This window comes from Molothrus ater, chromosome 2 (assembly GCF_012460135.2).
Source record: "Molothrus ater isolate BHLD 08-10-18 breed brown headed cowbird chromosome 2, BPBGC_Mater_1.1, whole genome shotgun sequence".
Taxonomy (NCBI): Eukaryota; Metazoa; Chordata; class Aves; order Passeriformes; family Icteridae; genus Molothrus; species Molothrus ater.
Genome location: NC_050479.2, coordinates 62,514,621 through 62,586,090, shown reverse-complemented (window position 1 = coordinate 62,586,090; position 71,470 = coordinate 62,514,621). Strand labels below are relative to the sequence as shown.

General features: G+C 40.3%; 3 protein-coding genes across 3 annotated transcripts; 2 read left to right on the top strand and 1 right to left on the bottom strand.

Annotated features, from left to right (window-relative positions):
* The first annotated feature begins 29,416 nt into the window (after positions 1–29,416).
* MED4 (mediator complex subunit 4) lies at positions 29,417–36,754 on the top strand. The gene is given in 8 exon segments (XM_036381830.2): positions 29,417–29,469; positions 29,471–29,548; positions 31,710–31,776; positions 32,127–32,297; positions 32,663–32,720; positions 33,812–33,898; positions 34,714–34,845; positions 35,984–36,754. Coding segments are annotated over 8 exon segments (819 nt in total). The 3' UTR covers positions 36,157–36,754.
* Positions 36,755–38,736: 1,982 nt separating this feature from the next.
* On the bottom strand, positions 38,737–41,714 carry NUDT15 (nudix hydrolase 15). Its single transcript, XM_036380579.2, has 3 exons — positions 41,451–41,714; positions 41,152–41,342; positions 38,737–40,621 (listed from the first exon to the last, which is right to left on the bottom strand). Exons 1-3 carry the CDS (start codon positions 41,603–41,605, stop codon positions 40,476–40,478), a joined length of 492 nt encoding a protein of 163 aa, XP_036236472.2. The 5' UTR covers positions 41,606–41,714; the 3' UTR covers positions 38,737–40,475.
* Positions 41,715–49,032: 7,318 nt separating this feature from the next.
* Positions 49,033–67,916, top strand: SUCLA2 (succinate-CoA ligase ADP-forming subunit beta). The gene is made up of 11 exons (XM_036381988.1): positions 49,033–49,159; positions 50,490–50,673; positions 57,700–57,799; positions 57,996–58,158; positions 60,810–60,938; positions 61,358–61,496; positions 62,843–63,004; positions 63,086–63,228; positions 65,552–65,672; positions 65,968–66,056; positions 67,103–67,916. Exons 1-11 carry the CDS (start codon positions 49,073–49,075, stop codon positions 67,175–67,177), a joined length of 1,392 nt encoding a protein of 463 aa, XP_036237881.1. The 5' UTR covers positions 49,033–49,072; the 3' UTR covers positions 67,178–67,916.
* Positions 67,917–71,470: the final 3,554 nt, after the last annotated feature.

Sequence of the window (71,470 nt, the reverse complement as noted above, 5' to 3'; positions counted from 1 at the left end):
CTTTTGTCCTTCATCATCTACCTCATGTACTCTTCATACATCCCTCCTTTCACCAGCAGTTCTTCCCAGTGCCTGTGCTAGATATATGACCCATCCATACCTACGTTTTTCTGCATTAGTTTTCTGCTGAGTTGGTGAATTACATCACTTCAGAGAGATACCAGGACCAGCACCAGCATGAACAGTGAACCTGTGAGACTAAGAATGAGGAAGAAAGGGCAATAGATCCAAGTAGTAAATCAGCCCATCACATCTCTCAAAACTACAATGTTGTTTTTTCTCAGACAAGTAGGTTTATATCCAGATGACTGTCTCATTCTCTCTCATGTTTCTGCCCCTTTCCTTTCACATACAAGTCTTTATTTCCTTCCCCTACCTCATTCATGTATCAGATATCAAGACCCCTCCCAGGAACAGATGACACTGTTTAGATCTGGCTGTGTCCTTGGGCACATGCTTTCCATTGTTTCAGCTGACACTAAAAGGGGGGGAACTCATTGATTTCTTGTTTACCCTGAATGGAAAATGGCTGTTACATCTATCAGGACTGGAAGCTGCTTTCTCTTTCTGATGTCCCTCGTAAAATGTCACAATGCTGCAAGCAGTACCTCTGCTTACCCATCTACAATTCAAAATCAGCCTACTTGCTATCTCTTACGCCAGGGTTATTAATTCCTAATGCCTGTATTAGACATCTGTAGATTCAAGCATGTAAAACTGGGAGGGTAGGGGCAGTGGTGTTAAATATTGATATTGTCTGCCAACAAAGAACACTGTGGTGAAGAGAATGTAGTTGTTTAATTTAAAATTTCTTTTATAAAGCTTTTAAATGCAACAGAAAATTGAAAGTTCCATATCATGTCATTGTATTTGTAATTGTTTCTGCTACTCCTTGTTTCTTGTTAACTGCATAACATTGTGATATGGTGTGTCTTACTTTTCCCTCAACCACTCTTCCCAATTTTATGTCTCTCTCTCTATATATCCATTTATCTATCTCTGTCTAAATATGCATATCATTCTCATTTCTTGGGGGAGGGACAAGACAAGCAGAAGTTGGTCCTGTGACAGACATTTATTCAGATTTCTTTCTTAGCCAGAAGTTCAAATCCATTTGCACTGTTTCAAGGCTTTTCACACCGTGGCTGGCTCTTCCTGTCTGCCTTATTCTCCCTTCCACCTCCCCATCTTCTCTGCACAGCCCCCTCAGCTTCATCTGAGAGAAGTCTCATCTACCAGATACTTACCCAAATGGCCCACAACAATCCTGCTGTCACAGTGTTCCTTTTGTGCAATCCCTGAATTAATTCACAAGAACTTGTACTTAATCCTAGATACGTTAGAACATAGGTAAGACTACTGGTTTTATTTGTATAATTCCAATTACAAAATAGGAATGCCATTTTTATCAGCAAAATTAGGGTTGGTTTTTTGTTTTTTTTTTTTTTTTTCATTTCTTAATGTATTGGTATGGGAATTCTTTTCCAGATTGTTTGTTTTTGTTAGATGGGAGTATGGCAGCATTTTTTTAGCTTTGTCACAAGGTAAATCTGCTACCACCCACAAGTCTACCTTTTCTTTAACAACTCAAAACAAAAAGAACAATCTAAATTCCTGAAGGCTAAAGCAGAAAGGAAAAGATGGCACTTACTATTTTAAACAGAATAGGATAAGAAAGAGAACATACCAAAAGCCACATGAGCAAGTCTGTTACTCAGCCTCTATATTCTTCTAAATATGCCAGAGCCTGCTGAAGTTGGCAAACCAAATGCTGCACAAATCTTTGCCATCCCAAATCTTTGCAGATGATTGGGATTGCAGACTGTTGGTGTTTTCACAGAATTTTGGACCCAACATTTACAACCAAATCTCCAATTTTTATTAATCTCTAGGCAAGACTCTAATCTGAACCTTAGAAATAACATAATTTTCACAATCTATCTAAAATGCAGCCTCCACAACAAAGCATGAAATAAGCCTGACAAATCTATTTCAACTTGGCTTGTGCCTCCCGGCACCTCAATCATCCCTGCTGTGAATAAAGCCCTTTAGAGTGAGTAAGCTGTACCACAGCAATGAATTATGCCTTAATCCAGCAAGCTGCTTTGCATGGCCAGCTTCTGCACCCACGTGGAGCCCTGGGGTCCACCAAGATGCAGCAGCTTGCCTGACTGTGTCTGCAGTTTGTCTGGTGTGAAATTGCCATATGCAATATGCAGAAATGTCCCTGTGTGTACCGTACCCAATTGCATGCTCTTAATTTCAAAGAATTGTTTGCAACATGAACCAGAACCTCCCTTGTTTGAAGGCAGTGGAAGGGCTCTCATGCTCTTCCCTTGAAGCTGATCCTGTCAGTCTTAACTGGTGTCATCTATTAAATGCCAGACTGCTGACAAGAAACCTTTATATTAATTTATCAACACTTTATTTGCTCATTAAGCATCATGATTTGGCCAGTACTGAAGAAGACTCAAATTAAAGACCACTGCTGCCCTAGGGACTTTATAATCTAAATCGGATACAGAAAGAAAACATTCTCAGGGAAGCTAAGGTCATGAAATAACTTTGAAGGCTTCGCTCTCTCTTCCCTTAAGCTCTTCTCCTTCTCTCATTTCTGTTCACAGAAATTAAAACTGTGTGCAAGCCCTTGTCCTCTAGCATTCTAGCAGTTGCTTCCTTCTCCTTACCAGCCTAGCAATGCTATTTCCCCCTTTTTAATACATTAAATGTATGCTGCAAATATCTTTTGTCTTTTAAGCTTTATTGAGCTGATCCTATTGCTCCTTTTTGCTTTGTCCATTAGCACCCAAGACTTCCAGAACTGTTGGGTGCACATCACTAATTTACCCTAGGACAGCATCTTTAGGAAATGAAAGACAAATCCAGCTTGGTCCATTACAGTATATCCTAGAAGACAATGTCGTAGTCTCAAATTTCTATTTAAGCCTCGGGGATTTTTTTGTACCTGTCTTTTTGTCTCCTTTTCTGCTGCATCAAATGCAAACTTCCTCACTTGGCTTCCAGGCTTTCCCTGGCTGGCACGTGGCCCTGTCCATATTGGCTGTTAGTTCTTGTGGCAGGTCCTACACTGCACTACTGGTGCAAACCTTTCTTTTCTTTGACCTTGGCTCACCCATACAAGGAAGAAGCTGTCCTGTCCATCAAAGCCCACAGCACTGCTAAAACTATGTATTCACAGCCCAACAGAAGAGCCACTTCTGTGGCAGCTGGGTCACCACAGATTTGTAAAGTTGCCCATGTCTCATACTTCCCAACCAGATCACCAGGATCTCACAGGCTTGCATTTAATGCAATGTAGCATTGCTCTCCCTTGGGCAAACAGTGGCTTTACAGGGGAGAACATGAAGCTACACCTGAAGCCCCAAGTCTGCTGGATGGACTCACACACTGTGAGACCCTGCTGCTACTGTTCCTCTGCAGTCCCAGGGGTGAGGATACAGCCTCCTGTGCATGCATGTGCAGGTGAAATGACAGCCCTGCTGAGGTGAAGTGATAAGCTGCTCACCTGACGAGTCATTGACCTGACCTGATCCTATGATTGCTCTGCACTCTTGCTTTCATCCCTTTCTCCACTTTTGCTGTGTATCACTACATTCCCTGGCTTTTCTGGACCTGTGGTTGTCTTTTCATAGACCCTGTGGAAGTGTGAGCATGCACACAGTGCTTTTTGACACTAGCTAACTCGCCCTGGGCACTCCTGTAGTACAAACCATTCTGATAGCATCCTTGCTATTCATTTGAAGTAAGCAGGGGGGTGGAATGTCAGTGGTGTGGGGTTGGAAAAAAATTCTCATTGACCAATTTTGTCAAAAATTTCTATTAGCCAAGGTCTTTTTAAAATTGATTTTGGGGTTTTGTTGTTCTTTTTTGGTTTGGGTGGGGGTTTTTTGTTCCCTCCAGCTTTTGTTTGCCTTGATGATTTTCAAATCTCTTCTGTGTTTGCCAGCATTCTGCAAAGAAGGGAAGAACTGACTTTTCCAGCCTGATGATGTAAGACTAATTCTACCTTGCAACTGGTGGTTTTTAGGATAAACTTCTGCAAAGCTGCATAAATTGCACACTGCAAAGCATGAACAACTCTGTCCTGTTTAAACAGGTTTCAATGTGGTTGGCTCTGGGTGCTACTCAGAGAACAGTAAACCATGACTTGTGTCAGAGGGTTAATTTCTCTGCTGGCTGCTCTGCCACATCTCAGACAAACCTTCTCAAATAGCAGGAGTCATAGGCTGCACCCAGATCTGCCTGCTTAAAACATCACCTGGTATCCTCAGGAGGAATTTCATGTTATGCCAAATTTTGGACAACTGCATCTATCTACTACAGTGACAGCCCCATTGCTTCCTATGTTAGGCCCTGGTGTGATCAGAGATAAACTGGATCCAAGAGCAAGATGCTGCTTTTTTATTACTATTTTTTATTACTAATTTATTACTATTATTGGTGGATGAGCTCTCACTGAATCAGCTCTGAGGCTCTCACTGCTCAGCTGCACTGTCCCTGGAGTTGCCTCCAGGGAAGCAGCCAGAGGTGGCTGGTGGGGGTGGAAGGGCTCCTGGCAGGCAACAGTCCCTTCACTTTGGATGTAATACAAAACCTCATTCTTATTGCAACTGACATCCTCAGTCTGGCAATGAAGCTGCTGGGGGCACATGTGTGTGTGTGTGTGTGTCTGCGTGCAAAAATGGCCCTGATGCTGGGGTCTCTGTGTACAGCAGTTTGGGGGTTTTGTTTTTGTTTCTTCTGGCAAGACAGAAGGAACAGGAACATGAATTATGAGAAGATGCAAGAGAATACTGTTAACAGAGGATGGGATCCATCACTTGTCCCATGACAATAATCAGAGGTGTCTTTACTTCTGCAGTTGAGATACGTTTTAAAGATGTTTTAAGACTTTTTAGTGCAAGACGTTTTAAGTTTTAAGACTTTCTATCAAGTTTCCAAACTTGTAAAATACCCCACCCCATTTTATATATTTTTTTAAAGCAACTGTTAGTTCAATAAGGTCACTTAGCTTAATATGACCATGGAAAGATTTCCTCAGGAATGCTCAGCATGAGGGAGGTTTCCTTTATGATACTTTAATTCTAGTAAAGCAGAGCCGTAAGCGTACATCCCCAGACTACGACTCATTCACATCATGCAGCCCAGACTTTTCAGTACTGCTCACAATTTCAAGAAGCGAAAAAAAAGAAAGAGAAGAGAAGAGAAGAGAAGAGAAGAGAAGAGAAGAGAAGAGAAGAGAAGAGAAGAGAAGAGAAGAGAAGAGAAGAGAAGAGAAGAGAAATTTAAAACCATGGGTTATAATGACAGCAGGATTTGGAGTAGGCTGCAGCATACTGTTTGTTAAGTGTTGTCCTTGGGCCAAAGAGAGATATCTGTCAATAATTTAAACCTGTTTTAAAATTTCCTTCAGGAAAATTTTATAAGGGACCACCTTCTCAAATCCTGAATGGATTTGAGAAAATATGTTTACTCCCCAGAAAGCCTCAATGTTTGCCTTATTATAGAGACAAAAAATTAAATAACATGCAATCTCTGTCCAACACTTTTCAGGATTATTTAAAACTATAGAGCTAACAAATCAAGTTTCCTTTATATTTTGGAGATAGATTAATGGGGTAATGATATGATTACAAGGATGAGAACTGAAAGAAATGAAAGACATATTTCTTAGTTTCTCAGGAAAATCTCCTCTATCTGCCATAACACAGCACTGATGGCACCAGCACAGGGTAGAACAAGCTGTGGTGAGGTGACTACGGACCTGTGCAGGGTGATTCAGACTCTGCCCTGGGGAGATAAATTGTGCAGGAAAGATAAAGGTAATAGTAATTTGTGAGGAAAAATCAAGATTCAAAGAGAAAACTGTAGTCTCAATCTAAGAATTCTCAACTATGTCCTCTGGGGAGGCTTAGACACCTGAAAAGAAATCTGTGTTCCTGCCTGTGACTTTGTTCTGTAGTTACTGAAGTCAAGAGCAATATTCCCATTAAGTGAAGATGTGTAATTATGAGTCTTGACTGCCTTAGAGGTAAATAATACATCTTCACTCTGCTAAAAAAGGAGTTTACAATCCCCTTTCAGGATTAATAAAATGTATATACCAAGAAACATCTGGCCATTTCTGGAAGCAACAAGGAAGAATACGGTTTTTTGCAGAAATTGCATCACTCAAATGATCGACAAGAAGACATCATCAGTCAAAGTTTTTACACAAAAATATGTAAAATCTGTAAAAACATATGTACCTTCTCAGCAAATCAGTTTGTTTTCCTTCAGTCTTCAATTATACATAGCACAAGAATCATATTCCTAAATGATACTGCCCCTTCTGAATAGAAAGCATTTTAAAATAGGTTAAAAGTAGTATATTTTATGAACAATAGATTCTTTAAATAGATTTTTAATGGAAACATAATATTTAAGCAGTCATTTATGGTGGAATCTGAGACTACTTGTATTGGTGAATATTCCTACCATCATGCAGCTTGTCAGAGAAGCCACAACAATCCTAATATGAAAACCATGGGTCATTTCCATTGCCTTTTCCCCAGTAAGATTACCATTTGTTTTCAGTAAATAACTGCCTGAGTAAGGACAATAGAAGCAGATCTCATGTTTGAAAAATAAGAACAAATACAACTAAATATGAACCAGGAATGACAGAAGAGCCAAAAATAAATATTCAGAGAAAAAAGAGCAAGAGGAATAGACAGTTTAATGAGACTGGGAGTGTGGAGATTAAGACAATTTTCATGCTAGTTTTAAACCCAAATTAAGAAGGTGATAAGTATTTTATTAAAAAATGGTGTAGTCATGTTTTGGTATATCATTCTTTTCTCAGTATGTACGGGGGCTATCAGCTTATTTTAGTTTAGGAGACCTAAAGAGATGTCTTTCAGTGTGAAAACATCTTTGAATAACTCACATTATCATATTTGCTAGACTGTGTTTTCTCCTCTGCTTTGTACAAGTCACAGGCTGAGTTGAGAGCACTACACTCAATTCAGTGAGATACGTGTGTCTTATCTAAAGCAACAACTTCTGAACACAGTTTCTACTTATTTCTCAAGTTTCAAGGTGTGTCCCTGGCACAAGTGGGCAGAACTCTCTTGCCTTTAGTAAATATTTAATAATGAAGGAGGAACAAAAAATTAAGAGGATAGAAGACCTTTTCCTTATGTTTATCACAACTACAGTCCCAGGCATTTTTCTAAATGTATAGTGAACCAAAAATCCATTAATACCTTCTGGGATAACAGTGCCCATCCATCCCCTTTGTTTGTTCTGTCCACGCAGCTGGGACACATCCACACTTTGAATAATTTCTCTCTCAGAAATAAAATCTCATAACAGTAGTGGGGGAATGAATGTGAACCCAGCCATGGAACTAGGGAGGGAAGGGAGTGGGGGGAGCCTGAATTGTAAAGCAAAAAACAGCATCAAGACCATTGTACAGATAGAAAGGGCATAAAGTCCTTAGCATAAGGAAATTGGGGCCAACTAACCTAAGAGTGGGACAAATGAGAGGAAGACAAAATCCTTGCACTGGGTAGGAAGGTTGGTCGCCAGGAAAAATTATATGGGCAGAGAGCATTTGGCATGTGAAAAGAATTGAGATCCTGGCAGAAAATTTGGGGTACATTGGTATGCATGTCTCAAGGTGGGAGTGTTTACAGTATCTTTTCAGTGGGGAGCAGGTGAAGAGGGACACTGAGCCACTGAGAAGTAAAATATTGACCACATGGTGCCTTTGGTATGAAACAGAGGCTTGAGGGAGCCCTGAAACAGGAGGTGTCATGCAGGGGAGTGTTTTGTATACAGTAAGAAAGGTGACTTTAAAAGGGAAAAAGATTCACAGAGTGAGGCAAGACAAATGAGGATTCAAGTTAAGCTGGGTGTTCAGGAATCGGTTCCTCTGGAGTCCCTTTGCATAAATTCCCCCACATTGCCTTAAGGAGACTGGAGACAGGAACCTGCTGTCCTCAAAGGACTCTTCAGCCAGTGGGGTGGAAAGAGTTGCCAGGCAGGCTCTCATGTGAGAATGTTAACCCTTGACACTTCTACAGCCACCACAAAAGTATACTTGCCTCCTGGCTGTCCATCTCCTCCGGGGAGCCATGTGTCACTTTGGAGCAGGGTGACCAAGGGTACACTCTGCTAGAGCAGCACATCGTCATGGCCTGGACAGCAATTTTTTAATGAGTAATGGCAAGTTGTGTTCAGTCTGCCCAGCACTTTGGGAGTGCCTTCATGCAACAACAGAATGAACAGGTGCTGAAGAGACAGTTTACAGGGAACAATTTCTCATTTCTCCACAAAACTGTGACCCTGCACATATGGCCTGTCCACTCATTCCCCACGTACGTCCCATTTTTCTCTCTCTGGAAACATAGAGGTATTAGTATATTTCCAAGATTCTTTTGCATTATTGTTACATAACAGCTTGCATTTTTTTTCTAATCTGATACTTTCAGTTTGGGTATATACTTGCATTCTTACTAAAACACATCCAGAACTGCACAGCTTCAGACAGCTTTCTCTCCACCACAAAGCTGCTACCAAATAGCAGCACAGGAACTTTTTTTAACACTGTGGTTGTAGTTGACTTCATCTGACAGGTTCATGTCTGCCTCAGGAGGCACCAGCACTGGAGCAAGATTATGCTCTTAGTATCATCCCAAGCTGTCTATCTTGTGTTTGGGAACAGGTACAGGAAAGGCAGACCTGGCTGGGAACTTCTCCTGCCAATATGTGCTACAGACAGAGGCTGCCCATTTTGGGGTGAAGCAGCAGAAATCCTTGGGAGTGATGAGTTTGAGTGGCCTGTTACAATGTGCATATAGCACTTTCAGAGACCTAGGGCACCAAAGTCTTCTGTAGGAGCCCTTGAGGAAACACGCTCTATTCCCAAAAATTAATGAGAAGTGAAGGAAATAGTTTTTTGTTCTCCATCCCTGCTGATTTTGCTGCTCTGAGTATAATTTCATACTCAAGCAGGGAGAGTAGGATTACACAAAATATGATAAACCATTAGAAATGGAGAAGAGCAATTAGCATCAATCAGTGCATCCATTTTTAGAAACTTGAAACAATGGACACGGGACACCGAAGTGCTGTGTGGTGTACAGACACAGGACACACGGTCTCCACCTCTTGGGACCCAGCAGTTAAGTTTTAAATCAAAGACAACAGACCAAAACAGACAAATCAAGACAGGATAACAACTCAGCCATCCCAACAGACCTGCATGGCAGCTCCTCACTGTTGACAGCTCTTCTCCAACAAGGATAGTTTGGGGGAGTGTAATGAAGTACTTGAGGGACAGTGTAAAATGATAAGCTTACTGATGTTTATGGAAAGCCTTCCTCTGAGAGAGATGTGGGGGAAGGAAGTTTGGAAATCTTTAACTGAGCTACAGCATTAGCAGATTCAGTGCATATGTTTGACATGGCTGTGTAGAACACTTGAACTGCCTGTTTGTTGGCCTAATCTGTCCAAATGATCAAAAAGTCATTGGATAGAGGGAAGAGAGAGGAAAGAGAAAGAAGAAAAGCCACATCTACTATGTATTGAGAGCCATGCCCTAGGCTGAGTGGAAATGTGACATCATTTCAAGCACATGCTACTCCCCACTTTTATGCAGTCCTGTTTTCTAAATCTCTGCCTGAGATCAAGGCTGGATGGGAAGGGAGAAGTGGACTTTTGCAGAAATGCAGTGTTTTGTCTGTCTTGTGACCAGGCACATATGTAGCTCTGGATCTGTGTGTCAGTCAACAAAGTAGGATGTCTCAGTAGGATGTGTCAGTAAATTCCTTGCTGGAACTGCTTCTGTTCAATCCACTTCAAGTTTTGCATGGTTTTGCCCCTTGACTTGATGCTGAGTGCCTCTGTGGTAAATGAAGTATTTTGCATGTCCAGCTTGGGACATGGCAGATAATAAACAGGTTTTCTACTTAGTAAAAGACTGACCTTTTTCAGGAAAGAAGGGCATTCTGAGCAGTCCTTTTGCAGTATCTGGAGGCAAAGAAAGGACCTGGTTTTGTCCCTTAGCACTTCTTCCTTTAGAGCTGTAAGCCACCCTTGGCCCATGGGAGTCCCCTTTAGTCTCCAGCTGTTGTTTGCACAGGCTTTTCCCTCCCATTTTTCTTGGATGCCACAATTGGCAATCACAAATTTATTGCCCATTTTCAAGGAAAAAGGCAAAGACTGGTCATAGAGGTGAGATGCTTGTGAGCCAGAGGTGATGAGTTAAACTAGAAAATATGTCTACAAATCAAATACAGAGTATGAAGACTTTTTGACTGTCCCAGATAGATCACCTTGAAGCAATTTCCTGATGTAAATTAGCTTCCCTTGAAACATCCCAGAAAAAATGCCAGTCTGCTGCAGAGAAACTGAAATATTTCTCAGAAAGGAAGATTAATAATGAAAATACAGTCTGAAAAAAAGGTAATCTATAGGTGACTATCAGGTACAGTGAAAATGTGGCTGTACAGAGAGGTTACAGATGAACTGATCATAGGAAGGAAATTTGTTGGTTTCTTACATTTAATATCTATCACAAGGTCCTTTCTAAAAATGAAAGTTGAAATTACACAGAGTACTTTTTTGCAACTGTAATATAAATATCATAGTATCCAGGGTAGTTCTGTAGCAGCAATCAAACAGTAATGAGGCAAAGAATGATGCTGGAGTAAGACCATAACCCTGAATAAAAATAGAAAAATTCCCTAGTCCCATACTTGCCAGCAAATTCCTTTATCTAGACCCCAGTGCTAATGGAAGTTTATCACTCTGGTTATCTATTGTCACTAGTAAGAGGCAATGTGCAGCATTTCAGAGTGTGTACCTCCTCTGTCTTTCCCATCCCTATCCTTGCTGCTGTTGTGATCCTGTGCCTGTTCAGATGGAGACCAACTGGAGCACACTGTAGAGCCTTCTTTTTCCATACACCTGAATTTTCTTCCAGTGAAAAACAGGATGCAGAAAGGGGGAGAAAATTGTACATCTGAACCTTATCCTCATATGTATTTAAAATGTGGGAAAGATACATTTTGGCAACTGATGTCTCTGGCCCCACAGTTTTAGACACACCTGGAAGGCACATGTTGCCTGATACCAGATTTCAAACATTAAACTGTGTTTCTTACTGCTTTTCACTCTAAAACAGTAATAATATTTTACAGCAAAGCAAGAAATGCTGCCAAAGTCAGCTTTTTTTCCATAATCGGATAAGTGCGCCAGGAGAATAATTATTTGTCTATTAGCACTTGATTTGCATGTGGCTTCAAAATTATTCATGAAAAATGCTGTTAATATATATATTCTGAATGTCTGAATGTGAAATGGCTGCTGTTACAATTAAAAAGGCTAAGGAAGCCTATGTAAAATTGATAGGGAAACCTCTGTGTGACATTTTAGTTAATTAAAACATGTAATTTATTAAAACAACAAAACACAGTGAACTGATTCAAGACCATCTGTCCAGGATAATCCTAAGTATATAGTCATAGTTTTGCATCATTTGAGTAATAACCATAGTTGAGCAAACATTTTGAAAGAAAGATAAACCCATTGACCATAAGTTCCAAGTGTGAGCCCAATGAGGACCCTAGTCCTCAGTCAGGGCTGGGCCTCTAGGCTTTGACAATATAACAAAAGCAACAAGGAAAGGGAGTGAAAAATAATTGAGGACTAAACAGCAGGTTTTAACATTTTTAAAACTGTTGATTAATACATCCTTGACTAATAGAAAGCATCTTTTGACTTCTAAATTACTCAAGTTTTGCTCCATTTAAACAGTATTTTGTTATTTTGAGTCTCCCTCCACAGATTTTTATCAGAGGCAGAATGAACAGCAATCAAAATATGCACTAGAATGTTTTCCTTTCAGAAAAAAAAAAAAAAAAGAAGAAAAGCATATTCCTTCTATGACACTGTTTGAATTTTAATGTAAAATGCATTCTGAGATAATCCTCACTTACAGAGGGTTGTTCTTTCACTGAAGGATGACAGGCTTTTAAATCTGCCAAAGATGAGAACTCTCTTTCTGGCTCTGCCTTGCTTCTGCAGTACTTGCTGACACTGCTGCTGCTTAGGGGAGCATAAGGAGTCTACCTTAATTTAAGGGTGAGCTGTAGAAATGGGAAATGCTGACGGCTGGGCCTCAAAGGTGACGAAGAAGCTGATGTTAAAATCATCTTTCAAAGAACAAAATGGATAAGCAAGGGTAGCAAATAGCCAGGCTTTAAAAGAGCTTCTTTCTATACTCACTAATTTACATTAGCTGTATCCATTTTATCAATTGAAGGATGTTAAGGCTATGCCTATGCTAGCAAATTAAATATGCTTATGATCCCACTGAGGGCCACTGTGCCTACCCATTGTGTTAAAGTCTCTTATCTCCCTGAACAGGGTGGCTGCATCCAAATGGAATGGTCCGTGACTGATTGCCACACAGCATCCAGGGGCTGCCTGGGGAAGGGCTGCACATCCTGGCACAAGTGTCAGGAGAGCCTTCCCACAGCAGCTCTTGCTGGGATCCCTCTTCCAGCTTAATAGTCCGGATGCTCAAATTCTAGTTCCAAGGGACATTTACTATCTCCTTCACCACTACAGAGAGAGCAGTGCATTTGGCTAATAACATGAATAAATGTGCTGAAGTCATCAGAATAACTCATACTGAGGAAGGCATAGATCTAGTATGTTGTACCATTGATGTAAAACTACAATATGATTAGGAATTATCATATGCATTTATTCTGTGAAGCCACAGACCTCTGAAGATCTGGTGGCTATTTAGATGCCCCAAGTTGCATACTTCAGGGTTTGACACACTGTGGTCAAGACAGTGACAGTAAAACCCACTGTGAACACACTTTACAATGTTCAGTTTATTTCTCTTGGCAACTGAACTCTATATCACACTTCTGTTAGTTCTTCACTATGTCCTGATTCAGAAAATTGGTATTGTAAATTATTTGATTTGGGGAAGGCAAGGCCCTCACCACAAGACAGGAGATGCATGAATAGTTGAAAGTAATTAGAATCCTACCAGAATTTCAAAGCTAGCAGAGTTTTATTGTGTTTTTCTCCAACAGAGCCTTTGGATTCACCTATAGGAAATAATATGTGGATAATATATTTTATAGTTTTGGCAAAGGACATACCACACATGCAGTGACTTGCTCAGACCTAACCAATACAGGATAAAAGGTGAGATGTACAAGACAATGGGAAGTAAAATATTCCTTGTTCAAATTTATAAGCTTCATGAGCACTCTCTTAGAATAAACCTTGTATGCATAGTTATCAACCTCCACTTCCTGGTCACACAGGATCTGGTTCTAGATTACAGGCCTGCAGCAAAAGAAGCAAAGCAACAGAGCAGGAAAGAGTGGAAGACAAAATTAGTATTTATTTTTTACTCACCTAAGTAATCAAGTATTTCCATATGCCATACAGCAATTGAAACTAGGTTTCCAACTATTTTTCATCTGTGGTGGATCTCCCACCATCTGATAATTGTGTGACCTCTGATTAAAACTCTTTATGAGGTTGGGATACAAAATATGGCTCTCTTGTGTAGATATGGCTTGGGTTGATGGTCTACTTTTCTTCCATATAAGGCAGTAGGCTTTCCCTCTGCTATCTTCAACAGTTTTCCTGATAGATCTATGGACCCAGTATGTTTGAAACTGCTGTTTCTGAATAAAGCTGGGTCCAGAGTGGCCAGAAGTTGTTTGCAGAGAGAGGACAGACAAACATACAAGAGCACACATATGCTCAGAGCGAGACTGCATCATCATAATTTCCATAGGATCTAAAAAGAAATAAACACAGCAGTCTGATTTTGCTGCACAATGTCTTTCTTAATTGTCAAAGTTCAGCTGGGCTAGAAACCAAGATAACCACATTTTAATGCTAAGCATATCTGAAGACTCATGCTGCAAGCCTAAGGCAAGTGTGTTCTCAGAAAGTAGGCTCCACACCAGGCATTGAATGCAGCCACAACAAATCATCTTCCTTTGCACATCTAGATCCTGAAACAGGGTGTAAAAGACCATGCACACTGCGGCATAAGTGTGGGAAGAAGAAAATAAAACCGCCCTCACAAATGAAAATATGGAAGCTCTGCTGCACCACCGGTGACTCAGACCTGCTTCTTTCACCCCTGCCAAGAAATTCAGGACACATCCTCTTCAGAAATCCCTGGCCATGTTACTGAAATACCTGCACTTTCCAAATTCTGTCAGAAAGTGCACACATCCTCTTCCAAGATCTTGGCAGCATAAATTGAATGATTCTGTGAGGAATAATCTGGGGTCTCAGCTTCTTATGGCTCTGTTACACACTCCACAATAGCTCAGCAACAGATGCTGCTGGTAGGAACTCAGTGTATGTACTGCACGCAGGAATTTTCACTGAAGAGAATTGCCTTTGCTGTGAAGATGTTGGAAAGCTCATGTGTGGGAGGAGAGGAAAGGTTCCTATGTCTCCACCACAGCTTCCACAAAGTCCCAGTGGGTCTCAGTCGCTCTGAGTGAATACTATTAACTGGCTGTCTGGGAGAGTTAGTTGTTCTCTCAAAAGAATGTGTATGACTTTGTAGATTATAATTACTCAAACTGCTGCTCCTCAAGGGAAAAAGACCTCTCCCCTCTGCTTGACTATTGGCCAACTGAAATCACTTTGGTTTAGGGAGCAGGATAAGGCCAGATCTTGACCTATGAAACAGATCTGTGAATCTCTTGGTTTGTAAATCCCAGCACAGAGAGGCTGGCCCCTTAGGACAGCTGCCTGTAAAACCTGTGAGCTGACAGTGAACAAAATGTCAAGTCCTCTTAACAAAGAAATCACCAGACTACTGCTCAAAGAGAGGAAGTTCTCAAGTAGGTATTTTGTCATTTAAGTGACACTCTTCCCTGCTGAATGCAGACTTCAGTGCAGCATTTCCTACTATTGTTGCCTAGCATTTGGATTCCTGCTGCTCCCCTCCAGGGGCTGGTGATACTTCTCCAGAAGTTTCAAGCACATAATTAGATTGCTCCCTTAGTAAGCAGAATTTCCTGGAGGGGAAGCACATTGCAGCACTGTTCCACGACTTGCCCAGGCTGCCAGCAAGAGCCAAGGAGATGGCTCGTTCTTGAATCCACAAGGATCTGCAAACTCGGCTGGCCCAGATTGCATAGCAGTAAAAGTCTGGCAAGGCTCTTACATAGGACTTGCATGTATTTAATAATATGTTTTGGATAGCAGAGCCCAAAAAGATCTGGGCTGCAATTTGGCAGGAAACTGGACCAACCTAACAGCTTGGTGCTGCCAACAGGCTGTGATCTTATTCCCATCTTCCCCCTCACCCTTCTGCTCCCATCAGAGCCTCCTGCACCTTCCATGGAATTGCTGGGTGTGGAACTCAGCCGAACATGCCAAGTGACCAAGAAAGCTGACCCAGCTCCTAAGCTCAGGAGATCACTCACTTTTTTGCTGGCTTTGTTTTCTGATGTGAATAGTGAGATAAACTGACCCACTCTTAAAACTGAGTGCTGGACAACGCTGGCATTGGTGCAAGGCAAGTGTTAATGGCATGTGCCTGTGTGGGAGGAAATACAGGACAAAAAAAGAGGAGCAGCCCCCTTCCAGCAGCAGCAAACTGTTACATTGCATTCAGTATCACATGAACCCCCACCTTTGGGCCTTGCTCATTTCCAAGTCTTTTTTTTTTTTTTTTTTTTTAATTCCAAAACCCTACAGTGGGTGATATCTAATTTATTTTGGGACTCAGTGTGCATTTCAAACAGATTTATTTTACAGGAGGTATGGATGATGGCAACCCACTGGGCAGATAACAGGCCAAACTGTACTTTGGAGGATGATTCCAGCACAGCAGAAGCTGCTCTAAATTTGGGCTTCTGCTGCCTGATTCCCCTCCCTCCTTACTCACACATTTCTTCTTTTCCTACATGTTTTGGTCTTATGTTTTCCATAGCATTGGTGCCAGTAGAACCAGAAGACAAACTATGTTCAGGGAGCTGACCTAATTAAAATCTAAACCTGTCCTGAGAGCTTTCCCTTGGGAATCTGTTTTCTGCATCAGACCACTGTACAAGTCCATCTCATTAAAGGGATGGGGTACAAACATTTAGCTGATGATGTAAACAAAGGAAGAAAGCTACTCTGTATTTTTAACAGCCTGTTAGTTTTTTAACATGCATGGTAGGTGAGTTTTAAAACTTAGGCACTAAGAACAAACAGGGAAGATTCTCAAAGGACTAAAGATAGAATATTTAATCTCAAAGACTTTAGTTCATGAGAGTGATTTAGGTCTCTCTCCCCTTCCAGGAACTGAGGAAGTTAGGTAGTGATGCATCCTTTTTCTACCAACAAAACCTCTGAATGTGAGAGAGCAGCGTCTTTTAAAACCAGCTAGAGGGAAAGACAAGGCAGTGAAGAGCTGAGATTCTTCTTCTCATATTAAGAATTCTCTGTGTGTAAGATTGGAACATTTTTTGATCTCTCCTTCCTTTCATTTGTTTCTAGTTTTAGGTAACTAGCTCTGCCCTGGGAAATAAATGTGTCCTGCTGAAAAGTGGCCTCCAAGGAAAAATAGGCAATGACTTAAATATCCAGTTTTTGTGGGTTGACACTGGCTGGATGCTGCTCACTTACTGCCCTCTGCAGCTGGATAGAGGGGAGAAAATTTAACCAAGGGTTCATGAGTTGAGATAAGGACCATGAGAGGTCACTCATCAAACACCGTCAAGGGCAAAACAGGCTTGACTTAGAGGTATAAGGTAAACAGGCTATAAACAGGCTCGACTTAGAGGTATAAGGTAAATTTGTTACTAATAAAATCAGAGGGGGATAATGACAGGTAAAAAACACCTTAGTTGCCCCAATCCCTCCCTCTTTCCCACCAACTGTGCAGGGAGATAGGGAATGGGGGTTTGGTCAATTCATCACCTGTGGTTTTTCTCTCACCTCTCAGGGAGAGGAGGTGGTCCCTGCTGCATCGTGGGGTCCCTCCCACAGGAGCCAGTTCTCTGTGAACTTCTCTGACATGACTCCATCTCACCAGCAGCAGCTCCCTGTGACCTGCTGCAATGTGAGTCCTTCCCACATGCACCAGTCCCCCTCAACCTGCTGTGGCATGGGTCACTCTTCCAGGGTGCAGTCCTCCAAGGACAGGCTGCTGCAGCATGGAGCTGTGTGTCTCTTTCCACCAGGTCTCCCACTAGACCACAGCCTCCTCCCAGGCATCCACCTGCCCCGGTGTGGGCTCCTCCACAAGCTGCAGGTGGATCTCTGCATCCCCCCATGGATCCTCCAAGGGCTACAGGGACACAGCTGCCTCACCATGGGCTGCACCAGGGGCTGCAGGGGAATCTCCACTGGCACCTGGAGCACCTCCTCCCGCTCCCTCACTGATGTTGGTGTTTGCAGAGTTGTCCTCTCACATGTTCTTACTCCACCCTTCTCTAGTCATAATCAAAACTGTGCAACCGCTTTTGTTTAGATTTCTTCTTAAACATGTTATCACAGAGGTGTTACCCCCATTTCTAATTGGCCCAGATTTGAACACCAGTCCATTTTTGGAGCCAGCAGGGATTGGATCTTCAGGACATGGTTAGAGCTTCTGGCAGCTTCTCACAAAAGCCACCAATGTGGCCCCTCCATACCAAAAACTCTGCCATGCAAAACCAATACAAATGACATTAAATGAAACGTCAAACATTGAAAATTCTGAAGTAAAGTCAAAACAACAAAATGGAATTGAAGAGAAAGGAAGACAAATTAATTAATCTGAAACTTCAAGAAATTATTGTCAAAGAAACCTCAAGATTTCATTTCCATTTAGAATTTTCATGTTTTCCGATTTCATTTCTTGTCGTCATATTACCTTTCCTGTCTTCTCATTTCCATTCATTCCTTGATTTTTGATTTCCTTTCATGAAATGACACCTCAAGATTTCATTAAAAACCATGTCATAAAGTTTTTGCTCATTTTGATGCACTTCCTATCTTTCCATTGCTTTTCATTGGTTTCACTTCATTTCAGGATTTTCTGGTTTTCCAGTTTCATTTCATGTCATTATATTTCCTTCCCTGTATTTCCATTTCATTTCATTTTCTGATTTCAAGATTTCATTTCCCTTCAAGACATTAAATTCTTCATTCATTCATGAAGGGAAATAACGTCTCACGATTTCAATGAGGATCAATTCAGCAAGTTTGGGACCATTTCATCGCAGTTAATGTTATCTCCTTTGCTTTAGAAGTTTTCCCTTTCATTCAGATTTTTTTTTAGCATTTCATTTCATCAATCTCTTCTCCAGTCTCTTCATTTCAATTTGTTCTCTGATTTCAAGAGTTCAATGTGTATAATTTTGGCAAGGTTCTGTCCTTTTCACTGCCCCTCATTTCATTCCCAACCCATCCGTTGTATTCACTCAGTTTCTTCTTTTTTACACTTGCTTTTGATTTCATCATATAACCTTTCTAGTTTGTTTGTTTCACTTTCTTCTCTGATTTCAATATTTTATTTCCTTGCATGAAATGAAATTCTTCATTTCATGAAAGGTAATTAAATGATAAATTAAGGAAGGAAGTGTAATAGAAGGACAGGGAAGGAAGTATAATGACATGAAATGAAACTGGAAAAACAAAAAATTCTGAAATGCAGTTAAACTAATGAAAAGGAACGGAAAAAAGGAAGCAAAACTAATTAAAAGGTATTGAAAGAAAGGAAGTGCATTGAAATGAGTGGAAACTTCATTACATGATTTTCACTGAAACCTTAAGATTTCATTTCCTTTCATAAAAAAAGGAAAAGGAAAGGAAATCAAATGAGACATCAAGATATGAAGGTAAAGGAATAGATAGGAAAGGAAATATAATGATGTAGTGTTTAGGTCTTGGCTGGGTGGCAGGTACCCACGAAACTGCTCTATCACTCCCCTTCCTAGTGAGACAAATGAGAGAAAAGGATGGAAAACATCTCATAGGTTGAGATAAGGCAATTTACTAAAGCAAAGGAGAACCAAACAAGTGAAAGTTTTTGCTTCAGCACATATAGTGGTTTTTCTGGAAGGCAAACATTCTGAAATAACAAATGGACCCACTTCTTCCTCTCTCCCTTAGCTTTTTTATCTGAGTTACTGTCCTGTGGTATGGAATATCCCTTTGGTTAATTTGGGTCAGCTGGCCTGGTTGTGTCCCCTCCCAGGATCTTTCCCACTCCCAGCCCCTTGATCGGGGAAGGAATGTTAGAGGGAGAGCACAGCTCAGCAGTGGCCAAAACACTGGTGAGGGATCAACACCTGGCCAGCTACCAATGCAAAGCACAGCACTATGAGGGCTGCTAAGGAAAACATGAACCCTATCTCAGTCAGACCTAATAACCCAAAGAAAAAAGAGAGTTTTCCTCAAACCTGCAGTTCCCTTCCCAAAAAGAGACTTTCTTAAGCCAGAGCCAGGAGGCTAAGGTGCATGACCATCCCCACCTACAGCAGAGACTTCCAGACCAAAAAAAAAAAAAAAAAAAACCAACAGGGAAGAATCGTAAAGCCAGGAAAAGCACAAGCAATATTAGGGAGCCCAACTCTGTACCTTAATTATAGAGGTGCTCCCCTGAGAAATGGAGGTCTTTGGTACCAGTACTTGCTTTTAGCATAGATTACAGTTTTTTAATCTACTGACTCCTTAAAGCAAAACACATAATTCCAGGGGCAGGGCTATAGGCAAGGTACTAATTCTCCTTACTTACTAAATTATTTGATTTTTTTAAAGCACAAGGCATTTGTACAGTTGTTAATAACATGCTGCAAATGCCCAACAGCTCCAAGCAGGAGAGAGAATGAATGCTATGTTATTCTAGGAAAATGGATGTGTATTTTTACTGTAGTCATAACAAAGGAAGCTTCAAGCATTTCTCTACATGCCAGTTGGGTTGTTTTTCTCATCACTGATATTCATCTGTCTACAGACTGTAATGTCTTCCTACGTTCATATGTGATGCATTCTGACAGCTTTTCTACAGTTAAAATTTGATATTTCAAGAAATCCATTCACAGTCTGGCTTTGAATATAGCACGTGCAGTTACTTCAGTTTCCGCATCACTTTCCATTTTATTTTCAGAAAACTTTGGTTAGCATATTTTTCTACATGTGTGAAATTTCAAATTGGAAAGGACTTGTTTCAATTCTCCTTCTCTTAATGGAAGCTTGTCATCTCTTCAGAAGATAGAGGAAATGGGGTGTGACTGAGAGTTAGATTCCCTTCCTACCTACTGTTACTTCTGGAAAATCAGATGTTTGGATGTGAACACATGAGGCTGTTTCAGCAGGAGGTAGAATTGCCAGAGGTCAGTCTGAAACTAGGGACATTGCATGGCTTCTCCAGCTAACCTACTGCTGGTGTTCAGATGTCGAAACAAACCACAGCATTTTTTTTTCATAAAAACAAACCTTGAGGTAATCAGGCACATGAGATTGACAGCAAACACTTGTAATAAGGACTGCAACAAAGAGACACTAAAATCATAGTTTAAAAAGGGCAAAACTACAGTCTCTGTGAGAAATTTAAGGTTTAAGATTTCTAAGTTTTAATGGCAGAATTTATCAAACTCTGAAACCTTTTCTAAGTGCTTGTGTTGGAACAGAATTTCAATATCATTTCCTTGCATAAACAATTTTAAAAATCTGTGTTGAGTCCTCCTCATGTTCACAAAGTTCTGTAGCATTATTTAATGTATATTAAAGTTCTGTAGGCATAATTTAATTTGTCATTTCTTTTTTTTTCTCGGCACCTGTGCTCAGGTCAGGAAGAGGAACTTGGTGGGAAGGGAGGATTTTGGATGGAGGATTATGGATTCAGGATTTTATCTCTGCAGACTCTGGCATGGTCTTTTGTTTTGAGACTGCACTTTGGTACCTGGATTGTCTGTTTTGGTGAGAGAGAGGCAACTTTTTTTCTAGGAAGATGACAGAACCAGTAGTACATGTGAATTCACAAGCCAGGAGCTTTGTGTGGGTCTCTCATAGGCAAGGGACAATTTTTCAGGAATCAGATAGCCTGAGAGAAGTAGAAATCTCATAGAGATAGGATAGTCTTTTCACAGAGACAAAAGCAAGCCTGTTTATGAAATATGTTTCCTGAAAAAAATACATTTTAAAACTTGTTTTAAAATTATAGATATTTATACAATATATAAAGACAGGTACTGTGAGTTAACAGAGAAAGAAGACCTAATGTCCCTAAACCAACACAAGACATGTGACTACATGCAGAATGCATGTCTGGAACACTAACATTACGTTCTTTGCTTGGGGGTCTGGAGGAATGTGTCATGGTTGTCTTTTGGCCTGAGTATATTTCCCAGGAATCAAAGGTGCAAAGAAGTGGGTGAGGCAGAAGGACAGACTGGTGCACACCCAAGGCTCACCCTGACATACCAGATATATGTTTGGACTTGGGACTGCTGCAGAGGCACTCCTGTGTTCTGGTGTTTACCCCGTGAGATTGCTTGATTTTGCTGGCACGTAACAGAAAGGTGCAGCTAGTGCTGTGAGGAAAAGCACAGCACAGTGCCCTCTCCACACTAACTTGTCACCTACACTGGCCAGGTAGGGAGTTGGAGCTGTTGGGTGACTGCAGAAGGACACCCTACAGTGCCAGTGGAATGGTCGTACCAGAAGCAACCCAAATAGTGCATACAACTGCCTACAATTCTATAAACATCTTGCCTGCATCCATGCTGAATGCACTTCCATTCTTGTGAAAATACTCAAAGAACAATAGAACTGCACTGTGTTTTAAAGGACAAAGTGTCACAGCTTGGAAGGCAGAAGCACTTGGCAGAGTTATCAGCATCTAGAAGAAACGTATTTGAGCATTCCTAGCACAAATGTGTTCTCGGGTACTCTGTCCTGCAAGACAGGGGAATCTGCCAGGTTCTGTATACTCAGGCCATAATGTACCAAACAGCTTAAATATGTTTTTAATTGCAAGCAACAAGCCCAAAGCCCAAAGTTAAACATAGGGAGAGCCATGCTATTGAACTGAGGGAAAGAACCCCCAGCACTTCACAAGGTCAACCCTTCGCAAAATTGGACCTTGATTTCTTGAAGTAGCATAATTGTTCATGTGTCTTTGAGCCTCGATTTGGAAATGAGGGTGACTGTTATTTCAGGGTGTATGACTCAGGCCCTGAGTAACCAGAACAAAATCAGACACAAGTGAGAATTAGAAGCACAAGGGATACTGTGGGGGAAGAAGCGAGTGACTGAGTAAGAGGGTTCCCTGAGGTGAACTCCTTGCCACACTACCTGCAAATGCTTATAACTCACTCCTATGGCATTCTTTTTATTGCCACCTTTATTACCAGATAACCTAAGGGTCATTTACGAAGTACCTGGGGACAAGAAATACATGCGATCCCAGCCTGGCCACATTCCCTCCTCCTGTAGTGACTACACAGCTCTTCCTGGGATGGGGCAGGGCAAAGCAGGCAGTATGAAACAAATTTGGTGAGATTAAGAGAAATGAAAACATGTAAATTATTCTCCTGTCATGACACTTTGTGAGGTCTGTAAAGATGCGACAGATTGTACTGGTTGCTTTTCATATTCTGCATTCCAATGTGCTTTTAGCATATATGCCTTATGTGCTCAAGTTCATGCCTACAGAGCGGCTTTCAACGAAGCAATGCCAATTGTCATTTGCATAACATATGAAATTTTGACAGGCAGAGTGGAGCTGGGCAAGGTTCTGTGCCTTTACAAGGCCCAAGAAACAAGTTCTAGCACAAGAAGTTTATATTAAACAGGTAAAAACCCCAGAATAATTTCGAAATACCCTGGATATCAGGGATACATTTATCTAAATCATGAACTCTTGTCAGATTACTTTCACTGACTGCCACCTATCTAGCATAAGGTGTCATGGTAAGACTGCGTAGCTTTTGATGATCTCATGTCAGTACTATGTTGCAGTTTGAGTTAAAAGGAGACATGATATAAAAAGGAGACATGATATGAACTGTAGTTAAGGTTTTCCCACTAGAGGGGACTTTGGTGTGAATTTAACATAGAAATCACCTTAGAAATCAGAATGGTTCGAGCTGGTGAGGACCTTAGAGACCCTCCAGTTCCAACCCCCGGCTATGGGCAGGGATACGCTCAACTGGATCAGGTGGCTCAGGGGCCCCACCCAACCTGGCCTTTGAGACATTGTCTCTGGTTCTTCAACGACAATGCTGTTGAGTGGCTTCATCCCTTTTGGAAACAGGTAAGGTGGCTCTCTAAAGAGCTCCCGTTGGCTACCTGAAAGCATCCACATGAGTCACTACTGAGGAATGGCTTTTCAATGGGCTTTTAGTACCTATGCTGGTGGATGATCAAAACTTCAGAAACAACTCTTCACTTGGCCTACCACTAACCCTTAAACAACTCATCTACAGACAAAGTAACTCTGCCAGCACTTAAATGACAGCAGAGTTTCTTTCTGCGTGATATGTTAATATCCAAATAAATGGCAGAGCCCTGAAGTAGAGATCCATGCAAGGCCTGATTCACAAAGGACAGACCACTACTGATTGTATTCTTTCCCAGGCTTAATAGCTATGAACTCTCCCCTCAATTCACATGGAACCAGCACTGTTAGTAGTTTGTTAGATTTAAGAATGTCCCGTGGGATCTTATTTGGCTGCTGAGCATAAATAATTCTGTAATTGCTTTTGGAATAGTGCATCATACTGTTTTCTCAGCTGCCAGTAAAAACTTTCCTCAGTTCTCCCAAGACTTTTCTTTCATAAGGAGTTTTACCTCTGTCCATCTCCAACTGCTTGGAGAGAAACCACTTTTTTATATTTTGCTCATGTAAGTTTCTAAATAAATCTTCCATTTTATCTTTATCCTAGAACTCAGTCCTCACAACTAATTTAAGCCAGGTTCCTCTATTTCTGGTGGGTGTTCTGCTCTTTATGAATCTCAGGACAGAAGCTGATGCTGATGTCAGCTGCAGGTATTTGAAAACCTGTCTGGAAGTTGCCTTAAGCAGGTGAAAATCTGAGTAACATCTTGGAGATTAGAAGACGAACTCACCCAGTTAAAAGACAGGTGACCTAGTCTAAATGTGAAGAGATGACAGCTTTATCTTTAGCAGGCAATGGGGCACAATAAAAGGATGAGGGAGATGTGGGAAGAGATTCATTCTAAGTAAATTACAACTCCTATCAGCCTAGCTGGAATTCAGCATGTGGGAGAGCAGGGACTGCAGCTGTCATCATTGCCCTTGGATTTTTTGTGAGGGGAAGTAAACAACTCTAAATTTCAGCCTGGCTTCTACAGAAGCTTGTGTGGGTGTCCCAGTAGTTTTTGGTAAACAGTTTACAGCAGGAGCCACCAGGAAAATGAGATTTTTTTTTCCAAATAAACAAGTTTAACTTAATGAAGGCTCAAAATTACTATGTGTTGGGGGGTTACCCCAGGAGTCTCATTATCTCTAATTGGATGTTTTATTTCACGAAGTAGTCAGCATTAACTTTTAGCTTGGTGAGGAAAAAATCTCATATTTAATTGCCTCAAAATTTTCCTTTATTCCTGGGAAGACTTGGCAGGATTGTAAATATCCCTAGTGGCCAAGCTGTCAAACAGGCTTTTCCTTTTCAAAGGACATTCTTTTTTCTTTCTTTCTTTCCTTATTTTCCCTCCCCTCACTATCCAGGGCCAATTTTGGTCCTCTTTCCCACTCAACACCTCCTACTTCATAGGCAGCACTGGTCCCCACAAGCCCTCCAGCAGACTGAAAGCAAGGACTCCTTTCTGCCTGGGTGACTTCCTGTCTTGAGGGGCTCTGTGCCCAAATTTACACCAGAAGAAATCAGCGTAACTCAAGTTTAATATAGCTCAAAGCAGAGCTAATTCTGTGCTGAAACAGTCTGGAATGGCATACCAAACTCTGGTTTTGACCATATGTACTAGTGTTTCACAGTCTTTCCCCCCAAAAAATAAGTTTTGGCTCATAGTATTATCTATTTTTATCTCATCTGTAACCTATTCTAAAATTACACCAGTTAAGCAAAGCCACCTTTTTAATTTCCTGTCTTATCTCATTGGTCTAAAATTGCTATCCAAAATAAGTGAGCAGGAAAACATAGATTTCTTTTTAAATAGAAATAAGAAATGGATGATTTATCAGACACATTTCAAAATATTAATGGTGTAAAGACATGTTGATAAATGAGGGATGATTATTCTCATCTTCCCAGACCAAAGTACAGCTGTGAAATCTTTCCAAACAGTGCTCAAGATGTTTGATTTCTATTTTAGTTGATATTTGACAGAAAGGATTTTATTTTTACATTTTTTAGGGGAAGTGGAAATGAGTATTTGTTCTGTCCTTTTTCTTTCTTGCTCTCCTTGCTTATCCTCCTGCCCTTTTATTTGTAGTGATTGCAATGCTTTATTACACATGGTCCTGAGAGCCATCAGGAGTTATGTATCTTCTGTAGTCAGTATTTTCCCTTAATATTTTAAGGTGTGGTAAACCCAGCTGTTGCCAACTGAACACTTGATGTCTAGTGTCTGGAATGTATAAATTAGAAGACAGCTGAAAAACATTGTAGCCCAGAAAAACACAGATTTCAACTGAACCGCAGACCTGCTTTGGGCTTCTTAGGTGAGATTCTCTACAGCTCAACTTCCATGCTCTAAAGTAATCCTCTAGCTCAGGAAAAAAAAAAAAAAAGTAGGAATACCTGAAGTTAAGAAATCACAGTATTATGTTGGAAGAAAAGGCTTTGCACTAGAGGAATCCTAGATCTGAATTGCACTGAATTATGAATAAGAGAAGGGGAAGACTTCACTTTTCAGCAGTAGCCCACAGTCCCATGAAATTAGTTGTAACTAAAGCCACACTCTGAAGGCATGGTTCCATATGATGAGGTTAGAGTTCACTCTCTAAAACAGAAGGAAATGAACACCCTCTCCCAAATTAAATATTCTTCAGTCTGGTTATTGAGTTGAAGTGGCTCATGGACCATATGTCAAACACCAAGGAGGAGCTAAGGGTGGGTGAAAATCTGCAGTTGGGACATGAGAAGTTAGCAACATCTCAGCTTCTTGCCCTTGGTGAACTATTAGATCAGATCAGCTGCTCCTAGACTTGTCTAGAGGAATCAGTTTGCTCTGCAGATCATCACTTCAAGGCCCATTCTGGAAGAGAAAAGACTCAACTGAACAAGATAAAATAAGCTATTTTTGCTTATGCAAGCAGGTTCTTAACAATACATTCAGCATGCCATTGAATAGACAATCTGAAATGAAAGACCTCTGAAATGTCTAATAAACTCACTGTGCAAAGATCCATGTATGGCCACAGAAAATAAAATGTTCTCAGACTGCTGGAAAAATTTGGGAACAATGCTTAGTTATTCAGGAGGGGCATGATCTTTAAAGAAGCAGGTCTGGCTCAAAACCAACACAACTATGAAAAAAGTTTACCCGGGGAAAGTAGGAGAAAAGCACTGAAGAACTGAGGTAACAGAGGAACCAACACTGGGGGAACAGAGGCTCTGTTGTTTTTAAAGGCAAATGTTTCAGAAGTCTATTCAGCAAATTATTCACTCAGTCTTAAAGAAATCAGCCCATGGGACAAGTTTGGGGCATGAGCCCATTTCACCCAGGCTTTCCCTTTGTCCTGAAGGAGATGACCCCTCTGGCATGGTCTGAATGACTTTCTGTGTCTTGGCACAGGCAGGCATTCCCTGATACCTCTGGTCTCACCCTGTGCTCCCACACAGAGGCACAAGCACAATAAACTCCCTGCCTATTCCACTGCACTCTCCAGCCATGGCTGCATGGCCAGGGCAAGGAGAAGGAAAGAACTGGGCAGCAGAAAGCAGACAGTTGTCCATGTTGCCTGGAAGAGGGACAGAAATTTGAGAAGCAGGGAGAGAAGGGGGGCTGCTCCAGGGAAAGATGGGTGGTATTGGCCTGGATGGATGGGAGTAGTGCTGCTGTGAAGAGGAAGGGAAGGAACAAGCTCCAAGGCACAAGGAGAATGAAAGATCATGCTACAGAAATCACCTATAACAGATATTCACACCTGTCAACTTTGGGGTCCTGTTAATGCTGCAAGCTTTTAGCTCAAGTGAAAGCAGCATTATTGCCCTGAAATACAGCACAAGTGCTTCAAGTCTAAATAATTCAGATGTCAAAATGAGTATGAGGAAGAAAATGATTTAGTGGAAGGACTGCTTTGTTTTTGATGTCACTATTTCTTTCTATTTATGCACCCATACAGACACTAACAAATCAGTGAACTGGATGCACAAGCAGACACCATCACTGATTACATCTTTCCCTGAACAAAAGCAAGGAAATAGAGGAGGGAAAAAAAAAGCAAGCAAAACTTATTTATTTGATGAGATTTTATCTGCTATGTAGTTTAAACAGAATTCCCAAACGATTTACAATCAGAATGTTGAGGGTTGTTGGGCATTGCAAAGGAATTTTAAATAACTCCTGTTGGCAAAGTTTTTTTCTCAGAGTTGCCAAATCTCATTGCTTTATCACAAATCTCATAATGTTGAATTGCTTATTTAAATCACAATCCAAAGAATTACTAAGGAGTTTCTTGCCATTTTTTTCTTCTTTAAATAAATGTAAATTTCTCAGGAACACACTTATTGCAGAAGGTAACAGGTAATCGGAGTAAATACCAGAGCAGTCAGAGATGTTATTGTTCAAGTAGGGTAGTATTGTTCATGTAGGCCTTTCAGGCCTTTCTCTAGTCAGGGGAGAAGAAAATTGCTGTTTACAGGCAGCTGCCTGCTGACAGCAGAAGGACACGAGGTCTGTTGGGGCTCCCTGTTGTTCTGTGGCAGTGCTTGCCCTGGTTAATAAACCATGGCCCCAGATTAGCTCTCACTCTGTACTCCCTCATCTTCCCTCCACCCTGCCCTCTCAGGGTCTTTCCACATTACTGAAAATTTCGTTAATATAAAAAAATTCCACTGGCTCCACCCAGATCGAGCAGCCCATTTCACCAGCCCATATAGAGCACCTATAATTAGAAAACCCCCACAACACAGCAGTACTTTTTAATTATAATTCAACTTCTTCTAGGGCTGGGGGCAGGATTTGTGCCTATTACCTGCCCCAACCATTGTGTGCAGAGGTCCATGATGGACACCAACTGCCTTCATGGACACGCGGGTGTGCACAGGCAGTGTCGCCTCCAGTCATGTGTGGGGCAGCCAGCCCAGGTAAAACCCTGGTCTTGGTCTGATTTAAAGCTCAGGTTTTTGTTGTGCTTTCTGTATCATGCACTTAACTTTCTTTGATTGTCAGTAAAACACCAGATATATATAGGTCTAAAGGAGATGTGTCAGGACAGAGCCTGGTGCTTCTCAGTGGTGTCAGGCAATAGGACAAGAGGCAATGGGCAGAAACTGATGCACAGGAAGCTCCACCTGAACATGAGGAAGAACTTCTTTACTGTGGGGGTGACCATGTGCTAGAACAGATTGCCTAGAGAGGTTGTGGAGTCTCCCTCACTGGAGATATCAAGAACCCTCTGGATGCAATCCTGTGCAGTGTGCTCTAGGACAAACCTGCTTGAGCAGGGAGGTTGGACCAGATGACCCCCTGTGGTCCCGACCTGACCCTTTCTGTGATTCTGTGATTTCATCCTCCATCTGATCAAAGGCACCTGAGGGATTTTTGGACACCAAGACTCTCAAAAATTGAGTTAAACCCCTGAAGATGTAATTCAGTTGCACACACTTCACCCGTTTTCTGTGTCTTTAGCATAAATCAGTGTCATCTGGAGGCTCTTTGTGGAGACTCCACAAATGCATTCCAGTTGGGATGGTTGTAGCCAGGTGGGGGCTGACCTCTCCTCCCCAATGACTACCAACAGGACAACAAGAGGTCACAGTCAAGTCTTCAGCTGCACCAGGCAATGTTTAAGTTACACATCAGGAAGACTTTCCTCACAGAAAGGGTGGTTAAACGTTGGAAAGGACTGCCCAGGGAGGTGGTGGTGTCACCACTCCTGGAGGTGCTTAAGGAGAGACTGGACGTGGCCTGGTTGACATGATGCTATTCAGACTCCATGATCTCAGAACTCTTTTCCAACCTAAATGATCCTGTGATTCAAAGAGCAACAAGCGCAGATCCCCGCAAAGCGACCCCGCCTCAAGGCGGGCGGGTGACAGACGCACATGCGGTCCGGACGAGGCAGAAATGCCCCTCCCCTCACACCCCGGTTCCCGGTACGAGCCCCGCGGGAAAGGATCCGCCCGCCCCGCGCATGCGCGCGCCGCCTCGCGGCTGCAGCCCGTCCCTGCGCCGGCCGGGGGCGGTTCCCGCGCGGGTCCGCTCCCGGATGGCGATGGCGGCGGCGGCGGCGGCAGGAGCCGGGGTCGGGGCGGGCGGCGGCGGGCGGGGGAGGCGGGGACCGGAGCAGCACCCGGGACCGGCTCCTGGCGGCGCTGGAGGATCTCGAGCTCTTGGCCAGGTACCGCGCTCGGGCCCCCGTCGGCCCCGCGTGGCGGCGGGGCGCCGGGGGCGGGGTGAGGGCTTCCGGCGCGGTGCGTGCGCGGAGCCGGCGGCGGGGGCGGCGGGCGGAGCGGCAGCCCCTGAAGGTGGCATGGGAGGGGCCCGGCGCGACTGGAGCCAGCGCTGGCCGAGCCGCTCGGGTTCGCCTTTTCCTGCTCTCTGGCCGTTCTCAGGCCGGCTCTGCGGGTGAGGGGCTGGTGCTGCAGCGGGGCTCGGCCCGGCCCTGCGCAGCGCTTCCCGGCGCTCGTCCCAGTGGGGAAGCATCGGTGGTTTGCAGAGAGAAGGAGCAGCTCCCTTTTTCTCCCACTTGCCTTTGTCACTTGGTTGACACCTGGTTTTCTGTGAAGTGCACACTTACACGCCGATTTTAGGCATTTTATGAGTCACTAAAAAATATGCTTAAGTCAGAAATACGTAGATGGTGTTGCATGACATCAGCTGTTCTGGTCACTGCCTATATTAGTGGTACATTCATTCCACATAGGCTGCAGAGCTCCTCTTCAGAGTGATACAAATGCTCAGATACGTAATCCAGGGTCTTGAGTCCTGGCTGGTAATCCCCATCCAAGCTGTCAACCATGTCGTGGAGACACAGCTGGCAGTGAAGTTCAGATAGTTCCTAATTATTTTCCACACCTCAAGGAGAGTAGGATCTTAGGAAAGCATTTTCAGAGGGAATAACCTGTGCTGTCCATGTGGCTCACTCGCTCAATGATCCTCAAGAGGAGGATAAGCTATTGGTGAGTTGCTCTCCTTGTGTCTGGTTAAGCTTTATTCTCAGTCACAGATTTTATTCTGACATAAGAGTGGCTGGAGAGCATGTGTTTATGGAAAAATGAAAACAAACTTGTTCCTTACCTAAATTACTAATTTTTTTTGGAGCACTGGAACTAGTGTTCTGCCACAATGAAGCCACAGCAACGCTCAGCAGCATTTAGAGAATCTTCCTATTGATCCAGCAAAGTGTTGCAGCACCCTGGGGGTAGGCCTTTCTCTGTCACAGTACTGGTTTGGTGGTAGGGGCAGAAATTAAGCCACATGTCTAATCTGGAACCTTTCTGTAGTTTTTAATCTACATCTGTGCATTACCTGGCTGACACAGGGCAGAATTACAGACCTGTGACATCACCCTCGATGGTGGTACCTGACCTACTTAAAATGGATTTGCTACTGCTCAGTGTTGGTCAGATGGAATAAAGCTTTAGTGACAGTGACAAGTTTTTTTTATTCTCTAATTGTTTCAAATCATAGTAGTGTTCAGGAGTGACCAAGAGACACAGACCAAGATCAGAGCTTTACTGGGGTTTTTTTTGAGACATTTCTGGCTCCACTGCTGTATTACTCACACACCCCACTGAGCTGGACCAAGCAAATAATCCACACTGGACCAAGCAAATAATCAGTACTTCCAAGGGCAGTGTCTCCGTGCTTAGGGTTGAACTGCCATTCAGAGTCTTAGAAGTCAGATAACTTGCTCAGTTTACAGAAAATGCCTCTTTGCATTGTGATACCCAGAGGTTCTTCAGAACAGTGGCAGAGTATCTGGATATCTGGGAGAGTGATCAAGAGGTCTGTTTGAGAAGCACTTCTAGCACCAGAATATTACCAGGGTTCTTTTATATTTTTTGTATGCTTGATGCACAGCTAATATACCATTGTGGAAATACTTGTTGTAAAAGTAGTTCCATAACAGACTCTGTTGATATTTGAAAATGTAGACTTAGTTGATCTAAATAACAAGTATATTGGGGAAAAAATGGAGAAAAGTAGAGAAGTAAAACAGTGAACACCCTCTTGCAACAAATAAAGGTAGTAGAAGAAGGGTCTGAGGGCACTCCATTATGCTGTTACTTCTCTCAGATTCTGCTCATGTCTTTTATGGTTTAATAGGAACTTAGCACATTTCTTGAGTTTAAATACATGGGGGCTTCATGAGCTCAAATAACAAGGAACAAAGTGTGCTTTCTTGGTTGAAAAATCCCTGTCCACACTGTACTATAAAATATAAAATACTCAGGTCCATGAATACTTTTGTAATGATACCAATCCTCTAGGTAATTTTGGGATGACTTGATGTGAGAATGCCTTAGAAAGTTGTTCAAACTGAGTTTTCCTTTCAGGGAGCTAATTGAAATTTTGGCAATTTCAAGAAACCAAAAGCTTCCACAAGCAGGAGAGGAGAGCCAGGTAAGCTGATTTTCTGAGTTGTGTTTCTTTGGGTAAGCATAATGCTTTACTTCTAACTTTTTTCAATTCTTTTGTTTGTTCTTACTTTTTCCCTTTGTTCATGCCTATATTCAAGTTAATGGTCACAATGGGGCTTTGGCCCTGCTGCAAAGGCTTATTGGTTCTCCTGCTTTTTATTCATTTTTTATGTGCTTCATAGGCTGTTTCTGCAAACAGAAAGAAATTTTGTTTCATTTTTCATTCAAACAAAAATACTCCTATGGATGCCATTTGCTCTTCTTTGTAGCATGACTGAGGGTGTGTTGTTACTCTAGCCAAATTAAAAGTTGTACAAAACTGTTGTTCAATAGATCCTGGAACTGCTGATTCAGAGAGATGGAGAGTTTCAAGAGCTAATGAAGTTGGCAGTTGATCAGGGAAAAATCCATCATGAAATGCAGCTCTTAGAAAAGGTAGTAGAAAAGCGGGATAATGATATTCAGCAGCTGCAGAAACAGCTTAAAGAAGCAGAACACATACTGGTAAGTTCATAATGATGTGTTTGCTTTTGAGCATCTTCTTGTAAAAAAGGTGGTTCTGGGCAAAGTGATGTTGTGTTAATTTGAGAAGATTTAAATATTTAAAACTTCATAAGAGCTTAGTGGTTTGGGTTTTTTTGCAGTAGTCAAACACTGTTTAGTTATCATGGTATTAAGGTTTTTTTAAAATACTATTTGCTTCTAAATCTACATTATTTCAGTGTATTTGGAAAATGTTCACAGAAGTTTCTCTTCTAAAATGCAATTAAATGGTGGGGTTTATTCACAAAGCTGACTTTAGATGTTTATAAATTAAAGATGCGTTGAAGGTTTGGTTTCCTTTGTGGGTTTTTATTTTTTACAACTAGGCAACAGCTGTTTATCAAGCAAAGGAAAAACTGAAATCAATTGAAAAAGCACGAAAAGGTGAGTATCCATAATTGTACATACTAAGTAAATGCAATTCTAAAGAAAGCTGTTAGTGAGCTCAAATTGGGCCTTTTAAATTTTTTTTAAATTCTCCCATCACAGATTTCAGATGCTTTGTGTGTAAACAAATTTCCATTTCATTATGAAACTGTAACCATTTTCTCAGAATAAAGGCAGCATTGAATTTTATTTTTTTTTTTTTTTGTGGCAAACATATTTTAATATGAAAGTGTCTCAGCAGTCTTCTTGGACTGATAATAGTATGTCTGATTACTTAAGTACCTTACCAAATTTCCTCAGGAGGTTTGCTAAGGAAAGGAAGAGAATGTTTGTGTGTATATGCACACCCTGACTAGCTGGTGAGCTGGTGATAGGTGATACTAGATTGTAATTGTAGCAATTCCTGCCATTCTGTGGCACTTACCAAACTAACTTTTTTTGGGAGGGGAGAAGGCATCTTCTTCAGGTTGTTTTGCTTAGGTGTGGGGTTTTTTTGGTTTTTTTGGGGTTTTTTTTGGTTTTTGTTTTTGTGGGTTTTTTTGTTTGTTTGGGTTTTTTTGTTTGTTTTGTTTTTGGGTTTTTTGGTTTTTTGTTTTTTTTTTATGGTGTCTTCTATCATTTTGTTATGCCTCTTTCATGTAGAAAATCAAGGAATTGAATAAAGTTTCTATTAATCTAATATAAGCACATATTTGGAAGGACTCTTCTGGCTACAGTCTATAGTTACTAAACAAATAAATAAAACTTTGCTACAGAAAGTTCTATAGTAAGCAGGAGCTGTAGTTTTAGACTTTTTTTTGTGCTTGTCAAGTACACTTGTTTAAGAGATTGTTTGTGGTTTTCATGAGGTTGAAGAACCATTGATATTGAAGGTTTTTTGTACTTCTGTGTGTAAAATCAGTTCACTGCAAAGCTCATCTTTGCATAGATTGAGAATCTTCTAAACAGTCATTGCTTTTGAACCAGGCTCTTAATGTTTGGCAAAATCATATTCCCAGCCTTTTAGATATTGGTGGTCAATATTCTGAAATAATTAAATGACACAATCTCTTGAGAATGAAGCAACATTTTTTTTTCCATTCTTCCAGGTGCCATTTCCTCTGAAGAAATAATTAAATATGCCCATAGGATCAGTGCTAGCAATGCTGTTTGTGCCCCTCTGACGTGGGTACCAGGTAACTGTTGTGTTTATGACACTAGATTTTTTTTTCTTAATAATAAATCATGGTTAATATCTGCTCTTAAAATGTTTTTATACAGTGATAAACACCAGGGTCTATTAGACTAGAATTGTTTTCAGCTGTTATATCTAATATTTAATTCAAAATATTTAGTTTTATCTAAAATGAATGTCCAAAATCCTGTGGACTTCACATACACCTCCAAAAGGTTATGAAACTGTCTGCTTTCATTAACAGACTGGCCTCTGTTCTTCCTTGTTTGCCTTTTTCCCCTGAATATTTACCCTGATAATAAGTCAAAGCCAAGTATGCTAAAGGCTTTTCTATGTGTTTGGTTGTGTTCCCTCTTGCCCCTTACAATATCCTTTCAGACAGTGTTAGTAAACAGTGGAGCCAGAAGCAGAACTTTTACTATGACATGTTTCAATTTTGGGTACTACCCTCCTTGCCCAAAATAAAAATGTGTTTCATCCAATTCCTGTCCTTGCTGTTTAGCTGTGAAGTAGCGGGGTGAGCAAAGATATCTTTTAAACATGATGGATTTGTTTGGGTTTTTTTTGTTGTTTGAGTTGCTTTGGGTTGTTTGGGGGTTTTTTAATATGCTTTTTCTGCCAAGTTTGAGTGAACAAACAAAGTCTGAGTGAAAGACAGACTTGGATTTTAATAGAAGAGGTGTGATGCTCATTACTCATCCAAGCAACCAGAGTATGGGGTTTTTTGGTCATTCAGCTAGGCTCTGAAGCTAACGCTAATGCTGCAAGACAATTGTTAAATATTTCAAGGCATTCTTTTCCCTTTTTTTCTTAAAGGGGACCCACGTAGGCCATATCCTACAGATCTGGAAATGAGAAGTGGTCTCTTGGGTCAGATGAACAACCCACCCACCAATGGAGTCAATGGACACTTACCAGGGGATGCACTTGCAGCAGGCAGACTGCCAGGTAAGTGAAACTCAGTTTTGTTTTTTCTTTATTGCTTATAGATTCATAGCAGTTATACATTTCCCTTAGCAAAGGCAAATCAGAGGTAAAGCAATGAAAATTGTGGTTAATGTTGTTCCCTAGCAGTGAACACCTAGTAAAGAAAGGTAATTAGAAGTTGCATATTTTTGATGTATGTTTTAGTAGAGCCCATTCTGGCTGGCTCCTTTGCCTTAGAGGATGCAGACTTGATCCATTTACTTTGAGTGCTGTCTCTATAAGAACTGAAAGGAATTTCCAGGAATTTTAGGAATTTTCCTTGAGAAACTGGAAAATGTGTGATTTAAACTCCTCCAGTAAAATTCTTAATTGAGTCTTGGGCTCCTCTGTCAGGTTAAACACTCACAGAGACTGTCAAGGTAAGAGGGAAACATTGATTTACAAGAAAGTTGAAGCTGCCTGGGCATTTTGTGTAGGGATGCTGAATCTGTTGGTGTGTGGAGGCATGTCCTGAGAATGCTAATTATGGGATCTAGTCCTTTTGGAGACTCCTGCAGAGATATCCAGTTACTGAGTCCTTAGTGAATGTGCAGACCAGTTTCTGGACTGCTCAGTAGCCTCCAAACTTTGAGGCTGCTTAGCACACCCATTCAGCCTGGTTTAATAGCAGACTGCTTCTAGCATTGAAGCATGGCCACCCAATGTAAAACACTAGCTTCCATTCTGAGCTGCTTTTTAGGCATATTTGGATAAAGCCTTTTTCTCTGAATTTTTATGTTCTGCCTGATTTTTTTTAATGTAATATTTTAATCTATTTTTGCATACTGACAGACAGTGATAATTTTCATTACTCCCAGTAGTTGTGAATGCTGAATCAGTTCAAACTGTGCTTTGAAGATGAAAAGCTCTGTATTGAGTATGAGTTATCAAGAGCCACTACATAAATGGGCCTCTCTGGCAGAGCAGACTTTTACAATTATAGAATTGCTCCATCATGAGATGTTTTCCAGCTGTTTCTGGAGGGTTTACTCTGTCCAAAATTTAGAAAGGATTTCAAGATTTGTTTTGATTTTATATTGAAGTTCTGGTTGAGCTGTCATGTTGAATTTGTCAATATACAAAACTGAAAGTTTTCTTGATGATGCCTCTGTTTTTCCAGATGTGCTTGCTCCTCAGTATCCTTGGCAGTCAAGTGATATGTCAATGAACATGCTACCTCCTAATCATAGTAATGACTTCATGCTGGAGCCTCCAGGACACAATAAAGAGAATGAAGATGATGTAGAAGTTATGTCAACAGACTCCTCAAGCAGCAGCAGTGACTCAGACTAGGTACAAGGGGGACAGTACCCCTAGTAGACCTTTCCTGTGGTGAAGGTAGGTTAGATGCTGTTTGTCACAAACTGCAATATCCTTTTTTTTGTTACACCAGCAGCCCTGTGCAGGGAGAAGATAACAGCTGGCTCAGAAATAGGGTGACTAATTTAAAAACATGGACTACAAACTTGTTTTTTTCCTGTTAGATGTTCTGGGAGCTGGGAGAAATGTCTGGGAGCTGTCTGCTGGGGGAGAGATGTCAGATTTTCAGTGATTGTGTAAATGTATGTTTGCAAGAGATGTGTAAATATATATTTATATATATGTATTTACTATACATTAGATGACATAAGTTCCTGGGAAAAAATGTGTAAGGGGAATCCCCTTGTATGTTTGTTAGTAACTTTACTTTTTTGATGATAGCCTTTTCTATGCCACAGAAATGAAACATGAAGTTTGTAATGTATCTTTTTTTTGTTACTGCCTAGATCTGTGTTCTTGATCATCTGTGTATCAAGGACAAAAATATGGCAATAAGGTGTAATAAAAGAGTTTGTAATTATTGTAATATATAATGAATGATTTGTCATAAATAAACTCAGCTTTGATCTAACTTCAGTTTTCCAAACTTGAATCTTACATGAGTTGCCATGTAACTTCAATACTCAGCACATTTTATCCCAGTATGTGGTTGAATTCTGACTGAGTTTCAGAAGTTTGTACTCCATTTTTCCCTATGCAAAATGCCCAGTCAGCATTAGAAGCAGCTGAGGAGGAGTCAGAAGTGGAAAGCCTGTCCTTCCTTTTCAGGTGAGCCCTGCCAGGTGCACACAAAGCTGGGCAGACCCTGAAGCAGTGAGTGCCCACCCACAAGGCTGCCCCAAATACTTGGTTAAGTGTCCTGGGGGTGACACACTGCGGGGCATGCTGCAGGTTTAGCTCCTTTCAGATCAAAGCGCTCAAGGATTTTTTTGTCCTTGTCATCTATAATTTTTTCAGTTCTTTGAACCTGCTAATTTGTTTACTTTCACAACTACATTTCCTGCATCAGCTGCAATGATATTTTGTTTTTCCAAAGGCACTTCCCTTGGCTTTCCTTTCCTTGTTCTGTTTTGCTTAAGGAGTCATTTTATGACAGCTGCTTTTCTCTTATGTAACCCTCTGATAGAATTTCAAAACTCATGTGAACTGTTGCTCCTGGCAGTTAAAGGTTTCTGTCCTGCAGCACAGATCACAATTCTCTTCCCTTTTCCATTTTGTAGATTCCTCACAGGAAGTATCTGATGAATCAGGTAATTCCGCCTCTGCTCAAGTAATCTTTCAAACATTGCTGCCAGTAATGCTGCCACCTGTGACCAATCTGTACAAATCCCATCAGGCTGTAGAAAGAAGGACTTCGGTCACATTCAATCACATTATATGGGGAAGTGGGTTTTGTTTTCAGAGAAATGGGGAATTTGGTTTTGTTTCAGCTGTTCCTTTTAGAAGTATTTTCAGAGTTATTAAACTGTCACCTCTTTCACAGCTTGAAGTTATTAATATACGTGCATACTGTAACCTTTATTCAGTATCATGTTCTCCTCTTGGGTGCTTATCTCCAATGTCTTTCCTGTTTCATTCACATTAATCCAAATACATGTGCCCTGTCTCAGTCATTCTAGTTAACCTTGCCTACCCCTTTTCTAGCTCACATTAGTGATCAGAATCGTACACAATATTACAAAATGGAGTTTCTTAATGCTTTGTATAATGGGATTGGTATTTTCTTTCATCTCTTAACACAGCACACAGACACAGTTCACCAGCCTCTTTTGTATTCTAACTTACAAGGACATTGTTGAAACAAAATACAAACACATGTAATTAAAACTCATGGGAAGTGTAGTATTAGAGTCTACTCAAAACTCTTCTATGGCTGTATCTATGTAATTCACCAACTGAAATATTGTGGAGGTGGGTGATTGTTTTCAGACATAAGAGGGAACTGAAGCAATGACCACTTCTTTTTCTGGCTTGTTAGTTACTCTGTTATGGGATTAAATTGAACCAATATATTACATCTAATAAATAGGTAGGGCAACAGCACTGCCCACTGCTCACTTAGCATAAATTCAAACTCTGGGTATTAGATGCATTCTAATCAGTTCCTTTGCATCAGTGCTGCAAACTATGTGCAGTTCAGGAGTATGCTTCTCAGTGCTGCCTAAGTATAATGCCATTTTAGGTGAATTCTGTCAGTTACAAGCAGTTTAGTGAACCATGATATCATAACTGAGTGTTCTGTTATTCAGTGGCTTATATATGTACATAATACATTTTCCTATTTAGCAAAAGTACCAAAAATCAAAGTAAAGACTTAGTTGAAAGGACTGAGTCTTGGCAGCTAAAATCGACTGAGAACCACATTTTCTGGAGGGGTGGGAAATATAAATGTGTGATACATACAAACTTATTTAAGTTGGGGAATGCTGACAGCTGGTTGCAGTAATCTGTCCGTTTTGAAAAGATACAGAAATGCTGACATATGGAGATACTGTTGTGTCCTCATTTCAGTGTCTACTTGTGTATTTACAAGAAATAGAATGTATATAACCATTAACAACATATGCCAAGAAAGTATTTATTGCATGAACAGACCATTTTACAGTGGTCCCTGTTCTCTCATCAGGACCTAGATGTTTTCTAAAATAAAAAATTGTACTAAATAATTTAATTTTTTTTTTCTTCGTTATTCTTTGTGACAGATGGACAGGACATCTGTCAACTCTTCCTACAGCTTCTTTGTTGACAGCTGAATGGAATAATTTTCAGTGTACATAAGGTTGCTTGCAGGAAGCAGATCTCCACTTTTGAATAGAAAAATAAGATTTTTACAAAGTTACAGTAGCAAAGGAATTTTTGGTGAAATTTCCCATTTCAAGACTGCTGTGTAATGTTACTTCTTTCTTCACTTCAGAGAACGGGTGTCTGTCCTAAGGGAAGTTGCACGTAATTAATACTTCAGACTCTAATTAGGAGGATTGCCAGGGGCAGTAGCATCCTTATGCCTCATCACTCTGTTTCTCAGCAAGAAGAGCCATCTCCATTTAAAAAAATGTATGTTCAAAGTAAGGAAGAGCCTTAAATCCCTCAAGCTGATTTCTTTTAAGAACTGAGAAGTCAATTCATAATTCAGGCAATTTTAATCTCTCAGTATTGTGCCTGTACTTCATTCAAAAGAAATTAAAAATACCTTACAACATTTTTGTACAATGAGTATATCTAAAGGGAATAGACAAGAGTTATGGTATAAAAGAACCCTGACAAGAAAAAAAAATGAGCCAACTAGTGATTTGAAAGTTATATCTTAAAATTAATTGCTGATGTCTTTCCAACAGCTGGAAAAGAATCAAAATTAGTTACAGATTCTAGAAAAATTTAAAATATTAACTTCTTGGTTTTGTATGTACTGTTGGTACTGTAATTTCATTCACTAACAACTTAGTCATTTAATCAGTCAAACTGAAAATTCACAATTTTACCAAATCTCAATAGCCAGCCATACAGAACTACACCCATGTGTGCAGTTTAATACTGACAACTCTTTTTAGCCACTAAGTATGATTTTTGCCATGGAGCTACACTTATAAATGAGATTTGTGTCAGCCTAGTAGAGTAGGCACCTCTCCATTCCAAGAGTTCAGTAGCAAATTCAGACCAGTTGCAGAGATCTGATTTCTGCAGATAAATTCAATGCAATTGAGGATCTAAACAGAACTCTGTTATGATAACAACTGGCAAGAAGGGTCAGGGAATTTTCATTCCCTGCAATAAGTCATGACAATCTTTTCACATTTATAATACTCTTCTGATTTTCAAGTGTATACTGCTGTCTGCAGGGGAAAAAAGGCTTTGTCTATTAAATGTAACTTTTGCTCATGACAGTAGCTTCAAAAGTGAAGCTAAGAGATAAGGCCAAGTTTTAAAATTGGTCCAATAATTACAGGAAAGCAGATTTAAACGAGTAAGTTTTGCTGCAACTGCTTTTAAGTGAGTAAGCTTCCCTGGCTAGTGCTGATTTCCAAATGGCTGGTCATCCATGTAAAGACTAACTAGATTAAACACTGAGTTTTCAGTAGAAGAAAAAGTTAATTATTAGCTACTAAACCTAGAAGTGGGTCTGGAATGAGAGACAACTGTCATGTGAAATATGGGAAAAGCACTGAAACAGTTGGCATGTTCTCTTTGGGAAAGATAATATTTTCACATGGGCAGGGTGAGCACTTTGTATTTTTTCTTTTACACCAAAAAAGCAGGTCTGTCCTTTAGTTTGTTACATAACAAACAATTTGTTATTACTCTAATTGGTGACTTCCCGTGTATCCCTTTAGATGATCGAGCTCTTCTGTAAAAGGATTGTAACCTTGCTCTCTTAAACAGCGTAAGGCCCAGAACAGTTGATCTGCTGGAGGAAATTCATCCCATTTGACCCATTCCCAGCCTGTAGGGAAAAAAAAAAAAAGAAAAAAAAAAAAAAGGAAGAAAAATCTGAGTAAAGAGTTAAGACGGGACCCAAGAAAACAGCATGAAGCTGTGGCAGGAGAGGTTTAGGCTGGATGTTAGGGAAAGGTGGTGGGGCACTGGAATAGGCTCCATAGTGCAGCCTGACAGAGCTCAAGGAGTGTTTGGACAACTCAGGCACAAAGCGGCGGATTGCTGAGGTTGCCCCGTGCAGGGCCAGGAATGGGATTTAATGATGCTTGGGGGTCCCTTCCAACTCAGGATATTCTTTGTTTCTGTGATATAACAATTCTTCCTTTTCAAGTATAGATGGATCATATAGAAACTACCAATACAAAGACAAGTGACAGAGTCATTTTGCCTGAGCAGCTTTTTCATTTCCCAGAGAAGCTGTGGATGCCGCATCCCTGGGAGCGTTCAAGGCCAGGCTGGATGAATCTGGGAGCCACCTGACCTAGTGGGAGGTGTCCCTGCCCGCGGCACGGCGCTTGGAACATGATGCTTACTCACCCTCGTTCTTGTCGGGCTCCAGGTTGCGCGGCTCGGCGCCCGGCTCGGCCTCGCCCTTCATGAGCACGGTGACATAGTGGTAGCGCTGGGACAGGCACGCCGCGTTCACGGCCGACGCGAACCGCACGTGGCGCAGCGGCAGCGCCGCCTCCTCCAGCGTCTCCCGCGCCGCGCACTCCGCCAGGCTCTCCCTGCGGGCGGGCAGGCAAGGGAAAGCACGGCACGGCACCGCACGGCCGCCTCAGGGCACGGCGGGCAAGGGAAGGGCAGGGCGGGGAGGGAGGGCGCGGGGCTCCTACCCGAACTCCAGGTGGCCTCCGGGGAGCTGGTAGGTGCCGGCGCCCAGCGCGCCTTTCCGCTTGCCCAGGAGGACGCAGCCGGGGTGCGCGGCGCTGGTGACCACCACCCCCACGCCGACCCCGGGCCGCCGCGGCTGAGCCGCCTGCTCGCCCATGGCTGCCCCGGGCGCTCGGCGAGGCTCGGTCCCGTCGGGGCACGCGGGGGCGGATCCGCCAATCGCGGCTCGGGATCCCGGGTTTTGGCAGGTCCTTGGCCGGGGGTGTGTCTGGAGAGCGCGATTGCGCCCGGTGGTGACGTCGCTGGTGAGAAAGGGGGCGAGGTTCCAAGGCAGGGTGGAAGGGAGCGGTGCCCTGTCCTGCTATTTGCCTGGGATCCTTGCCTCTCAAACCGCAGGGACTTGTGAGCTCACCGGGAATAGAAAAGGCGTTTGTGCAAACGAGGGGCAGCTGAAAACAAGCAAGATGCGACTCGGTTTTTGAAGGTCAAGGAGCCAGTCAGGATTGTTTTTGATTTGTTCAGGATTTAAAAAGTGGCCCTTCTTTGGTTAGCCCACTGTTTCTGGTCTGTGAAGAGTCTGACTCTGAAGAGTCACATTGGAATTATTTAAAAAGGAAGCTACAAACTTAGCTGAGCAGAGCTCCACAGGCAGAATAAAAGTTCCTGACTGATAAGAAATAAAAGTTTCTGCTGGCAAATACTTACCTTCATTCTCACATTTTTATAAATTACAGAGATATGTAGAATACAAGATACAAGCTTTCGTTTTCTTTATCAACAACTGCAAAGTTTGTCAGAGTTTCCCCTTCTTCAGCCTATTGATCACAACAGAGAAAGAGGTTTTTTATTTGCGGACCTTTCAAAGTGGTTTTGGGTTTTTGTTTGTTTGGTTTTGGGGACTTTTTTTGTAAGGTTCTAAAATATTTATGTACAGATGTTTTTATTTACATATGAAAGTCACAGGGCCAAACTGGCTGAAGCTTAATCACATTTTCTGCGATTAGTTTTCTGGGGTTTAACTGCCTGAAGTGGCTCAATGCAGCATCAGATGTGTCCCACTGTTGGCATAAAGGGCATGTCAGGAGCAAATGTCTGGGTGTGCTAGAAGCAAGGCTGCCCTTTGGCAGTATTTGGCCCCGCTGCTTAACTGTGATGTCAGCCCATATCCTGTGGCAATCACATATCCTCTGAACAGAGAGAGACACAGCTCTCCCAGGATTTTCCTGGGAAGCTGTGAGAAAGCTCAGAGAAAGAATAAAAATTATTATCTCAACCTCTGCACCTGGCAGGCAATCTCTGTTTGTCAAAGATGTTTACAAGGATTTGTCCCTTCTTGACCAATAGGTGAGAGAAGATTCCTAAAGGCCAATCAGGTCCCCCATTGTTTCGATAAGAACTGTGGATTTATAATAATAAAGTGCCTTTTCATGCCTTCTGATGATGGAGTGTCTGTATCACATTTGGCTCTCCCTGATACCCCTTCAGTGATAATACCCTGAATTACTGACATTGGTAAATAACAGCAATAATAATAAATAATCTTGAGCAAATTGCCAAGCTAACAAGACTTTTTGTAAACCAAGCTCATTCATTTGTATCTGTCACCCCAGTACAGCTGAGTATCCTAAGTATCCTAATCCATGAGGATATCCATTAGGAGTATCCTAATCTCCAGATGAAACACCAGACATATCAGTTATATCACGTCTGTATTTACATTTTAAGACAACAATTTTACAAAAGCCATATCAAAGATTCCTCCTCACCCACAAAGCTCATTTTGGTCCAATACATTAAAACACCACAAAGTTTTTTACCTGAACAGTGAAAACATTCTACTTTCTATGTACACCATTTCCCTGTACCTTTTACCAAACAGCATTTAGTGACAAGTCTTGAGGGTGACCCATTGATTTATTTTTAAATTAAAAAAAACCAAAAAGTCCATACGGTCATTATGCTTATTTACTATATTAGCAGGATACAATTAAATGAAAATGTTATATGAAGATGATTATGTAGAAATGTTATATGATTATGTAAAAAGTATGTTTTTACAAGGAATATATTTTTATTTGTCAGTATGCTAAGATTTTCCCTTCCTCTCTACCATCTTCTTGATCACAACAAAGATGTGAAGTATTACCCTTTTACAAAATTTTAAAATGGCTAAGTTTTTGTTAAGGTTTTGAAATCTCATTGCATACAGATGTTCAGACTTGTTTCAATTTTTTCACCTTACACTTGTGATCATTAATATAAAGAATACTGTATGAAAAGAAGCATTTTGTTGACTGAATCTGTTCTAATTGGTTTCATTCTAGGATTTATTTAGGACATAACTATGCAGCCAGGTATTGCAGATCATGAAGTAAATACAGGCTGGTTTTCTGAGTCTGATGGTGAACAGACATCCACTGAAGAAAGATATGGGAATATCTCACAGAATGAGAAAGTAGCAAAATCCTCTGCCACAATTTGAAAAGCTTGAAAGATTATGATTTATATATACTTGTAAATTTGTTTATTAATATTTCATCTGAGAAAGTACTTCTGTGAGCCAAAACAGTGTATTTGAACCAGCATGTGTCCAGCAGCTACTGGAAAAGAGGCAGATATTTTTCAGGCCCAATCCCTTGTTCTTTATGCTAGCGCTTTTATTGATTGAAGTGTTATTGAATGAACTGTATGTCTGAGGTGATCTGGATCAAAAAACCCTATTTTTTAAACAATTAATCTGTTTTCTAGCATGCTGTGGGTGGCACAAGGAGGGGACAGGACAGAGTTCAATCAGATTAAACACAGCACAAAGCTAAACCTGACTCAGCAAACTGGGAGAGAGATTACATTTTTAGTAGGATGTGATCCCTGATGCAATTTACAGCTCAGGTACATAAGTGAGGGAGGCAGCGAGTCAGAGCAGCTGGGAACAAGAATGGTGGGACTAACCATATTAGAAACAGGCCAGATTTATGTCAGATTAAAATGATTACACAGCTGTTCCCTAAGAAGACCACACATAGGGAAAGCAGGTTAGAAAAGCACACAGTGTACAACAGCTTATTGAAAAGCAGCGACACAAGCAGAAAACATCCATCTTTCTGAGAATTTCATACACATGGCTCCCTGGCTGTGGAATTTACTATATATTTGCATTTTCTTAGCAGAAGTATGAACTAGGAGATATAAGGTTTATATTTAAATATTTTACATTGCAAAGCTGGCATTCAGAAGCTGGGTGGAATGTGACAGCAGTGCATGACACCAAAGTCCTGCCAGCAACCTGGCTGAAACTTGAACTTGAAAGATTTTTCTTCTCTTGCATTTAAGCAGCTGGTTGTTATTTGGAACCCTGATATTGAAAATGTAACATTGTTAACTGTTTCCTCACTTTTATTTTTATCAGAATTATTTCCATGACACCACATGTTTCCATTAAATGGCTGTATTTCACCATAAATTACTGCTTGCTGTAATATTATGGCTTCATAAACATTATTAGTAGAAATTAGGCAAAGTGTGATATGTAGTTTTTATGTTGAAATGTTAATAACTTCTGATCACATTTACATATGGAGAGAATAATGGTGTGTGCAAGAGCAATAGGACAAATTAGAGCTGTTCTACAGGTGTGCTGTCTTCATTGCTTGTTAATTATTTCTTTTCTGTGTCCAGACAGGACTGAGTCATTGGAATGAGTGAAGGTGCTGAGACAATTCTGCTTTATTTGTAGCTTTGTCATCAACACTTTAAGTGACCTTGGGCAACTCATAGGCAGGTGAAGATGGATTGTGCTTTGATGAAACTTCTGTGTGTGCTCAATCCCAGGGGACCCTGAATCAAAAGAATATAAAAGTGTCTGTTCCTTATCCATCTAGGATAGTACCTGGAGGTCCAGAATGGATGTCTTGAATACAGTAGGAAATAAATCATGATAGGGATTTTGACTACTATTCTACAGCCATCTGTAGCTCAGTGACTTCTCAAGGCAGAGGTGGCTTCTGTGTATTTACTAACTAACCTTCTTGTTTCTCTTCTTTAACCTACCAAAACTCCTTTTGAGCCCATATAAATTTTCATTATTTGCAGCATCTGTGGCAAGGTGCTCCACAGCTTAGCTATGTGAAAGATCATTTTTTGCAAACCAAATCCTTTTGCTTTCATTGAGCCTTTCATCTACCAGCCTTCACTGGTTGGGAAGAGATGGTGCATTAGTGATTAATGTTCATACTGTATTCTGTAGAAAACTTACACCTATCCAGACCTTAGAGTGCACACATCAAAAGCCTATTTGCTAGGACAGATGTCAGAATCCTTGCAGGAAATACACCAGAGGACCTTCAGGGAAGGACCCTGGATTGTCTTTTCTGTATGACTGGGAGAAGAGATGGAATAACCTGTTAATATTGCAAATGGGTGCAGTGAACAGTTTCATGTTAGATAAGCCTGAGGGTCCCCTTAGCAGCCTGCAGTTTGTCAAGAGACAGCCAGGATGGTACTCCTGCAGACAAGCGGTGCAGAGAGAATTCACCATCTGTAAGACATGCAATGTAAGGCAGTGTAGACACCACTGAAGGATTATTCTCACTCTGCTTCAAAGTCAGTTTTTTTGCTCTGACCATCCGCTAAACCTTTTTACTCACCTGCCATACCAAAAAAGTGGGCTCTTCCTTCCTCTCTTCAACTGAAAGTGTTCTGGAAAGCTCAGGGTGATTTTCTCCACAGGTACTGGGATGCTTTTTAAATCCCTGATAAATTCCGTCTTGGAAATTTCCTACCCTCTGAACTTACGGCCTTGGCAGAGGCTTTCACTTTCTGACTCTGATGTTCTTGGCAAGATCCTCTCTCCTGATGTTTTTCAACTACAAAGTATCAACCAGTGGAGCTTACAAGGTCTGGGAAATAAATCAGATTGTACCATTCTAACTACATGAATATGATAAATTTATAATAAAGCAAATTCATATCTATTCATAATGCCTGAGCCTTCCAGAATGCTATATTTGGCCTCAAACAGGATGCTTTATTTGTCCTGTTTGTCCGTTAAAACTTCCTGGCTCCTTCTATCTCATTTGTAATGTACCTTTTCCCTGCTTCTTTAGAGTTTTAAATACAGCTTTTCAGAGAGGGCCTTGATCCTATGTTAAAAATTTTATTCTGATTTTAGCAAGAAGTCTCATAATTTTAAACTTTGAATAGGATGGAATCTACTTCTGGAGATTTAGCAAAACCTCTGGATATCTGGTGGAATCCTACAGTGCATTCCTTGTGCAGTCTCTTTAATTGTAAGTCAGATATTGAATGAGGCTGAGTCTATACAAACCTGAGCTTATATTGGGCTCACTAGGAATTTGTTTGGTTGTAGCCAAGAATGTTATCTTTTTTTGTGTGTCTAACAAAATAAAGAAAAGGTGCATGTGTCATTTCCAAGAACTATTGTTTTTAAGATTTTGAGTTGGGCTTACAACCACTTTGTGCTGACAGTCAGAGCCAGGTGGTGGCACTGGTGATCAGACAGAAATCCAGGCATGTTTACAGTCCACCCCAGTTAGACCGAGTTTTCACAGCCAAGAGATCAGAAAATAAAACATTCAGATAATTAAAGTTCTCCATACAGCTGTGTATCAGACTCCAGATAACAGCAGCAGCTGCCTCAGTCAGTCTTTCTACAAGCCCTTCAATATTGTCAGAAGTGGCTTCTGTGACATTTCTTCTTTTGATGTATAAGGTAAAACCGTCTTAATTTTGAAACTGGAAGGCTAAGTCACTCCTAGTGAGAAGAAGATACAGTAGTAGTTGTAACTGACTGTCTTACAGCCATTTGCTAAGGCAAGAATTAATTATAAGCCCAGAGACAGTCGTCCAATTTCCTTCCAGTAGCAAGAAACTGAGTCAGGATTTAAGCCTTGTTTCCTGACCTCCAGACAGTACTTATCTCTGAACAGTAGCTTTGGGCTTTTGAGGTTAAAGTTTTGCCAATATCCATTACATCCTCTTGTAAACGTTGTTGCAAATCTTTCCAGAGGTAATTTTGGGAGTCTCCTGGAGTTAGGAGATTTCTTTGTATGTGGAAATGGCATCCATGTACTGTCCTGTGCAGTACGGAACTGCAGCAGGTCCTGTGACTAGTGAAGAGCCACTGTGTGTACAGAGGGCAGAAAAAGCACAGAGTTCAAGTGCTTTTTTTTCCCCTTCCCCTTGACTGGAAGAAATATTTTATCAGCTGTGGTAGGAATCTTGGATGGTCTATCAAAATTTTGCAGCTGCTTACAGGTTCAATGACACGTGTTCCTACCTTGTGTGTCTGCACACAGAGGTGCAGAGCTAAGCACTCTGCAGAGCTCACTGCAGTGCTAACAGGTGACAATAACACCAGGTGAGCAGAGGACCAGGAGCAAAAGAACTGAACCAGAATGACTCCATCTTTTGCAATACTCACCCAAGGAGAAGTTATGAAAATGCATTTTCAGTTTCAGAACAAAAATAAGCAACTCATCCAGTTATTTATTGGATAATTCAAGTTAAAAAACTCAAGAAGAATCACAGCTCTGACACGGTTTTCTTTCACATCAGATCTTCCTTTGATGTTCATAATGTATGGAAGTAACTGCATTTTTCCTTATTATGGGTAAAGGACATTCTTGTTCCAATTTCCCAGGCTAATGCTATTTTCCTAATTACCATTTTGTTTTAAAGGAAAAAGCTTTGCCTGCTGGTGAGTCACAAGGTCTGGTCACTAGTTTCTGCAGGGACACCTGTTCCCTGCTTCAGTTCCTTAGTGACCTGAGTCGAGGCCACCCAAGTAAAAGTACAGACACTGAATTGCAGAGAGGGAGGCACAGAGTGGAGCTGTGTGAGGCAGAAATGGGGGTTGTGGCATGGGGAAGGGGCTGCAAAATATCTAGAAATACTAGAAACACGGAATGGTCTGGGTTGGAAGGGACCTTATGGATTATTTAATTCCAACCCACTTGACATGGACAGGGACACCTTCCACTAGACCAGGTTGCTCAAAGCACCATCCAGCCTGGCCTGGAACACTTTCAGGGATGGGGCATGTACAGCTTCTCTGAGAAACCTGTTCGACTGCCTTCCACCCTCACAACAGAGAATTCCTTCCTGACATCTAATCTAAACCTGCCCTCTTTCACTTTAAAACCATTCCCCCTTGTCTTAAGCAAGAATGGTTAGATGGTTGTTTACGTTGCTGCACGGAAACGCCCTGAAATACGGAACCGAAACAAGTAATTCTCTGCAGTGAAAACACTGCAAGTTCTGCTATTGGGAAGCTGAAGCGGGAGGGAGCGTGGGCGTGGCATAAGGGAGCTGTGCTTCCTTCCTCCCTTTTAACACAGGCGGTGCCAACCGGGGCCGACGCGGTCGGAAGGTTGTGGATGGATTACAACCCATTTAGGATCCTTGCGAAGCAAAAATAACCGTTATTAAAACCAGAACGGCGGAAAGAACGAGATGCCGGGAAGCGCCCCTCAAGGCCGCTCCTCCCCGGCGCCGGGCGGGCGTCACTGCGGGGGCGGGGCCGCGCGAGGCGCTTCCTGGCCCCGCCCCGGTCCGCGAGGGGCGCGTGCGCGCTGCCGGGAGCACCCGAGGGCGAAGGGGCTCGGCCATGGCGGCCTCCATGATCTGCAGCCGGGTGGCGGCCGGGCTGAGGGGTAGCGGCCTCCGCGCCTCGCTGGGTTCCACCGCGGGGAAGGTAGCGGCCGCTCGGGAGCGGGGGTGGGCTGGGGGGGCTGAAGCGGGGTCGGGCCGGCTGGGGTCGCGGTCGAGGTCGCTCCGTGCGGAGCGCCGGCGAGAGGAGCGTCTGTCTCGGCGCGCTCCCGCCGCCCTCCTGCCCTGCCCTGGCCTGCCCTGCGGCGGGGCTGGCAGCCCGGCGCTCACCTTTGGTGTACGGGCCCCCGCAGCCGCTGGTCTTGCTTGTGGCAAGTCTTCCCTGCGTGGCTCCTTTTCCCTTCCTTTTCAGCGCCCCGGTCTTCTATCTTGGTGGAAATCCCCGTGTTTCCATGTCCGCCGTCACCTTGCTGCTAGGAGGTGTCGGGCTGTGCCAGTTTAACTCTTCTTGCAGCTCCCCCCTCCCAGCCTCTGTTCTTGGCTCCTCTGGATGCCATTCGGGGGCGCGGGCTTGTTTTTGGCTGCAGCACCCGTGGGAAGCGATGACACGGAGGAGCTCGGCAGGCTGCGGTGTGTGACACGGTGTGTGACACGGTGTGTGACACGGTGTGTGACACGGTGTGTGACGCTCGCTGCCGCTTTTTCCTCCTGCCGCGTCTGGGGAAGGTCGCCCTGAGTGCCCCTCTCGAGTTACACGCAGCCTCCCGGGCCGCCTCTCCCCTGGGGTCGTGCCAAGGAGGGAACGTCCTGCTTGGAGAAGGAACGCTCTGGAGGCTACGTAGGCCCTGTCGGTTCGCTAGCTTGGAATGCTGTAGTAAAGCTCATGTGTCGTCTGCTTGTTTCCTTTATTTGAAGTGAAATGAAGCCTTAAAAATCTAGCTTGTTAGAAACTTCCTAGTTCAGGCTGATTTTTATGGTGCTTGTGCCAGTGGTGCATACTAAAAAAATAAAAATAAAAGCAAAGGTTTGTTTTGTATGTGAGTTTTGTTTGTAAAATTTTTACTTTGAGTCTTTTGATGATCATCCGTGTTCATGGATTAGCTGAATTCAGTAGGTTTCTTGCTTTGTTTTTGTATAAAATTAAGGTCTTATTTGCATGTAGTGAAATACAAAAAATGTTTTTTGCATTTGTTGTTGTTGATCTTTGTGTTACAGTCCTTGTCAGTGCTAGTAGTTTCACCAGCTCTTTCCCCCTGGCCAATAAAACTTCCCAAAATCAAATACCAGACCTGATATGAATGACTAATGTGGAAGGGTAGGATGAAATGTTCAGGTGTTTGCACTGGAACACTAAAGTATACTTCTTTAATATGTAGACTGGTTTTTAAACCTAAACAAAGAGGGTAGTCATTCACAACAGTCACATTCTTCTTTTTGTTTTCTTTTTTTTTTTTCTTTTTATTCTTTTCCTTCAGGTGCTTGCTGGAGGTCCAGGAATACTCAGCAATCATGGGTTTCAAGTGCAACAACAGCAACAGAGGAGGCTATCACTGCATGAGTACCTGAGCATGGGACTGTTGAAGGAGGCTGGCATTTCTGTTCCACATGGAGTGGTTGCCAATACGCCAGATGAAGCTTACAAAATAGCAAAAGAAATAGGTATAATATTAAAGAGAACGTATACTAATAGGCATGGGATTGATACAAGGTGTACCTACTTTTTCTGTCTTTCTTGGTAAGATGTTGCTTGGAGTTCTGAATATACCTTCCCTTTAGGAGAGCCTTCCCTGTGAAGCAGCCTTCTTGTTAAGAAGGAGTAGGTCAGGTATAAATTTTATTAGCTTAGACTAATACAACTACTTAAACCTGTTTGAGATGAGTAATAGACTCTACTTTGTGCAAGTCCTGGATTTCTTTCTACTTTCAGCAAGGTTAGAGGAAGTCTTGTTTGAAGAGTTTCAGTGGTGGTGATGAGATCTCATGTAGAACAGAAGATGCAAACTATACTTCTCTTTAGGCTACAAAAGAAGAGTAAAATCTTGTTCCTTTGTGGGTGTGCTTTTCTGGCAGAATGCAGCTACTTCACACAGGAGGGGAGGACTTTGGTAGCTCCTATGCTAAATTCCTGTCTTGTTGATGAAAAAGTATCCAGTCTCATTTGCTGTGTACTTAAATACTTAATTTAGAATTGAGCTTTAATTTTGGACTTGACTTTGCCTATTAATTTGCCACTTTAATTACAATCTGTCCTCATAAAATCTTGTGTAATTTGGATTTAATTTGTCAGCTTCTATTGTCAGCTTCTATTGTGTCAGACATTAGAAGATAGGGATTTTTTTGGTTGATTGATTTGTTTGTTGGGGGGGTTTTCTTAGTTTAAAGTCTGGGATTTTTTTTTCCTCACTGGAAAAACATGTTAGGCTTGTCACAAAGTTTTAGTGAAGGACATTGGTTGTCATATTCCTTTCTCCTATGCAAATGCTCAAATCTCTATTCAGCTCCAAAGGGATACATTCATAGTGATTCCCGAGGTTATAGATTTTGCTGGATTCATTTCAGTTTCATATGGAGATTTAGTGTGAGAAATGAGATCTGAAAAAAACGATAATTTTTCTTCTAGAGCAAGTTATGCTGCTTTGTAATGTAGAAAAGAATTGAAAGGCTGCTTTTCCTTCAGGCATGATATCCCAGAAATTCAGGTATTGTCAGATCCCTTCTTTATCTTGTTCCTGTTGTTAGAGAGTGAGTGATACAAAATTATAATAATTTCATTAATATGAAAGGAAGTTGCTGATATACTTCTGAGAATGATTTAAGCTTCAAAACCTTACCTTCTGTTAAGGGTGAGTTTATAGCAGGATCAAAACTTCCCAAATCAGGCATACCCCTTTTCTCTACTTAAATGTTTGCACAGATATTGCTGGAGGAAAAGGAGAGCACCTTTGTCTGTGGCTCTTTAATCAACAGCCCAGAAACTCGTAGGTCAGGATTCCTTTGTTTTGTTCCTGCTCAGAGAGGGCTCCTCCAGCAGTGTGGGTATGGATCTGGCTGCTGGTTTATAGCTCTGTGTCATCCCTGTGACATCATAGGCATGCCTGTTATCTGGAGTGTGGGACTCTGGGCAATTTCTTGGGGATTAGAAGAATGAAGTTGTGAAGTGTGTGAGTTGGCATCCTTTAGTGGATGGAATTCGGGACTTCTGGTTGTCAGCCAAATATTTGTTGGAGTTGGTGTGTAGTCGATGCTGTGACTTTCTTTGTACTTGAGATGAGGAAGGGAAAATCTTCTTGAAAGGAGAAGACACACTGAAGGAGCTTGAAGGAGTTTTGAGATATTGTTCAAACAAGTCCAGAACTCATTCTGAGTGGTGACATTATTCTTTGCTCCAGTGTTTTGGATTTATTTGTTTTTGTAGGCATTTAGCTGCTAGCTTTCATTTAGTACTTAAAAAAAATCAACAAAACACAAACCAAACTGTATCAGAATGAAAACATTCACTATTTTTGGTCCACCCACGCATTGTTGATTTTTGTTGTGTGGAAGTAATTGCCAGTAGATAGGATTTTTTTTTTCTTTTTATATGCTAAACTGTTTAATCAAATGTTTGTCTAGATCATTACAAAGACAGTTGGTAATACTCTTTGCTCTGTTTCCCTAGTGCTTATCCACATATTCCTGGTAAATTTACACAGAGCAGATTTCTGACTAAAGGTTGAGTTTGGCATTGGATTTCTTCCCTTTTGCAAATACTTCACTTAGAAATGGGTAAATTTTTATCCCAATGTATAGCAAATGTGAACTTCTTGTTAACAGAGATTATCATAGGTTAGCTGTGGCTGTAGCTAAATCAGTGTTACATAATCATCTCACTTAAATTTTGGAAAACAAATGAGCTGAGTAAGTTCTGTTCCACAGCTTTGATAAGAGACTGCAGCATGACTTGGTTGCCTTGAAGTTTATGGCTTGCTCTTAGCCATGTGTGCATTCCAGCTAGCACTGTGACCAGTTCTGATTGAGAAGCTGATATGTGTGTGTTATCAAGAACATGACTAATGAACCTAAAGACTGTTTAGTGAACAGATGCTTGATCAGTGTGACAGCAGGTAGCTCAGGAGAACACACTATTTGAAATGAACATTGCTGTTTGTTAAGAGACACTTCCATAGGTGCAATGTATTGTTGTAACTCAAGTTTTGATGCTTCCTGATCCCTTTCCTCTGGTAACAGTGGAGTGAAAGGCAGTGACATATTGTGTCCTTGTCTGGGGTTTTTTAATAGCATATATTTCGATTCATGATGACTTGAGAAGTAAGACTTTGTAAGACATTAATATCTTGAAGCCACTTCTGTGTGCTGGTGATTTTGTTGGGTTTTCAGGTAATGAATCCCACAGCTTTATGTGCATGACAGACTGAGAAATTTTAGTAAAATATAAAGCTGTATAAAATAGGAGGTGTTGAGAGAGAGAGTGCAAAACATTTCACCTTTCTTAAAAGGAGACTGAGGGTCCTGGAATTGAGTGTGCTACTTTTGCTGTTGCAGTTTAAGAGGTCCAGTGCAACTCCATGTCCATGTGGTTTATAAAGAATGTTCTGTTTTGGTATGCTTTCTACAGAATAGCTCCAGTAATTGCTTTGGCTGTATTCCTGCTGACAGTTACGTGATTAATAGATGATTTTTTTCAGACCTTCTAGATTTTTTTCAATGTTACTAACATCTTTTAAATACTTTTCAGTATTATTTATTTTTCCATCTGTTGCCTAAACATACAACTTGTATCTGTTAAAAAAACTTTAAAAAGTAATGTGTGAACCTGGCTAGATTAAAAAACAGGGTTTTTGATCCTAGGCTTGATTTAGTCAGAAATCAAAGTTTAGTACAATGCGTGCAATTATTTTCTAGGTAAAGTGCTAGCTTTTTCTTTATTAGCTCTTCAAAAAACATGTTCCAGGCGTTGTGGCAAAAAGCTGGGATGGTTTTCTCCTTAGTGTACGCCACACCCACCTTGGCTGTCTGATTTAAGTATTTGGAGTTTTCTAGTCTATGTCATAGTGAAAACTCATATCTGTCATACTTTTATATATGGTATTTTTTGGTTGCCATTATCAGTTTTCCTTGTTGGTCAATTATCTGTCTATGTTCCTGATGTCTTTTAGGCTGTCTGAAATTCCAGAGTGTTTATTCAGTTGCTCTAGGATATAGATGATGATCTAAGGTGGCAAACTTAAGCAGAAATCCCCCAGGTGTTAAAAAAATCATGCAATTATGTTCCTACTTACCTGGTCAAAATCTCTAGATAAACAGCAGTAGTAGGTGAGAAACCAAACAATTACTTACATTCTGACAAATGTTATTTTTTTGGCATCTGAATCTTAAATTTTGCTTCAGCCTTTGATTTCTTCTGTAGCACTTCACTCCTTTGAAGTTAAAATATCAAAACATATTGTTGATGATAATTCACTAATTAAAATAGACTTGTATAACCAGCACATTCAAATTTTGACCTCTGTATTTTAATTGCTTGACTTAAGCTGTTGACAAAACCAAACCTGTCTTGTGAGCTGATAATGAATTTGATGCAGTTGATTAATGTCAGGAAGTATTTGTGTAGAAAATATTTTATTACAGCAAAACATCTTGTTCAGTCTCCTGATTGGTATGGTCCTTTCAGTGAAAGGATGATGATTCCTGGCACATAATTATTTCAATAGTTATACTTTTGATTTGCATGCAATGAGTATTCTAATACCCAAAAGTTTCAAAAGCTGAAAAAATGTGATTTTGAAGTTAAAATTCACAGTTACTATACTTACTAATGAAATGCAGTGTACTCTGAAGAGATTCTCTGGCTCTGTTGACAGAATTACGGTCAGAATATTATATTGACACTCCTGTTGTTAGTTACAAACCCCTCTTTTCCTAATGCTAGTAAATGCACCTGTATTGTTTAAATTTAGGTATTTTGTATCTGTGCAACAAGAAAAAAATAGCTTGTCTTATAAATGGAGGGTTACTTTTTCTGGTGCAAGAACTTTGAAATACAGACTGAAGCAAAAGTTACAGGTCTCTGTCTCTCCCAGGATAAGTTTGCAGTTGAATGGTACTTGAGAACTTGATTGACACTTGAGTTACTAACCTGTCACTGCCCTTTACTGTTGTCTGTCTTGTCAGAATAGATTAGGCTTGCATGGTTGTTCTGAAGGTGTCTGTAATATGTGGAAAGCAGTACCTCTGCTACAGATAGTATTGGGCAGAGAAGTGGCAATTAATGTGATTTGACAAAAGTCAGAATGAAAACTTGTAAAGCAGAACATTTTAATCAGGCCTGTGTGCTGTAATCATTGGACTTTCCATTTGCACAGGAAACTGCAGAGATACAGTGAACAATGACCCTTCTTACCTCTTAATAAGCTTATTAGAAGATTGCATTTTACATGGATATCTTTCTGCTTCCCTGCATGCATTGATCTTTCTCCCAGTTTGAAAGCTTAAATTATAGAATCAGAAATTATTCCTTCCAAAAAACAGGTATTAGTATTGATAGAAGTGAAGATGGTTTTGTTTGCTGACTGTGTAACTCTTTCACTGTCTCGTTAATAACTGATTGTTGAAGGTGATAACTGTAGTGTTAGTAAATGTATAGATTTTTCTTGTCCTGAACCGATGAATGCTAAATCAGTGTTCTGATTTCAGACACCTGTTCTCACTGGTATCTACTCTTAGTTTTCTAAGCATTTCCTATGTTTTTCAGGCTATTGTACTTATCTGTGCTTTTAGGGCTGACTGCCATTAACATGGAAATGTGATGCTTACCAAATGCTTGTGCAGAGATTTCTGCATTGGCCTTCAGCTTGCTTGTCCACATGAGTTGTACTGGTGTTCCAGTGCCCTGTATTAAGGCTTTACAATTTGTTACTGCTGCTGAAAGCTGGAGTCCTGCTCTCTGAAGTTCCTATGTGTGTGCCTGTCACATGGTGCACAAGTCTGCAGAAGCACTGTCTGTCTGCTGGATGAGCTTTTGCCTTCAGGGAATCACTGTTCTGATGTGCTTGAAGGCATGATAGCACAAGTGCTTCTACTGGCGTGAGAAACGAGGCTGGAGTGAAAAGCTGAGGGCTGGAGGCAGGATGGAACTTCTGTGGTGGTGTGTCTGCTGGCTTATCTGCTCCAGGGCAGAAACTGCTATTTTTCATTGAAACACAAGCCTAGCAGTATTTCAAAGCCTCGTAAGCAAAAAAACAAGGGCACAACTGTTGATACTGAGTAGAAAACTATGGTAGCTGCTGGTTTCCAGATTTTTTTCTTGGATTACTGTGTATCAGCAGTTCTTTGCTGTGTCAGATTGTGTGACAGCGCTGCTGCTGGAACCCTGCAGATGAGGTGTGTGACCAAGTGCTTCCTCTTTTTTTAGAGTAATTTTCAATAGGAGCTGTGGGAAAAAATGTTTATTGAACAGTGAACTTTCTGCATGATGGGTTATGGTTTTCTTGGGATGTACTGACTTAAGTTTGTTTCAGGTACATCTGTGCAGCTTAATTGCTTGTAGACAGAGCTGCTCAAATAAACCTTGAACTTGTTTATGCAATCAAGCAGCTAGTTTGCAGTGCTAGAGGAAAACAATTTACAGATCATTAGTAATCTGCTTATTTAATGACTCAGTCATTAAATAAGGATCAGTCCAATGATGTTACAGCCAAAACTGATTGTGAAAAATTAAAAGTTGTTTTTCTCACATTCTTTTGGATATCTATATGTTGACGAAATATTATAATGCATCACGGTAACAACATTTTTAAGAAAATATCTTCTGGGATCAGGGTAGTGGTGCATATAGCCCACGACTCTGCCTAAGAACAAAAGAACATTGCCCTATTTAGGGCAATTCTTAGCCTCCCTATTTTCTGCAGTCCATTACTCCTCATGTCCTCTCAGCATTCATATTTTTTTGAACTATTTTTCTTTGCTTTTTTGTCTCTCAATGACAGTTCAGAGTATCCCAGTTAATTTTTGTTATATTCTCACGCTTTACTTTTTAAACTCAAATACCGAGTTTCCCCTCCTAGAAGAATATTTTGTAAAGGATTTTTAAACAGTTAAAGCCAACTAAAGGGCTTACTTTGCCTACTCTTGGAAGAATAATGGGTTTGTTTAGGCCTCTGATTTCTGCAAAGCACTCAAACTTATGCCTTAGTGCTGTGCTGGGTGGAAGCCTAGAGTGTACCTGGCAAGCTGACTTGGGTAAGTGCTATAGTTACATATCATTGCTGGGAAGGGAATGCTTTACAGGTATAGGGTATTTGTAATTGTTTGAAGAAAACCTTGCATATAGTGTGTCAGAGATTCAGTTCCATCTTGTTAATAATCTGTGAGGTGCTAACTATTTCTTACTGGGTGCGTAATCATATGTGACTCTAGCATGTATTAAAGATGATCAGAACACCAGCATTTCTGGGTACTAACTCACCAAAGTTTGCTCACAGAACAGCCTAAATCTGCAAATTGTGGATTATTTGAGATTTTTGGAACTATCTGTGTGAATTGCAATATAGTTTTGGATTCACATGGTTGTTTTGAATGGTGGGCATGGAGAAAGGGGGATAAAATTAAAGCAGCCTTTGTTATTTTACCTGAAGCAATTTGTTTTATAGTCATAGATGACATTTTTTGTGTTTTCTTTTGTTCTAGGTTCAAAGGATATTGTGGTAAAAGCACAGGTCTTAGCTGGTGGTAGAGGAAAAGGAACATTTGAAGGTGGCCTCAAAGGAGGAGTGAAAATAGTTTTTTCGTAAGTTCTTTCTAAATTATCCAACCAAGTGGAAAAATTTCAAGGTTTCACATTATGGATTGAACCTATTGCTTTCTTTAAAACCAGGGTTTTAGTTATTAACCTTAAAATAACAAAAATTAGATAAGACTTTTTTAATACTACTTTTGTTTTTACAGCAGTTTCTTTGTCACATTCTGAGCTTCTTTTATTCTAGTCCAGAAGAAGCAAAAGCTGTCTCCTCCCAAATGATCGGAAAGAAGTTGTTTACCAAGCAGACAGGAGAGAAGGGCAGGATATGCAATCAAGTATTTATCTGTGAACGCAGATATCCCAGGAGAGAATACTATTTTGCAATAACAATGGAAAGGTCTTTTCAAGTGAGTAATATTAGAAATAGAAGTAAGCTAATTAACTTGTTACAACTGAATAAAAAAAAAAAATTCAACAGAACTGTTTACTGTTCACTTGCTTTTGAAAATCAGAAGTATACAAGCTAAATTTTGTTTTCCAGTGTATCTGGAAAACAAAAACATATGATTGACTTTGTTTTTAAATGCTGTAAAGATGTAATGCTACAATTTGAATTTACAGAATAATAAATGAGTGTTGGTAGCCCCAACTGAAGTTCGGAGTTACATGGTCAAAGGGGAGATGGGTAGAATAAGGGGGTAATTTCCATTTTGGTTTTAATTTGCATTTGCCTACTGGATTATGCAATTTAGTTTAAAAACACAGCTATATGTGTGCATGTGCATTTACACCTTAAGTGTCAGAAACAAGATAAGTGACAGTGTTGTGGAAGAGCAAATGGTCCTGCATAAATCCAACATCCTTTTTCTCCGGTGTGTGAAGGTTCCCAGAGGTGCACTGGTGTGTCCCTTGATTTTGAGAGTGCTAGTAGTTTTCTTATACTAATGCTTTCCAGGAAATGGGTAAGAAGTTTTGGGCCTAGAGGTCTGTCTTCATATCTTTCAGGAAAATGAAAGCCATTTTTTTCTGTGTGTATGGGCTGTATATATGGGTATGTAGTTTTTTAGACTACAATTCAAGTGTGGTTGCTGAAGTATGTCAGTGTTTTCTGACAGACAAGTGTTCTATTTGGAGCATAGAACATGAATTGGTAAGTAACTTTATTGAAGCCAGAATTTGGAACAGATCTTGGAACTTTATTTGCTGAAGCTTAGAAAAACTGAGTTTTGTCTGTTCAGGTGCTTTGCAGAGGCACTGGTTTTGGTAATTAGGGGATATTTGTGTATGAATGAAATAATTTTCTGTGGAGGAATGAGAAAACTAGTCTTACTCTAATTTTTTTTTTTCATAGCCGTATTAGGAATTAAGTATTTGTTCCTTTTTCTTCCTTCATAGTGTTCTTTTTGATGGGAAAGTATCAGTTGTGTTGAATTATGTGACTTGGGCACCTCTATTGAGATGTGTGCTGGAATAGAGCAAGGGAGATTCAAGTGTTACCATATGCACCACAAGGTGGCATTAAAATGCTGTAAATGAACAGATTTCAGACTCCTAAAATTGTGTAAGCAATAAGCAATGATGCTTATGGAAATAAAATCTACTGGAACTGATTGTAGCAAATTAGATAAAGAAGGGAAACATATTTTCATGGCATGTTCTTGGTCTTGTATAAAAGATAAGTCTTACTAGTATATATTGATCATACTGTGTGGGTTGTTGCCTTTTGATAGGGATGTGCTTGGTTTTTACTGCTGACTTTATAAGTCATGTTTTTAGACGTGTTTATTATTACTGTAACTTGTATAGGATACTTAGGATGAGGAAATGCCTTTCAAAAGAAGGAAGTGTGAAGGTTGAATAGCACACAGTGTTTATTCTTGATGTTGTTGTAAACCTCTTCCTTTAAGGAGGGGAAAAATGATTAAAATAGCCAGCTGAAACTGGAACTTTATGACTTGGATATTATTTGCCAGCAGGGGTTTATGTTTTAAGCAAAACTGTTCACTTTGGTCAATTCTATGGAACGATGAGTTATTTTATGATCAGTTTGTAGCTTACTGACAGTTCAAGATAAGAATATCCAAAAATGTTCATTGAGTTGAATCTTGCTGTTAGATGCAGAATCATTTGCAAGCCATGTATTTCCATTTGGAAGGATGGTAATGGGAGGGGAGTGGTGTGGTTATTAAACGTGTTCTCTAAACCAGGGTCACATTTTCTATAATTAATTGTCAACAGTTATAAGGCTGTTTAATCTTTGAGTTCTGCTGATAGGAGATGTTGCCTTAGTACACCCATGGCCATAATCCATGCATGGGTGGTGATAAGAGAAGGTTGGTTGAAGGGATCAAGGTATGTCTTTACTGTGAACTGGAGGAGAGATTTTTAGGTTCCATGTACTGAGTCCCTCATGTTTTTGTTGAGATTTGGCTTTTTTAAAAACAAACTCAGCTGCAAATGCTGTCAGTTCTGGTTTCTTAATTTCTTTTATTAATGAATAATTGAGTGCTGTTTTGTTTTGCTATGGCTTACTTTCAGTGAAGGCTTTAGTTACTGAACACTGTGTTCCTAGTGAATAGGTATGGTTTGCAGTAATTTATCACTAGGTTCTGCAGACCTCCATTTGTCCTTGGAGTTGCAGCATGGCAGAATGAAAAAATGAGTGCCTGGCATTTGATCTGTATTTGTGTAGGAATGAGTGGAGAAGGTGGAGGTGAGAAGGTAGTTGCACTTCTCTGGTGATGCCTAAAAGATAAAATGTATGTGATTATGAAGTTGAATCTTTCTATGAAAATTCAAAAATAGTATGTCGGTGTTAATTGTTTTGCTGCTACTTTACAGAGGAAATTTTTCCTTATTAAAAGAAAGTGGACCTGACACGCACTTTAACATTTGAAAAGTATTATTAAAAGGTTTATATAGAGGTATTGAGTAGATGCACATTAATTTTTTCAACAAAAAAGGTTTTATTGCTGTTAAGTATCTTATAGGAAGAACTAAGTTTTGATTGTGTGGTATCAAATTACTTATGCTTTTTTTTTTCTCCTTTTTGTTCTAGGGTCCTGTGCTGATAGGCAGTTCTCAGGGTGGTGTTAATATTGAAGATGTTGCTGCAGAGAATCCTGAGGCGATAATTAAGGAACCCATTGATATAGTAGAAGGCATAAAAAAGGAACAAGCTGTTAGGGTAATTGTTAATGTGGGAAAGTACACGTTAGTGAGGATGGGAAAGTTGCTTCTAATTTTTATAAAGGGTGTGTGCATTCAACCTGCTGAGTTGTCTTAAATCCTTGTTTGAAACAGGTTTGAACTAGATACTTAAGTATTTTCAGGCGAATCAGTGTAAATCCAACTGCATGGCAGTATTTATACAGCTTTTATACAGCTGTGCAAAGGCATAGCATGATAAAAATTTATTACCTCTTTTTTAGGATAAGTGCAGTGTTCTATATGGAAAACAATCTGTTCAAACCAGAGAGTGAGTTTGTTTTTCCCCCCCCAGTGGACAGGGCGGGTTCTACATCTACAAATTCCAGTGACACTGAAATACTAGCTAAACTGAGACACCCTAACATGAGTTAACAATAACCATTCTTTTACTTTCAGCTTGCCCAGAAAATGGGATTTCCTCCTAATTTGGTGGATGAAGCAGCTGAAAATATGATCAAATTATATAATCTCTTTCTGAAATATGATGCTACCATGATAGAAATAAATCCTATGGTGGAAGATGCATCAGGAGTCGGTAATGTTTCTTATTGATACTCTTCATGTAACACCTTGGCATTTTTGTAAATCTAGGTTGCTTCACACTGATGAAACTTCAGCTGTATACAGCAAGAGGAGTTAGTATTAACATGCTATGTTGAAAAAAAATTAATCAAGCAGATAAATTTGAGACTCTAAATATAGTAGGAATCTGCTCTTAATTGCTAAGTATGAGCTTAAGTGTAAGTAACTTCCTTCTTAAATTTTTAAATAAAGAGCATATCTATCCAGGATAAGGCATTTCTGGAAATCAGGTCTTTTCAAAATTCATAAATTGAAACTTGAGCCACTGCATGTATCCAAAATTGGTACTGTGATGTTAACCAGAATAGTAGTAACTACGAGAAACCTGCCTTTATGACTCAGGCATTAGAATAACTGATGGAGTGTGATGTATGGAAAGACTGTAGGGGTTTAAGTAATATCTTGATGTTTATGACATTTTTAGCATATCTAGTTGCAGAATAGTTATTTAATGTACAATCACAGCCAATTCCACTCTATAAAAAATAAGCCTGTAGAGAGTATTTGTGCTTGAACTCAGATACAACAGTTTGAAATTTAAACGTGAATGTAGCTCTTTTATCAAAGTGTGTTATTGCTGTCACTGGGGTGGTTTTTTGTGTGTTTTTTTTAAATAATGCTTAAGTGATTGATATAGAGCAGTCTTTTCCATCTGTTTCTTGTGCCTTGTTATTTTTATATCATTTTCACTGAGGGATAGAAATGAAGTCATACAATGTTAGTTCTGATGTAAAGAATACTGTCGGTTTTCTGCTTGCTAAATCTTAGGTAAATTTACTTCTGTGTGTTTTTTCCTAACATTTTCTCTTCTAATTCAGGCACTGTCTCATCGTGTTTCTGTGTGCTTACTGTTAGGCACACATTATATATGTTTATTCTAAAAGCTAAAACTAAGATGGATGAAAAAAACCTTCAAATCAGAGACCTTCTGTAAGGATTAATTTAATGCTAATTACTTGTGGTGCACTCCCCCCATTATTTTCTGGGCTGCAGTGTGATCAGAGAAAACAATTTACTCAGATTTATCAAACAGCTTGTTGTAAGCTTTTTTTGGTTTAGAGCTTCTGAAGAAGTAGTTATCTTCCCTTTTTGTGCATAACTGATTATATGGGGAAACTGGAGAGAATCTTATATTTACTGACAGTGGTACATGTGTCTTTGCAGCAAAACTTTGTGTTTGGACTGCATGACCTAGCTGCCAGGTTTGACTTAATATACTTTAACACATTCATGTAGCATTTGAATTGTTACTATAATATTAAATGATGGTAAGTAATGGTGTATTTTTTTCCCTTTCAGTGATGTGTATGGATGCAAAGATAAACTTTGACAGCAATTCAGCCTATCGTCAGAAGAAGATCTTTGATATGCAGGATTGGACGCAGGAAGACCAAAGAGACAAGGATGCTGCAAAAGCAGATCTCAACTATATAGGGTTGGATGGAAACATAGGCTGCTTAGGTATGTACTATTTAATGAATTTTAAATGACCTAATGGATTTATAAACTGAATTCCTAAATGTTATCTTTATTCTCATGTAGTCAATGGTGCTGGTTTAGCTATGGCCACAATGGATATAATTAAACTTCACGGCGGAACTCCAGCAAACTTCCTTGATGTTGGTGGTGGTGCTACAGTGCAGCAAGTGACAGAAGCCTTTAAGCTTATTACCTCTGATAAAAAGGTGAGGGAAGAGTTGGCGTATCAAGGTCCTACACAGTGGTAAAACAGGCTATGATTTGGAAGACAATGCTTAGTGCATATTCTCCAGAAAACGTGTTTTTATAGCACTAGAAAGAGAGAAGATGGAAATCTTAGCTTCATCTTGGTGCAGATGTAGGAGGCCCAATAATTATGGATTTTTTTTACCTTTTTAAATAATAGGGGTTTTGGCTGCGTACTGAGGAGACATTTTTGTGTCTTCTGGTTGAAGTTACAGCTGTATTTGAATATTTCCAGAAATCTTGGAGTCAGAAACTCCCACTGTCTGCTGTTCAAACAGAAAGCGGTATTCAGTTGGTTTTCCAGTTTTATTTTTCTTTTGGCCTAGTTTTGCAGCTACGTCTGTGTTTTGTGTAGAGTTGTAGAGATGAATATTTGCTGTACTGTGCACAAACTAGTTTCTAAGGTGCTGATTATATGTAATGTAAGATAAAATAATTTTGTTATAATGTAAGATAAAATAATTTTAAGGGGCTTGGAAGGGCGTTAATGTTTATCCTATTAGAAATTTATCAGAAGTGCTTGAATATTATTAAAATAATTCATTGGTTGAAACTGGAGGAAGAGCTTTTCCACAAAAATAATATGAAGGCTGGATTGATGGTCTACATAGAGATGCTTATTCCAGGGGGAGCTTGGCAGTTTGAGGCTTTTTAAAAATAAAGAAAACTATTTTAAAAGGGGTAACTATAAAAGGTGGGAATGACTTGCAAGACCTGCTAATGATATGCTACTTTTGCACCACAATTTTATGTACCACTTGCTCATCTTTGGAAAGGGCTAGAAACAAATAGTGAGCGATATTTCAGAGGAGCTTACTCTCTTTCTTATTGGAAAGACTTATTACCAAATACAGGATCTGTAACACGCTCCAAGAGTGCTACAGAATCATTTAATCATTTAGATTGGAAAAGACATTTAAAATTGAGTCCAACCATAAATCTAACACTGCCCAGTCCTGCACTTAAACCATATCTCCAAGCACCACATCTACAAGTCTTAAATACCTTCAGGGTTGGTGACTCAGCCACTTCCTAGGCAGCCTGTGCCAATGATTAACAACCTTTGTGGGAAAGAAATTTTTCCCAATATTCAATATAAAACTCCCCTGGTGCAACTTGAAGCCATTTCCTCTTATCTTACTACTTGTTACTTTGGAGGAGGGAGAACCTCACATTGCTACATCCTTTCAGGCAGTTGTAAAGAATGATAAGGTCCCCTCTGAGCCTCCTTTTCTCCAGGCTAGACACCCCAGCTCCATCAGCCCATCCTCATAAGCCTTTCTTCAGATTTTTCCAGCGAATTGAGGAAACAATGAGGGACACAGTCACAGAGCACCTGAATTACAGGGAGGAGAGAAGTGAAGAAACAAGGAAGAATCTGAGGGTTGCTGGTTTGGGAAGAGTTTTTGCAATGCAAATTCTCTGCTGATGTGTGGACAGAGGGTGTCCAAAGAGACTTTTTAAGACAGCTTTTCCTTTCTGCTTTCCTTGAGTTCCTCACTATTTTATGAAAAAACATTGACTACAGCTGGGATTCCTGTTGCTGAAACTCATAGAGCAGTACAGCCCACTGGTGTCACAGACGGCGCTCAGGGTTCAGTTCAGGGCTTGTTTGGAACAGCCTTCTGAGGTGCCAGTCTGAGTTGCCCATTGGTAGGAGGAAGAACAGCGCTACACAGATGAGCTAGTCTAAGTGCAAGATCATGGGAGCCAAGTTACTGCTCGTGAACCAGTTGCACAGCAATGTTTTGTCTTGTTGACTTTCTTTTGTCATGTAAGGCTGTCTACCCATTTTGATTCCTGCTTTGTTTCATCTTTCATCTCTGACCATGGTTCTTTTTTCCCTTCCTTTCTACCACTTGAGTTCCCTTAATTGTTGGCATAATTCTCCTGAATAAAATGTATTTCAAATAGCTTATCTCCAAGCACACTGACTTTTAGGTAAACTGTGTAAACAGGGTCTTCTGTATGAGTTTTTAAAAATTCCTGTTTTCAGTATGTGGAGTTACTGGTGTGGGGGTACCTCTGATGAAGTACTGTTAGCAATGGAAAGATAAATAGTTGACAAATACAGTTTTCTGAAGTAACTGTTCTGTTACATGTGACTCTAAAGAGCTGTACTTTGGTTGCTGATGTTCTGTAGAACAGAAATGTTCTGTCTCTTGCAGAGTCCCTTAATACAATTAAAGAGCTTGAATTATCCTTAGACTGAAGGCTGTGTGCTGCTTTCATCTGATGTGTCTCTGGCCATTTTTAATGTGAATATTGTCATTGATTCTGTAGGTACTGGCTATTCTGGTAAATATTTTTGGTGGCATTATGAGATGTGATGTCATAGCACAAGGCATCGTTACGGCAGTAAAGGATTTGGAGCTGAAAGTTCCTATTGTGGTACGGTTGCAAGGTGAGTGTGCTTCATATATATTTAAATATATTTTTCTCTAATTGGCAGGTGTCATTGAGCTTATATACTGTGTAGCAAGCTGCCTGTGAGTTGAAGTCAATGGAGAAATAAAGCAAACCTTGAATTTAGATGGTGAGGATTGGAAAGTTAATGAAAAGAGACTTCCTGCTCTTTAACTACTAATGTTTTCTAAATTTATTCACTAACTTCTGGAACAGGCTTCCTAGAAATGTGATACTAGTAGGTAGTAGTAATCTCCTGTTCAGTAAGAGTGGCATTTTATCTGTTTCTGAAGGTACACGAGTTGATGATGCCAAAGCTTTGATAACAGCTAGTGGCCTCAAAATCCTTGCATGTGATGACTTGGATGAAGCTGCAAAAATGGTAAGATAGCTGGTTATGAATATTCTTTTCAGAACATATCATCTGTTGCAGAGTACTGAATAGTCAAAACTCCATTCAATCAACTTCAGGTAGCTTAGGATAAATCCCAGTGCCAGTTGCTCCCAGCGCCTGAAGCAAATATTTTACAAGTTACTAAGTGCATAATTTGTCAGGGAGCAAAGATGCAGTCAGAAGCTATTTAACCCCACAAACCAAAACCAGATGAATGATCAGGTCAGCCACTCCCCTTGGTGGGGGAATGGCTGAGAGCTTAGCTTTATTAATTGGGAGAAAATACTTGAATTGAGGTGGCTGAAAAATGCAATGTAACACTTCCTTTTATCGACCACTGTATTTCAGTGTGCATGATTAAAACTATAGTTGATCATGATGTGGCCTCATAAGATAATTAGATATTCAGATGTTCAGATGTAATGATTTATGTGTGTGTTGCTTTGCTTTGTTTGTGGAAAAGAAAGTTGTACTAGAAATGTATAGCAAAAAAATGAGAAGATACCTGGTGGATTTTGTGTCATGGGAAAACTTACAGATTTTTTTTTCCCAAAGAACCACTTGCTCTGTTATAACATGTCATTCTAAGCAGGAAATAATTCAGAGAAATTTAGAGTCATTATTCAGGAGAAGATGAGGTTCCTTAAGGTATCAAAATAAGATCTAGAAGTGCTTGCAACAAAAACTCAGAGGAGAAATAGCTTCTAGGTATATGGAATTTCTTGTGAGTTTCCACCTCAACACCTTGCAAAATAACAAGGTGACACATAAAATTTAAAACTTAGCATTTTATCAAAATACCTCATTATAAATGAGAAGCAGACTTTTTTAACTCCATGAGATGTTTTCTAGAAGACTTTATTATCTTTAAATTAAAAGTGATTAAGAAGTACTGAGTTAAATAGTAATCCCATCCCTAACCCCCTCTGATATCTTACTAATGATTCCCTGGTTTTATTTTGTTTAAAAACATTGATCCAGCTCAGTCAACTTAGGATTGTTCTGAAATTGAGTTTTTATTTTCTATTTTTCAGGTGGTGAAGCTGTCTGAAATAGTAAGCTTAGCAAAACAAGCTCATGTGGATGTTAAATTTCAGTTGCCAATTTGATCTGGGAAATGTCATGCCAGAGTCTAACATGTTCTCTGAAATACTGTGTTCTGTGGGAAATTTTTAATTTTTCTTTTGTGTGGAGGTTATGATTGACAGGCGCACAAACTGAAGCATCTGATCTTTAATGTTAACATTCAGAATGGTCAGAATTCTTGTAAAAGTGTGTATTGCTGATATTTAGTCTTTCTTAGCTGTTATTCTCAAGCCTCCAGCTTCTGCTGCAGAATGTCACTTGCGATATACTTCTGCGTTGTCCAAAGTAAAGCTTCTGGTTGAAAAAATAATTATTCTGAATAAATTTTGAAGTTACTTTACTTGTAAATTTCTATTAGCCTTGTTTAAAAGTAAATATGACTGGATTATCTAGCTGTCCACGTGGAAAAATGTATTGAAACGGTATTTTATGTTGGAGACATTTGTACTTAGCAGTATAATGGACATGAGCAAACCAATCATTATTTATGAACAGATGCATTTGAACTTGATCAGAAATATTTTTAGAAGTCCTTCATTGAAGTGGCTGGTAACTCTTCTGGACAACGTGTTAAATCACTACAAAATATACTGTAGCACTTATATTTTCAGAGTTTCTGGTCCTCACGAAAAAGCATTGTGTAGTTTTATATACAAACAAGCATTTACCAAGCTTCAAGGAGACAGGATAAACAGAGAATTAAAATGTCTATTGTACATCGCTAATAAAATTGTACATTAATAAAATATCTCCCAAAACTTTTACTGTCTTTCTTTTTTCTATGTTGCCATTTTGATTAATTGCATATAGCCAGGGATTAAGCCATCATTTAAGAGAAACTAAAACATTTTTAGGAAGAAAGTTGTAGTGCCACATTTGTTAATTGTTTTCCTCCTTGAAGTGCACTGTGTGATTAAAACCACACGAACTCATGTTGAAAAGCTTGGACAGATATCATGCATGTAATATCTTACTAAAATATAACTTGTCTCTGCACAAATAAATATGCAGGAAGTTGTTGCTTCTTGGGGAAATACTGCTTCTACTAATGAATAACTGTTAATTTTTGTCACTGTACTTTCACATTACACTGAACTTGGATGATGGTCCATTTACTGTTTAGTTTCCAAATGAGCACTCATTTTTTGTTTGTATTTTGTGGGCTTCTTTGTTTGAAATACTCTTTTCTTGGCTAATGATAGTGTAGTTTTATCTGGAAATAATGAAGCCACTACCTCTGTGGTGGGAATTCAGAATGGGAAATCATACAGTTACGAGCTAAGGACTTAAAAGATTATATGAAATGTGGGAAAATAAATCATGTTTTGTTATGAAGACGTAGGATATTAAATGAAAAAACTTTCTGCTAGCATGGTGTATTTCAGTAGTCTTTTTTGCAGTAGTAAAGAAAATCAGCAGAAGTTAAACTCTCTCCAAATTTAAACTGCATTATTTTTGATCCTAGCTGTTCTCTCACTGAATACTGTGTGTTGTTGATCCAGCATGCTGAATTTGGCTTGTGGATATACTTGGAGTTGCTTTTATTCAGTAGCCTTGAATTGAATTGCAGAGATGACTGCAATTCAAATTGTAGTTTGAATACATCTGTTAAACATTGAATAGTTTAGAGAATATAATTAATTTTTAGCATGTGTGTTTGCTTCTAGCTTTTTTCTGTTTACTTTGAAATCTTTGTGAGCTGCTGATTTTAAATGGAAATGATCTTTTCACACAAATCTGTAGTGGAATGGAGGCAAAACTACATCCTGCTGTTGTTCCAGGATTTGCTTGTACACTGTTTGAATTGTTAAGTGTAGTTGAGTAGGGGAGAGGGAGGAAAGGCCAAGTCATATCCATCTTTGAGAGGAATGTGCAATACTGACATTCTCAGTAATGTATTTACAAGTAGCAGACTTGTCAAAGTAGTATTTTGCAATTAGGGTTCTAAAGCCCGTAGTATTCCTGTAACAGTGGATGTGGAATAGGTGTGGGATATTTGTAGTCCAAATACTCCCTAAGTGGAAAAAGTGGAATTTCCCTTTGGAATTGGTGGTGAGGGGCAGCAGATGGTGTTACAGGATGGTAGACATGGAAGTGTGTGACCAGTAATATGGAAGGACTGTGACCAGGACAGCATAGATGGTGTATATGTGTAGTTGTCAGGCATGGCTCTTTCCAGTGATGGGTCTGGAATCATTCTTTTTTATTCCACATGGTGAATAAACAGAATTAGGGATTGACTGATTTGTAGTAAGTATCTTGAAGTAAGTGTATGGAGATTGCTTTAATTAAGGTATAAGAGTGCTATGGGACCTTTTAATTATGTGTATGTTTTAAACATTCTGCAGACTGTTTTGCCTAAATCAAACGTGTTGCAACCAAGGAATGTTAGTTCATTTGGTGCATAGTTGATAATTTAAAGGCCCAAAGCTGATGTATCAGAATCTATTTAAAGCCTTACAGACAACCTCCTTACCCACACTGTTGATAATGTTGATAATCAAAAGGTGTGTAGGAATGGAGATTTGCTGAAATTAGTCTGTACAGCCAGAAGCAAAATTCCTAACAATGTAATCAAAACATGAAAAATGTGTAAACAACTTAGAGATGAGAGCTTCAGAGGAGCAGGAATTTTAATGACAGTAGTTTATATTAGATTATTTGCTGTCTTTTGATACAGTTGTTACCAGTGCTGACTTTTGTAACTGTTTTTGAAATATTATGAAAGCAAATGTGTTTTTGTAAGAATAATGTAGCACTACAGTCTTGAAATTCTGAAATTAGCTGTCTCAAGTTCAACCCCAGGTGATGGACACAGGGCACTTTTGTGGCCAATGTGCTTGATGACAGCTCTGGTGAAAGTTAAGGGTCAAACTTACTTCCGAAACATTAAGTATTAAATTACCCCCTAAAATATTAAGTAGAATTTTTTTTAATATACTGTCTACTCTACCAATTTCTATTTAATGTATTAATGCACTTTCTGCGGTGATACTTTGCTGAAATAGTTGACTTTCATGGAAAAACAGTAGGATTTTAAGTAGTGGTAATATAGATACTGTTGGGGGATGTAGTCAAATTTGGTTGAAACAATTATGCTAGATTCCAGTGTGGAACAGCTGGGAAGAAAGGTATAAAAAATGAAGCTCAGGAGGAGTTGGGAATAAAGCTGTGTTTCAAACTACTAATGGGTCTAATGCATCCGATGTAGGGGAAGGCCTTTATATTAACACCTTGAAAAAGCCTCCCTGCAGCAAGGAGGAAAAATCTGATTTCATGGAAGTGAAACTGCTAAACTTCAAGTAGCTAGCTGGCTTCTTACCATTTGCAGAGTAAAGAGCAGCCCTGGATTTAATGGAGGCATAATTGCAAACTAGGACTACACTATTGGAAAGTAAATACCTAAATTCAAATGTCAAGCTGATAGAAACAAAGGAGAAGGTCAGTGTAGGATGTGGCATGAAGGAGCAGCTCAGGTTTGAGCTGTGTGGGGCTGCAGGCAGAAGGCAGTGAATTACTGCTATTTTGTAGTGAGGAACTTCTGCCTCAGTCTACTAAGGCTTGCTGCTAAATCCTGATTTCAGTCTGCCTGATGAACCTCTTTGCCTAACAGAGCCTATCACTGCAGGTGGTGTCTTCACCTGCTGTACCCCAGCTGAGGGAAGTTGCAGCGTAACAAAACATCTGTACTGGCTGGAGAAAGATATGTCATACAGTTTTGATCTTGTGAGGGCACGTAGAGAAGAGAAAAAGGTGCAGCTTGACCTCCCTAGTGAAGAGAAGCTTGGGGCCAAGGGGGAGGAGGAGGAGACATCAACTGTTCTCTTCTTCCCAGCAAGCTGCCTAGCAGTTGGAGTACCAAACATCTGAGAAAGGAAGAGTTCATCACTAGATTTAATTTGAAGCCTGGCTGCTCAGCCAGTCTGGATAGACACTGGCAGCCTTGGTGCATACTGACTGCAAAACTTAATGTGAACTGTAAATATCACTGCAATTCAGTTACTGCTGTTCTGCATCACAGGGCTTGTCTTCAAGGGTCAGATGAAATGCTGGCATAGAAGGGGATACCTCAGAAAGGTGTTTGATCTAGATATGTAACAATGATACCTCATAAATGCACTCTCCTAGTCAGCAGTGATTTGGGGTTTGGAGTGTTGTGAGAGGTAGACACAAATGAGGCAAAAATCACTCAAAACTGGCAGTGGCTGCACCCTGAAGTTTCTATTCTGAAGGTGAGATTTAGCACATCAGGCGCATTTATTTTCATTTCAGGTGAATAGTGTTTCAGCTATTCAAACCAAATTACATTTTTAAAA

Excerpts from the sequence above, each read along its gene's own strand:
- NUDT15 (XM_036380579.2), bottom strand. The coding sequence starts at position 41,605 with ATGGGCGAGCAGGCGGCTCAGCCGCGGCGGCCCGGGGTCGGCGTGGGG. Across the intron at positions 41,343-41,450 it reads GGAGGCCACCTGGAGTTCGG|GGAGAGCCTGGCGGAGTGCG; the intron begins GTAGGAGCCCCG and ends GCCCGCCCGCAG. Across the intron at positions 40,622-41,151 it reads GGAGCCCGACAAGAACGAGG|GCTGGGAATGGGTCAAATGG; the intron begins GTGAGTAAGCAT and ends TTTTCCCTACAG.
- SUCLA2 (XM_036381988.1), top strand. The coding sequence starts at position 49,073 with ATGGCGGCCTCCATGATCTGCAGCCGGGTGGCGGCCGGGCTGAGGGGT. Across the intron at positions 50,674-57,699 it reads CAAAATAGCAAAAGAAATAG|GTTCAAAGGATATTGTGGTA; the intron begins GTATAATATTAA and ends CTTTTGTTCTAG. Across the intron at positions 66,057-67,102 it reads TGGATGAAGCTGCAAAAATG|GTGGTGAAGCTGTCTGAAAT; the intron begins GTAAGATAGCTG and ends TCTATTTTTCAG.